At 33.9% G+C, this 72,089-nt stretch overlaps 2 protein-coding genes, 1 long non-coding RNA gene and 1 other non-coding gene across 9 annotated transcripts in view; 2 read left to right on the plus strand and 2 right to left on the minus strand.

The window, feature by feature from the left end:
• Nucleotides 1-20,515: 20,515 nt before the first annotated feature.
• On the minus strand, nt 20,516-20,622 carry LOC121225496 (small nucleolar RNA R71). Its single transcript, XR_005923374.1, has one exon. It is a non-coding gene; the product is annotated as a small nucleolar RNA R71 (small nucleolar RNA).
• A 19,569-nt stretch (nt 20,623-40,191) lies between these two features.
• On the plus strand, nt 40,192-42,617 carry LOC107886821 (indole-3-acetic acid-amido synthetase GH3.6). The gene is made up of 3 exons (XM_016810900.2): nt 40,192-40,675; nt 40,770-41,698; nt 41,806-42,617. The coding sequence occupies exons 1-3, from the start codon at nt 40,344-40,346 to the stop codon at nt 42,390-42,392; spliced, it is 1,848 nt and encodes a 615-aa protein (XP_016666389.1). The 5' UTR covers nt 40,192-40,343; the 3' UTR covers nt 42,393-42,617.
• Nucleotides 42,618-42,916: 299 nt separating this feature from the next.
• On the minus strand, nt 42,917-43,978 carry LOC107887755 (fasciclin-like arabinogalactan protein 21). The gene has a single exon (XM_016811982.1). It carries the CDS (start codon nt 43,976-43,978, stop codon nt 42,917-42,919), a length of 1,062 nt encoding a protein of 353 aa, XP_016667471.1.
• A 27,192-nt stretch (nt 43,979-71,170) lies between these two features.
• LOC107886822 (uncharacterized) overlaps nt 71,171-72,089 on the plus strand; it is a 5,595-nt gene continuing 4,676 nt past the window's right edge. For all 6 annotated transcript variants that reach the window (XR_005918288.1, XR_005918292.1, XR_005918284.1 and 3 more), the window contains exon 1: nt 71,171-71,425. This is a non-coding gene — a long non-coding RNA (uncharacterized lncRNA). The remainder of the gene's footprint in view (nt 71,426-72,089) is intronic.

Below are 72,089 nucleotides of genomic sequence, written 5' to 3' on the forward strand. Positions count from 1 at the left end.
GTGCAATTTGAACCTAGGCCACACTTGAGATGATGAAACATTTAACTATCAAGTCATTATATGAGGTTCATTTTTTGTATTCTTTTAAAAATATATTTTTTCTAAAAGATAATTTATATGAAGCAAAAACCATAATATTCAATAACAAATTATGATCGAAATTTTCTTCACCTGAATTTGGTTTCAATATTTAATTTAGCATTTAGAGTAAACGGTACCAAATGGTCCAATGAATATTTGACACTTATGCTACTTAATTGAAAAAAAAAACACTCAATAACCAAATTAACATTGAAATGAAACTTAAGTACTTATCTTGGATGAAAAAGAAACTCAAGTATCAAATTAAAAAAAACTTAAATATTTTTTTGGTAAATTACAATAACAAAGCAAAACTCGAAAATAAACTTGAATACTATTTTTTTATATATTTTTTTTGGTGAATTTTTTTTTAACCTCATGTGATGGCCTGTTTGTCAAGGGTGGTCACTATCAATTATTGTCTAATCATCAATTGTCCAAGTACCATCAGGACATCACATGAGATTCAAGTATCAAATTGAAAACTTAAATATTTGTTTTCTATATTTAATGTTGACAATTGGCTCTGCACAACCCAAGAATATTTAAAGTGATTGTAAGTACTTAATACTATAAAAAAATTAGCCTCGAATGGTCCAATGTGGCAGGCAAAAATCGGCAAAAAACCAAACATCTACCAAACTGGAGAGGATGGCAACAAAACTATCTCTGAAATCACTTCCAAAAGCAAGACTAAAAAATGTGCTATAAAAGCACACACGAACTTCTAAAAGTTAAGGATTATTAAACAATGGAAAACAAACAAAAAGAAAATATAAAACTTAAGACAAAGTAAGTCCCAAACCAACTTGTGAAATTAATTATTATTTTGAAATACTCTCAAAATGAAACAGATTAAGAAGTCAACGAAGATCCACTCACTTTCCAAGAGAAACTGCTATTGGTCGATAGAGTTTTAACGACGACAGACACTGTCATCTGTCCATCACAACTTGTAAAAACAGTAAAAATAGTCACAAATTAGATCTTTAACCTGAAAAGAGAGAGCATGGAGTGAACACTAAAAAAAAACTCACTTTTTCTATTATTTTTAAGCACTGGTAAAACCGAAGAAAAACGTTAATATAAACTTTTCGATAGTTCTTTGACCACCAACTAGATGAATGCCACTAAAAAGTTTCTGGCGAGTTGACGATAAGTGCTGCTATAGTAAGAACATTTGTCTGCAAAAGTTTTCTCGACAATTTTATCCCCGTTATATATAAAATACATTTTTAAGACAATTGCAAGTAAAAAATCATATTTACATTTACATTTAAATATTAATTTATATATTTACAAAAAATCTTTTAATACATTTATAAAAGTAAGTTAAATATTAATTTACATTTTTGTTAATTCAAAATCTTATTAATTACTTTAACCAACAAAAATAACACTAAATTCTTTTTAAAAAAAATAGCATCATACCTCAAACTATGGATCTTATAATGCTTACATTTATAAGTATATATCTCATATTAAAGTTCCAAAGAAGATCAAATACATGAAAAGAAAAGAAAATTATCAATGACATGTAACTTCTCTTGACAACATGTGCTATTAACAGAACTATTTTATCAAAATAATTTGGGTTTAATAGTGACATTAGAAGAAGGAAAGGCAGGATAAATGAAAGAATCACTGGCACTTTTTGGAAGTGTCAAAAATTTAGTGCCCTTAAAATTATGTTATTTTGTAATGGAATGAGGGGAAAAATTGGTGGAAAGGAGAAAAAGATAAAAAGGGTAATCAATTTAAAGATTAACATCCCTGCAAGGCAAAGAAAAATATTGACAGTATTTTGGCATCATTCACTTGATGACGTATGAATCAAAGAAAAATCTTTTAGACCGATGTTCTGAATGTGTCAAAAACAAAAGATCTTTATCCAAAACAAGGCCTACATTTTTTTTTTAGCCAAACATTTGAACCATTTATTCTTTTTCTTAATTGTTAGATTTCTAATCTGCAATGCTTTCATTGCCCTTTGAGGCTACCTATACCTTATTTTATCATGCCATAACTATAGTGAAATTAGTGAAGATCAAATATATCTAATGGTTAGATTAAAATCCAGGACAAGCACCACCACGCAGTTATTAGTTCATTCCACATAGATACGTGAGAAATGTATAAGAAAAGTGTGATAACTTGCAACTTGAAATTGTAAAATCCTCACATTTTTTGAGACGAGAACAACGTCAATTCGGGTTGATACGTGTTCAAAATTTTCAAAGAAGATAGAAATAGAAATATTAATATTAGTGGAGAGGATAATTAGGTATTATAGGAAATAAAAAAGACTTTTGAATTAAAAAAAATAAACTAAGGAATGAACTAAATTGTAATAGAGTCAGAAGTGTTCGGCTATACTGTAAAACTTAAAAGCAAGATATGATGGAATTAGATGGATGGGAAAAAGAGGTTCGTCATCTTTTAGCTTCTCACTCACGTCTCTCTTTCACCATCAACTTCAAGTATTTTTCCTTTCATTTTAGTCCTCCATTCAAATTTCTCCATAAATTACTAGTAACAATTATAGTGAACTTATTTTCTTTCAAAGTTAACTAATAGACAAAGTTGGCTAATAGATAAAGTTGGAGAAGAAAAGTTAAGGCTTTTAAGTAAATGAGGTTAGGATGATGGAGTTGTTTTAGGAATTCCTGTTTATTTCATTTTAATGCATGAAAATAGTATGTGATTATTGTTTTGATATTGAATGCTATGCATGTGTATTATGTTATTGAAGAAAAAGAGAAGAAAAGTGAAGAATAAATTGGGGATAAAGGCAAGGGAGTTGCAAAGGAATAAAGGAAGAAGAAGAAACATCCATCCAAGTATTTTGTTCTAAGTATATTAAGAATTTTTACCTTGTATGATTTAAACCCTAAATGAAAAATATGATAATTTATTTTAGTAACATTTATATGATACATTAGAACTTAAGAATTTATTTGAAAGTGTTGTGTATTAATATGGTAAATTGAAAATGTGTGTAAGTGATTAATTTTATATAATAAAGACTAAATTGTAATAAGTGAAAAATATAAATAGATGAATTAAATAGTGATATGAAGTATTTAAGTGAATTATTTGAGATAGATGAAATAAATGCTGAGTGAAATTTGATGATAGTTAATCAATAAAGAAAAAACACAAAATTGTAAAAAGAGTAAAATTGGAACTATTTTTAGTTGTTGAATGGATGTAGTGAATATTGTGTGTTAAATGCCGACGTAGACAAATAAGAACTAGTAGGATATAAATGAAATGCCATTAGGAAAGTGAATAAGTGTGCTAGTGATAGTGGCATTACAATGCAAGTGAAAACGAAAATACAATACAAGTGAATGGCACTTCGGTGCAAAATGATATCCACACATCCATGTGAGGAATAGTGGCACTTCGGTGTATCTTATTGATAGTTCTGTATATCCTAACATGTTCTATTAAGTCTGTAACATCCCAAATTCGGCCTAGACATTATGGCCGAATCCGGAAGTATCACGAAAAAGGGTTTTGAAACCGATAATATTTCGTTAAAATGTCCAAGTTTAATAAAACGTATTCATTTATATATATTATTGACCGTTACATGTAATCCTTTAAGGTTAACCAAATCATTTTGCAACAGAAGTTTGAAAAAATCGTTTAAATCAAAACCACGCACGTGTTTTCAAAAAATAACATTTGTTCGCGTAAAATCGATATTTTGTCGAATCGTCATAGTTCAAAAATTATAATGCAACCAAATAAAAAATTTAAACCAAACAGTCCAAAAAGTCTGGAGAGTCCAAAAATTTCAAAACTCTCACGAAAATCGAAATTTTAGTAAAAACCCTTAAATTATAATAATGAAAATAGTTTCCCGTCAAGTGGCCACTGTTGAGCCTCTATCTCACCAACCCGCCTATGTCTATGGATTACCTGAGCAGAACAAACAAATAGATGTGAGTTTTCAAAAACTCAGTGTGTAATCCAATAGAAATATTCATGCAAAAAACATAGTATTTCATATACAATCAGATACAGATTCGGACCTAAGTTCATAACAAATACAGATATCAAAGTCAGATTAACAGAACAGATATACAGAATCCTACCCCCATCCTCTTCACACTTTCTCCAACTATCATCACACCATGTGGGGTTAAAAACACTCACCCATCCCTACACACCATATAGTATCAATGCGACACATAACAGATAATATGTAGTTAAGCTGTCAGAATATAGGCAAAAGGTTGCCGTACAGATCACTTCCTCCACATATACAAATCCCGCCCCACACAGATACAGAATATAGATGCCAAAATAACAGAATAAACATGCTTAACATGCTCGTATACAGATAAATACATACTTAACAATACAATCAGGCATTCATATCAGTTCCCTACTCAAATCATACTATCAGAGTATCAAATGATCACATGAAATAGGGTTTGGTTAGCCCTTACCAACCCAACGGTAGGCCCACAGTCGATCAGTACAACTCATGCAACCCTAGCAAAAATTTTAAGATTCTGGGCCCACATGTCTGTAAGGCTCGCTCATGTGGGCCCACACGCCCAAAATGACCTTGCCCATGTAGCCTACACGGCCACACTCACACCGTCACATGGCCATGTCATGTGCACGGCCACACCTTCGTCAGTTACACGGTCATGTCTCGCACACAGCCAGCTATACAGTTGGCCACACTCCCGTGTGGTGTCGATAGACCCAATTTTTTACTTTCACCGACCTCGTTTTCTCTCGTTAGGGGTACACACCTAGTTCGATTTTGACGTGTAAGTAATCCCAAGCCCACCAGAACCTACAAACAACATTACACGCTCTCAAAATTAATTTTTAATCCATAATTAAACCAAACTAACGAAACCTTCAACAGTGAAAATCAAACACTCGTTGCTTACCCAACTTTACAAACAAACTCGACTAAAATTTTACAGGAGAAAAGTTTCGTTCCTTACGATTCACTGCCAAACAACCCAGAATCATATTACGAAAAGGACCAAGACCAGAATTGATATAGAACAGTTAAAACAACTACCCCTAATTCGATCAAAACTCCCTACCCTCACTTACCAGACACACGAAGAGTTCAAAAATCGTATCATTGCAATTTTGAAAAAATAATTTTGGCAGAACAAAGAAAAAAAAAAGAAATTTTGGATCGAAAGAAATCACAGAGCAAAAGAACATTAGAAACTAGAAGAGTGAGAAATTTTTGGGAAAAGGGAATAAATTGAAATAAAATAAAAATGAAAAAATTAAGTCAAATCCCACTACATCCACATCCCTTAACCTCCCAACTAACTCAGAAACCTACTACCACCGGACCACTATCAACCACCGTTACCAAAAATTATCATCCACACTCACACGAGAATTTGAACACAGGACCTCTAGCAAGCTAACTCCTTACCACTCAAACCAGTAGGCTCATTCTGATATGAGTTTACTAACAAGAAAATATAACCCAACCCACCAAGGATAAGGCTAGGGTCTAAAATAACAAAATTTGCCAATAGTGGAACTTTAACCTAAGACCTCAAACACACAATCAAAACACTTAACCACTGAAGCAGATACTCATTTATGTTAGGATTTACAAAAATAGAACTAAATTATTTAGGGCATTACAAAGTCTACAATTGGGCATTAGCAATATGAGGTAACAAAAATTAATATGGCAAAGGTAAGAAGTTTGATGCTTGTGAATTTAGTGTTTTAATAAATTTATTATGGAACTAAAACTTATGTATAGGTTATCTGTCGTAATTTGACATGTCACATTAAGTTCTCCATTACACTTAAAGAGTTTATTCTCAAGCAGTTTAGGTGTCTTTTCGTTACTTTTTAGTTATTTTCAGATTTCGTATTAATATATAGTTTTTTATGTATTTTACGTTATTTTTTAAACCTAAGATGGCCAAATGTGCCATTGAGAACTTAACGGTTGATTGAGTATTGTAGGAAGCCATTAGAGGCCCGAACATTAGCGAAAACATCGCTTAGAAAGGGGTATTGTGACATCGAAGCATAAAAGTTGCAACTCCTCCGATAAACCTGAATTGAAGAATAAAAGGGATCATCTGCTACGATGTTGCGATACCTAACCCTAGGTATCACAACATCCATCTGGCATCTCGTTTTGGAGACTGTTGGCGATACTGTGATCGCGAATCCTACACTGGGTATCCCGATATCATTGTTTGGGGGAATAAAAAATAACATTAGGGGCAGTCTTTATCCACCCAAAGCACCAATCAAGTAAAAGATGGAGAGGGGCATTTTTTGGCAACATTTTGGAGTCAAATTAGCTTTTTTAAAAAGCCAAAACTTGGCTGAAGAAAAGGGAGGCTTTAGTTTAGGTTAGAAAGCTCGTTTGTTTTAGGGTTTCCTTTATCTTTTAGCTTAGGAGTAGCATAGTTTTCTTCTCTACAGTTTTAGGATTTTAGCTTATGCTTCTTTCTGGTTTGACTTAGTTTCCTAGTTGTTAGTTAAGTCAGTTTTTGTTGTAGCTTAGTTTTATTTACATGTTAAAGACTATAAACTTATTTGTAATAACTCTTTCATCTTTGAGTTAATGCTTGTTAAGTTTTCTTTCTTTTCATCTGTTAAAGCTCACATCTTTAGTGTTTTTATTTATGTATCTTTGTGTTAGTTGTTTTTCATTTAAGTTTATTAAGTTAAAAATCAAAGCTTTCATCTTTTTTTTCAATTTTATATTAATGGCTTCCATAGTTTTTTTTTCATGTTTGTTAGCTTTAATATGGTAATAAGTAACTAAACCCTAGGTGGTTGGTTGATGAAAATATTGTTTGGTTAGTTTTTGGGTTCGGGGACTAAATCGAAAAAATTAGACTAATCAAATAAACTTCAAAACTTAGGATTGACACCCCTAAGGAAAAATTAAGATAATTGAGACCAATAGGAAATCTTATTGGGCACTAATTCTTTAATGATTATTTGAGACAAGAATTCCTTGCCTCGAGAGATCCAAACATCGAAGCTAAATTAAGGAAATAAGGAAGATTGGTTTCGAGATTTAGTTTTAAGACATAAATAACCTTGCCTGAGACACCACATCTAGTGTCTCGAGACATGTTGACATCGAAACAAAAGTACCTAAAATAAAATGAATCTTGTCTTAAGACAGAACATTGAAATTTAACCCTGCGTACCTGATCAGTTGTGTGCTTGTGCATTAGAACAACGATTTTATATAATAATTTTGAAAGCTTGATTTTACTACAAGTGTACAGTGTCAGTTGTAATATTTATAGTTTCGATGGAACATGAAGTATTCCAATGGGTCGAACCTAAAGGATGAGGCGATTGAGCAATAACTAGCCTACACAATAGAGTCTAAACGACTCCTAATACAATTTTATAGTACGACAATTCATAACAATATAAGTTTGCAAGAAAATTAAATATTTTATTTTAGGGACTAAATTGAAAATAGTGTAAATTTAAAGGAACTATCTAATAATTAACTAATATGGGTTGGTTAACTTCAATGTGGTTCATTGAACCTTGGACTAGGGACATAAATCACGTAAATTACCAAGTGGCTCCATTTTATCTTTCAACCTCAATTTTACTGACTTAGATGAATTAGGTCTGATTTATCTTTCGATCTCATCAATTAATCCGAGACTAATAAATGGGTTCATGATAAGATTACCTTTCAGTTTCACTTTATCTTGGTTTTCTCTTAGGGGTATCATTACCTAAGCTCTTAATTATATTCGAATTAGTCCAATTTGTTACGATTTAGTTATTTGTCCAAATATTTTAGTTTACCCACATTTTCATTAACCAACCTCCTTAAAGGTTTAGTTACACATGCACAAAAAAAAACATAAACATGGAAAACAAAACAACCATTAAAGTAAAGCTTGAGAAAAATGTAAAAGTTGAGATTTTCATGCAATAAAACTTAAATAGGATGAAACAAAAAGCATTTAACCAAAAATCTAAAGCAAATAACATAAAAGGAACAAGCTTTAACAGATTTAAAGTAAAACAAATTGATATAGATTAAATTAAAGCTTAAATGTCTTAAAGACAATTAAGGAATGAGCTTTAAAATACATAGGGTTAGAATTAATAAAATCACTAAGAAATGAGCTTTAGTCTTGATGGTTAAGAGCTTATTATATTGTTTAGAGAACCAAGGTTCAAGCTTCACTCTTCCCACTTTTTTTACTTTATTATCAACAATTAAGGAACCAACTCAATCTAGTATATATATTAAATATGGTAGAAATAAGCCAAGTTTGGGTAGTAGCTTAATTGGTTAAGTACTCCTTTATCCCCCTCTTACCAAGGTTCAAATCACCCTAGCCTTACACACTATTTTTTTTTATTTTCTTCTCCCAAAAGAAGGGATTATTGCTAAACCGCCCTTACAGTTTCAAACCCTAGCTATTTAATCACTTTTATCCTAATTGAACCAAATTTTCATCCCTTTTTCCAATCCTAATAAGAATTTTAGTATTTTTGTTCCATATATCTTTCACCTTTTCTCTTATTCTATTTTCTTTTTCACCATAATTCAGAAAATTTGTTGTTAGTAATTATTGAATCTTCCAAATCGGATCAAGTTTTATTCTATTGTGTTTTATAAATTTAGAAAATAATTGTCAAATCCATCTCTAACCCCGAACCTATGCTTCATTTATGTAATTTCGCTATATAAATCTCCAAGTTTTGATCTTTAAGTTTGATTAATGGATTTAACCGAAATCTTGCTACATATTTCGCGAATCTTGACAAATCTTGACTTAAATGTTAATCCGAGTGTATTTTTTCATTAAAGGACTCTATTTAGGCATCCTGGACCAAATCTAAACGAGAGGGACATCACTCGATCTTCTGGTAACAGGTGTGTGTTTTTTCACGAGAAAATTAGGGTAAAATCGAGCCAAGAATAGACAACACAGTTGGCCACACTGGCGTTTGTGCCACCTGTGTAGGTCACACGGCCCAATCATATGGTCATGTTCCCTTGAAACCTTAGGTTTTTCAATTCTCACATGGCTTAGGACTCTCCACATGGCCTGTCGTCGTGTTTCCCCTATAGATTGAAGTTTCAAAAAATCACACGGCCTACCCAAACGGTTGTGTACCCCTCCACACGGTTCAGGGCTTTTTACACAGTCCAGTCACACGACCACGTGTCCCTATAAGAATTTGGGCTTTCTACACAGTCCGGTCACACGACCACGTGTCCCTATAAGAATTTATAATTTTGACCCAAAATTTTTATGATTTATTCAGATTAGTCCTTATATAATTCCTGAATTATTTTTAGGGTTTAATTTATGCAATTAAGTCCCTAATAGTATGAATAATGCTTGCATCCATGATTAAGTTGACTGAATTAATGTTATATACTTAAATATATATATTAAATTAATTATGAATAATTATGCCTATTGTATCTGTACTCGTGATTTTTATGTAACATGCTTTAAGACACCGCTATATGGAATCTTTGAAAAGCATATGTTTTGCTACTGTACGGTTTAGTTGAAAGTATAATTATTACCGCCATATCTAATTATTTATAGTCATGATATTCGTTTCTACTATGATCATTTTTAAACATGCTTTAATTTGTTGCATGGGAGGGGATGATTTGGAAAGGAGGAAGTTCTAGCAAACTATAAATCTGCAAATCCGGTGGTTCATCCACATATTATGTAACACCCCTCACCCGTATCCGACGCCAGGATAGAGTTTGAGGCATTATCGAAACTTTACACTTTCAGAATTCTAACTCGGGTCATAAAATTTCATTTAAATTTAAAACTTTTCAATCTTGAACATCTCGCCCCTTGTATAGGCCTTCAAGACCTATAACATATCAAGAGGTAGTGCGGGACAAATTTAGACACGTTCGATTTACCTTGGGCTCCTCAGAAAATTTTCCTTAACATAAAGGGACACACGCCCGTGTAGGTGGGCCGTGTGGTCACCCATGCCCGTGTGACCTAGGGCACGCCCATGTCTCTAACCCGTGGGCAACATTAACTCTTAGGCACAGCCATGACACACGCCCGTGGGCTCATCCCGTGTCAAAAACTTGAGCATTCTGTTAACACGGCCAAGACACACGCCCGTGTGCCCTACCCGTGTGCTAATTTGGCTTAAAGTGTTAGGTGCAGTGGACACACGGCCATACCACACGCCCATGGGGATGGACCGTGTGTCTCACACGGCCTAGACACACGCCCGTGTGTCTAACCAGATGGACCTTAATAGGCTATTTTCCAAGCCTTTAGTCACCCATTTCTACTACTTCTTCTTAATAGTTACCAAATTCAAAGTAAAACATGATTATACACTTGTAAATGATCTTGATGAAGTTAGTTGTATGGAAATCTCATATCATTGGTTTCATACAAAAGGTTATTTTCCATCTAGTATTTATGGGTTCTTGTGTTTTTGTATCACATTTAAAATTTGGCTTGTTTTTGAACTCATTGCCAATTGTAGCAACCCATCATATAAGAATACAAACATGTATATAAAAGCAGGTCATAGCCTACTTTCAAATATGCCAATTTCCATGGCCTTATACAAAAAGATGAATACATCTTCACATGCCTTCGTTTGGCACTTCAATGACACATATGACAAAATACTCAAAACCCTATACATGCCATTAACAAAGTAAAAGTGTCTTTATACCAAAGCTTGACTAGTTGATAGTGTGTTGCTTCTCCAACTGTCTTCCAATCCTTATAAGTCCTCGAGCCTTGTAAAATAGGTAAAAAGATAGGGGTAAGCATTTACATACTTTGTAAGCTCGAATTACCGGAAAGTAAACTTACCGAGTAATTAGCATACATATATTCTTAATTCATGAAATCATCCATTATGAAATGATTTCCTATCACAAGCACTCAATCAATGAGTTAGTCACATATCCATATATCATGTAATTTAACTAGATGAGCTCATGATTCAACCTTTTTATTCATATATGTATATTCAATGTTAATCTTGTTGAGTTTCTAGGAAATATCGATGGAATACCCAGTATCCGTCAATTTTCACAAATGATCATTTTACATATATGCACTCCCGTGAACCTCACATTTCATGGCGGAATTACCAGTCCAGGCTAAATTCCCTATATCATGAACTCGTAAGGTGATGTCGGGATTACCAATCCATGCTAAATCCCTTATAGTGACAAACACCCTTAATGAGCTCGGATCTAAATTACCAGTCCAGGCTAAATTCATACCCTAATCGAATTACCTGTCCGGGCTAAATCCATAGTGCACACATATTCTTCGGGAGGCTTAATCATTCAAGGAACACCCGTCCAGGCTAGATTCTGTTCCATACTCGAGATCACGGATTACCCGTCTGAGCTAAATCCTTACTGCAACACATGCAGGATCTCATTCCACATGTAAAACATGGTTTATCCATCGAATTCCCTTTTTAACCTCAACCAATACGGTTATCAACAATTCATTATCAAAGATACATTCCATGCATTTTCATGCCATCAATAAATGAAAATAACATGCATTCATAAATCATGCAATTATACATATTAGGGGTTTACTTTAAGTTATCCGAACTTACATGGTATTCTTTTCGGGATTATGTTTCGGTTACTCCGAAACGTTGCGTTTACCTCGTTCAACCTCCGAAATTTGCTCCTCGGGGTCTATAATAACAAAATTAACTTATTACCACACTACATTATGCATTTTGAGTTTAATATCTACCCCCGGTCCAAATGACCATTTTGCCCCTAACCTTTCACATTGTCACTATTTAGTCCTTAGGCTCGGATAATGAAACACATGTAATTTCTATCTCACCCAAGCCTAGCCGAACATTTTTCTCTATTATGGTAGCCAACATTATCTATTAATTTCTCATTTCTACCACACATTTACATCTTTTTTTCAAAATGGTCCCTATAAGGGTTTCTCATGAAATTCAACAAGGGAAAGATGTTTAACACACATTAATCTTTTATATTCTTCGATATTCCATCAAAATACAAGCAACTCATGCATGGGTAAATTTTTAAACATGAACTCTAGCATGAAATATGGGTAGAAATGGAGAGATCAAACTACCGGGATTTAAAAAATACAAAGAACGTTGAAAACGGGGCTTGGGAGTACTTACTATTAAGCTTGAAAATGTTGAAAACCCTAGCTATGGTGTCTCTTCAATTTTCGGCAGCCATGGAGAAGAAAATGGCTGATTTTGGCTTGATTTTTCCCATTTTAATTCATTAAAATGATAATTGACCAAAATGCCCTTATACCCTTTCTTTAAAATTTCATTCATGCAAGCCCATTTTTGTCCAAAAATTTAGAATTTGGGTAAATTGCTCTCCAAGACCTTCTAATTCATTATCTAAAGCAATTTCATACAAATTGCTTCTAGAAACCAAGTTTTGTAATTTATTCAATTTAGTCCCTAATTTCCAGTTGAACATCTTATACTCAGAATTTCTTCATGAAACTTTAACACATGCATATACTCATATTCTAGACCTTATAATAATCATAAAATAAAATAAATATTTTGATGTCGGATTTGTGGTCCCGAAACTACTATTCCGACTAGGCCCTATTTCGTAATGTTACATATTATCTGGCAACTATTATCTACAATATTGTATTGTATTTACAACCATCTGGTAGTGTTTTAACTTGCAACATTGGTGGTTCGTCCACCCATTATCTGGCAACTTTTATTTGCAATTATGTTGTGTATTCACAACCATTTGGTAGCGTATTAACCTAGAACTTTTGATGGTTCATCCACAACTCGATGTGTAGGGATGGACGAGTTTTAGGGAACTCTTATCGAGTGTATCGATAGGGTAGAATCTTATCTGTTAAGTCAATTTTGTTTGCATTCGTAAATCATGTACTTGAAATATTGAAATTTCCTATATGATATGGTATATGTGTATCTTTTTATGTATTGTTCAATTGTTCTGTTATTTCGATATACTAAATTTGTTAAATGTGATTTAAGTTATGTGATTCGATTTATATGCTAATCGGTTGTACTGGTTATCTTGTGATGGGGCTCACACTGAGCATCATAACTCACTCCTCCTTTAATTTTTATCCTTGCAGATAACCCACCAAGTTAGAATTCAGACGCGGCATCTGAAGGGTCTCGACTCAATTTTTCCTTTTTAATACAAAAATTAATTTAAGTTCATTATATAGCTTATTTTATTATTCAAGGTTTTTAATGTTTTATTTTAAATTGTGGCATGAGACTTAGGTTTGGTTTTATTTGGCATGACATTTAATTTTATTTTAGGGCAATAAGAGTTTACTATTCATAAACTATGTGTGAAATCCCAATTTTTACTTAAAAACAACCACTTATCACTTTTCTGTTACTATATCTTAATTAAGGTTTTGAAGATTATTAAAGTTATTTGTAACTAAGTCTTTTACTAAATTAATCAAATGCTTTAAAATGTCGTTTTCAAAAGTCCGACAGCTTACTGAGTCACTTCGGTGGCTAATGTAATCTTCCAAATTTGGGTTTAACATCTAGGTCAGGTTAGGGAGGTTACATGTTTAATCCCTGATTAATTGTGCATATAACTGTAATGGCATGACATATTATCCTAACCTTTTTACTAAGTTCACACGAGCATTATTTTCATATACATATATCATATCAATATTTGAAAACATTTACGTATTCCATTTACCAGTCCAGTAATGAACCAACATTTACATTTGTACTATGTACTACCTCATAATTTCCAGATTTCATGTAACTTTTCAATTTAGTCCAATTTAAACCATTTGTGCCAAATTCACTAAATTCCATTTAAATATAACATATAGATAAATTCAAACATAACTCAAACACTAAATAAAATAGATTGGTAAGTCCCATATGAACTTACCTGTTCAAAATATGTAACATCCCTACAATTGATATATAATAAAAGTAGTAATAATTTGAATAATCTATAATTGAATTTCTGGTAAAATGAGAAAATGATATAAAGCAGATAAAAGAGAATATTGAGAAGTATTAAAATAATAATAATAATGATGATGATGATGATGATGATGATGATGATGATGATGATTAAGAAGTAGGTCTTAGTATATTGAGTTAAAGTAAAGACTAAATCGTAAAATATGGAAAGTTTTTGGCTCAAGTGTAAAAATTTAAAATTTAGGGGATCGAAGTGTAAAAACGAGAAATTTGAAGGACCAAAAGTGAAAATAATCCAATTTACTAAGATATGGAATTGGCATGTAAGGACCAAATTGAATAGGTAAATAATTATGAGGGACTAAATCATAATTTTATCATATTAAGTGATGATTCAAGGATGGAATTTTGAAAGATCATAAAGGACAAAATGGTTAATTAGCAAGAGAGAGAGTTCTAGAATGTAATGATGATGTTGATGATATATTGGTTTTTTAATTAATTAATTAGTTAAATATTATTTTATTAATATTTTTCTTAGATATTTATTATTATTTTATTTAGAAAAATGGTAGTATAAAAAGAGATGAAGGATGAAGGAAATGGATTGATAAACCATAAAAGTAACACATTCTAATCACATACTTGGCATATTTTTGGATGATTTATCATATAATTTAGTGAATTAGATGCTCTTAATCCTTTACGCTACGTTTGGTTCACTGTAATGGAATAGGGCTGTAATTGAATAGAGCTGTAATGGAAAAGAGCTGTAATCAGTAATTCAGCTGTTTGGTTGAATGGAATGGAATAGAACTGTAATAGTATTCTTGTGTTTGGTTGAATGGAATAATGTTGTAATAGCATAAGGAAAAAAACTAAAATGACTAGAATACTCTTAGCAAAATTTTTTTAGGTAGATGACTATTGTTATTGTTATTAAATTTTAATAAGATTATTATTGAAAATAATTTAATAAAAATAATAAATAATTTAATCATATTTTAACATATTTATTATTAAATATAATTTAATAAAAAATATAATTTAATAACATTCTTAATATAATTATTATTATATGAATTAAAAAAAACAAAATATATAATACTATAAAAATATATAATCTACTTTATTATTTTTAAACTGCAATACATATTTAATGTGAAAAAGTATCATTAGATCGATTTAAATCACCCGAGACAATCTCTTGTAATATAGAAATTTAGATTGGATTGACACGCTATGAGATTAGTTGCCAGGAGTCCATATTTGGTTTATTCTCTATAATTCTAAATATATTATTATATTATTGTTTAAATGGAATTATTATAGACCTTTTACATTTGTAAGTTTCAAACATAGATCTATTTAAGGGAGATTTGTATAGGTTTTTGTACTGAGAACTTTTAGCACTTATTTTATTTATGTGAGGGAACTTTTCTTAGAGCACAAATTGTTAGTAAAATCGGTTGTGTTGTAATTTTAATTATTGAATTCACAGGGGTAAAGTTAATGGTGAAAGTATTGTTCTTCAAGATTCAAAAGTGAGAAGAATTATCACGAAATATGTGATATATTAGGTTTACTTGTTGTAACTATTAGAGAGAGTGTATATTTCTCACTAAATTAAGTTTCGCAAACATAGAGAAACTGAATTGTGTAAACAATTCTTAAGTTTTTTGTGTTTTCAATTTCCATATTTGAAGTCAGAAAAGTGCTCACTGTTGCGTCACTCCTTCAAGTGCAAAATCACTACCAACAATTTAATAATTACAATCTACATTGCATTTTACATTTAATATTAAAAAATTGTACAAATTAACCTTTATAAGATAAATAAAAGTTAAAATTAATATTTTTATTAAATATTCCATCAATTTGTGCTTCTTATTTTTTAATAATGTGGAATTAAATGATGATTAAGATTGAAAATTTATATTTTCAATTGCCCATTTATCGTTTTTAAAAAGATTTTTTTCCATAAAATGAAAATTTTAATTTAATTTTTTTCAGATAAAAATTAATTCAACCTTGAATATTACCTCCCATCATTGTTTAACAGTGAATTTTATTAACAAAAGAACTAATTCACAACAGGTTGGTTCTAATTCACAACACTCAATAAGAAATCCACCCATCAGTGGTCTCCACAATAAGATGACTCATGCGCACCAATAGCAACAAGTAAGCTCGTCCTTTAGGCCCTGTATGCACCAATCAGAACTTGTCAACTCGGGTTTTAGATGTTAACCCTTTACATGCTAAGTTTGAGGTTTAGACAAAATGAATTGGCCATCTCTAGTTGAGGATATATCCAGATTGCAAATAATTAATCTAGGTGCAATAAGTGTTCCCCGATTAAACCAATGGAATATACTGATTATGTGGCTTCTAACTTTACATTTTCTTGAAATATTTGTATCTGGCACATGCATCGAATGCCTATTCGAATATGGGTATAAGTATATAATCCTCCCAAGACACGTATCAGGACATGATCCTCTTAAGACCCATCTAAGTATATGAAAATCTTGAAAAAGAAACTGAATATATCATGCCAGACAGAAATCCGTGTTCAATGTTACACCTATAATAAAATATAATCAAACTACAAACAAATAGTAGGACGTGGTGTATTACCTAAGCCCAGGGCTTCAATTTCATCTTGGTAGAAGTAATTATAACCTTTTGTTTTTTCTTTCTTGTTCAAACTTGAGTTGATCTTCTCCACAGCTGCAAGCAGATCCTGAAAGCCCCCTAACAAAAAAAAAGTAGAAATAAAAATGAAGAAAACATTTTGTATTAGATGATTATCATCCAAGAAGGCAGCGGTTATGCTTTCTTTAAATAGAATTCGCAATTAAAAGAAAAAAAATACCAAGAATTTTGCATTCAGAATATTTCATGTTATTAGCACCTATAAAGAGAAAGCTTTAAATCAGTTAATACCACTATTCTAATGCCTTAGCTAAACCAGGTCAGGTTCACTGTTCACATACAAGAAAGAAACAATCTAAGCATCATACCAGGGACATGGCTCCATACATTCAGTTTAACCCAAAAGAAATAGAATTGTACATTACTATGCAAATTGGTTTTTGTTCTCAGCCCTGTCCCTCACCCCATAATACATTTGAATAGCACAATGTTAAGAAGCAATTGTTTCAATTCAACAACAGGTTGTAATTTGTTTTTTTTTACCTTCTAAATTTTGCTTTTACTATTTTCAAAATTTTTATCATGTCCTATTTAATGTGCAAAGAGTTCTTTGAAAACCTTCTCGCCAGTGTGGCTCAACCATAAGAGCACAACTCTAACATAGCATTTTATGTTTAAAACATTAGTTAGAATAAAATCCTTAAAAACCAAAAGCATAAGCTGCATACCTCCCACGATGCTAAACTAGCTATATATGAAGGAAGACTCTTATAACCATCCTTGGATACTTGTAATATTGGCCTCTTAACTTCAACTTGATTTGTGTCCTTTTCTCCTTCTACTATGTATCATGGTGTAAAATAAATAACATAACACTGATTAGAGACTTCTATTGCTAGTCATAAACCCAATAATGGATTGTCAAGGGCAACTTAAAAGTGTACAAAAAGTCAATAATCTCTACCTTTAGTTACTTCTATGGAATCTGTAGCAGGCGTATTTGTAACCTTTATGTTGTTTGCTTTATCTCCATTATACCTGCAATTTTAGGTTCTAAGTTAGTTCTAAAGGAAATAAAAAAAAAGACCAGCAAAAGAGAGAGTGGCTTTTATACGATATAAAGAACTTTCAAGACTCCAAAAACTTACATATTTTCTCTAAAGGATAAATCAGAGTGATCAACCTTTTGATTAGCTGTGAAGACAAAGATGGCAATATAGAAGCTCATTCATCATCTAAAATGGTAATTAACTTTAAACCCCTTTCGAATGGGTAAAAATCCAATCCATCTTCTATAGATTGAAACTGGGTTTTTAACTCTAAATCCTTCAAAAAAGTATGAAAAATCATTTCATCTTCCATAAACATAATAAAAAGTAATGGTTCAAACATTGCAATGAAAGGGGAAAACTAGGAAAGATAAAAGTAAGTAAATTTTGCAAACCTTGAGATGCTAAAGTGGCTAGACAAATATCAGAGAGCCCGAAATTCTTTAGACTCATTGATTCATCAAGACTACAACAAAAAACATCAAGGGAAAACACTGATTCCATTTTCAGAATGCTGACTTGTGAGTAGCCTGAGAAACATATAATAAAAAAAATGAATGGATGCTTGATTTGGGGAGGAAGAAATCTGGAGAGAATTTGGGAAGAAAGGAGTTAGGGTGTTTTGGTCAAAAAACCTAAACCGTGTGGTGTTGAATAGGTATTCAGACCCCAACCCTTGAATACCTAAACGGTGAGATGAGGGAATCAGCATGTAATAGCAATTCCGTGGAATCACCTAAACGATGAACCAAATGGCTGCTATATTGTAGCGCACGGAATTAAGGCAGACTGGAAAAGCAATTCTATCCAACCAAACGAATTGTTAATTTCATGTTTTATACTCAGGAGAGCATAGAGGAACAAAAGGAGTAGAAAACGGGCTAAAAACGGACAAAAAGGGCTGATTGAAATATCCACATGGCCAAGACGAACTCTATACGGGCTGAGTACATACCCGTGTAATCCACATGGGCTGGCCACATGCCCATATGGCAGCCCATGTCGATATCGCTCCCTGTTTCCCCAACACGGGAAAAAAGCCAATTTTTAGGGTTTCTGAGCATTCTAATGTCTATAAATACATATTAGAAGAGGACCTAATGGGACACGCAGAGTAGAAAGCAGAAATTACTCAAAGGAAGCCGTTGGAATCATCTCAGAAGCAGATCCACTTCAATATTGAAGATCTCCATTCAAATTTCTCTCGAAGTTTATTTGAGTTTTTTATGTCTTGTTGTTTTTCTAAATTTGAGATGTCTTCCTTTTACATTATAAACTAAATTCCCTAGATACCTAGGGAAGATGAAACCTAAGATGGATCTTATTATTTAATGTTCTAAATTTAATAATAAATACTTGTTCTTGTTCTTAATTATGTGTTATTAATTCTTGCCTTAATATTTTCAAGATATTCATTCAAGTTTGGTGTACTTATTCAGTGGAGCAAAAGTTCCTGTTTAAGAGTAGATCTAGCATAATTAAGTGAAGTTAATTGCAATCCTAGAAATAGGACGACATAAATCTGCTGGATTAGAGTCAAATCTAATAAGGGAATCTATAAATCGAGTTAATGTGACAATAGGGGTTTTAATTAGAAAGAGATTTCAGTTAATCAACCTAGAGTCAGTTGTTTTTAGTCTCGAAAGAGATATTAACATAATTTAGGGATTTCTACGGATCAAGACAAGTGAATAAATCGTTTGATTCCGAGTCAGAATAATAAGTGAAGTCTAGGTGAATTTTTCCTTAGGTATTGTTTTAATTGTTGGTTTATTCGATTATTTTCTTTATTCTTTGTTGCGTTCATTAGTTAATTAGTTTAGTTAAATTTAGATTAAAACAAATCCGTTTTATTCTAGGCTAAATAATAGAAATATAGTTAATACTAGTACTTTTAGTCCTTGTGAATATGATATTCTGGACTCATTATAGCTATACTACCATTCGATAGGTATGCTTGCCTTTGTCGTGATCGTAGTCTATTTTAGTGAACCATAAAACAATCATCAAGTTTTTGGCGCCGTTGTCGGGGACTAAAATATTATGAACACTTAATTTTTATTACTTTAGTCATTTTTATTTTTATTTCAATTTAATCTTGTCTTTAATTTAATTTACTAACTTATCTTTTATTTGCTTCTGACAGGTTTCTTTAGTTTATGACTAGAAGAAATCCGTCGGGACCATTACTTTTTGACAGAGAAATTGAAAGCATAGCTCACAGAAATCATAGAGAAATAAGGTGGAGTCTACAGTATATAGAGGAAAAGCACGAGGACGATACCAATAATACCAAAGAGATGGCTGAAAATCAGAATAATCCGCTACCTCCTGTGGTTGCCGCGAATCCTGTGAATCAGAATCCTGCTCCTCGTATTATGTACGACTATGCTAAGCCTAATTTAGCAAGGGCTGAATCGAGTATTGTTAAACATGTCATTGCTGCAAAAAATTTTGAACTAAAACCTAACACTATACATATGATTCAACAGTTTGTTCAGTTTGATGGTTTGCAAGATGAAGACCCAAATACTCATTTGACCAACTTCTTATAGTTCTGTGATACTTTTAAGATAAATGGAATTTCTAATGATGTCATTTGCCTTCAGTTATTTCCCTTTTCATTAAGGAATAAAGCTAAACAGTGGTTAAACTCACTACCACAAGGGTCCACCACTACATGGGAGCAAATGACAGAAAAGTTTTTGCTAAAATACTTTCCACCGGCTAAGTTAGCCAAACTGAGGAATGATATATCTTCCTTCGTGCAAATAGATTTAGAGACCCTATATGATGCATGAGAGAGGTATAATGACTTATTAAAAAGGTGCCCTCACCATGGGTTACCTTTACGACTACAGGTTCAAACTTTTTACAATGGTTTAAACCCTTCAACTAGGTAGTTAATCGATGCAGCTGCTGGTGGTACTTTAAATAAAAAAACACTTGAGGAGGCTTATGAATTTATTGAAGTGATATCACTGAATAACTATCAGCGGCAAGTCATGAGGATAAAGCCTAATAAAGCAACCGGTGTTTTTAACCTTAACATGGTCACCATGTTATCAAACCAGGTAGAGCTCTTAAATAAAATGATTGATGGTTTATGTGTTTCTATGTAGATAAATTCAGTGATGTAGTGTAACACAAGTGGAGGAGGAATAAATAATACAGAATGCCTAACCTACAACCCTAGCACTACGAACGAACAAGTCAACTATATGGGTAACAATTTTAGACATCAGAATAACACCTATAGTAATACTTACAATGCAGGTTGGAGGAACCATCCCAATTTCTCTTGAGGTGGTCAAGCCAATTAAAGACCACAACCCCCACCAGGCTTTCAACCACCTTACCAGCAGGAAAAGAAGCCGAACATTAAGGAGATGCTAATGAAATTCATCTTGGTGTCGGAAACACGTTTCAAAACACCGAAACAGCACTTAAAAATTAGCAAGCATCGATTCAAGGGCTCGAGGATTAAATAGGTCAGCATGCTAAGTTGATCTCAGAAAGACCACAAGGTAGCTTGCCTAGTAACACCGAGACTAACCCAAGAGAGTAACTCCATGCTATTACTATTCGATATGAAGAAGGGTTAGTTGATTCCAAACTAGAACCAAGGGAAGAAGGCGTGGTAAGTAAAGATAAGGTGGATGAAAGCCAGAATAAACAAAAACCGGTAAGTAGAGAATATACACCTCGCGTGCCATCCCCTAATGCTACAAAAAAATACCGCATAGATGAAAAATTCAGTAAATTTCTTAACCTTTTGAAAAAGTTGCATATTAACTTACCGTTCATTGAAGCTCTTTCGCAGATGCCCAACTCAGTAAAATTTTTAAAAGAGCTTCTGGCAAACAAACAGAAGTTAGATGATTTGTCGCACGTGGAATTGAATGCAGTTTGCTCAGCCATTTTGCAGAATAAACTATCCAGTAAATTGAAAGATCCAGGGAGTTTTACTATTCCTTGTTTAATTGGTAGTTTAGCTATTAATAATGCTTTGGCTGACTTAAGGGCAAGTATTAACGCCATGCCCTATAAAATGTTTAAGCAACTAGGTCTTGGGAAACCCAAACAAACTAGGATGAGTATTCAACTAGCGAATAAAATTTTTAGATTTCCTAGGGGTATCATTGAAGATGTACTAGTAAAAATTAATAAATTCATATTCCTAGTAGACTTTATGGTTTTAGACATGGAAGAGGACGGTGACGTTCCTTTAATCTTAGGGCGACCCTTTTTAGCGACTGCCAGGACTACTATTACTATTGGTACAGGTGAACTCACACTTCGTGCAGGTGATGAAACGGTTACTCTTCAGGCTCGTGATTTGATTGAGATATCAAGTAATGAAGATGACCTTATAAATCTAGTTAATAAGACTGATCATGTGGTCCAATCCCCTTTGCAGGAAACACTATCGAGAAACATAAACGAGCCACGTTCTAGTTCATGCACTAATAATGAAAAAAGCCATGAAAGACGAATGCTACAGGTAGATGAACTAGACGAATGGTGGATTTATGGCAAGGAGGAGCAGAAGCAACACCATGTCGAGTTTAACGATAGAATCAATCAATTCAAGGTTGGGGACCAAGTCTTATTAGATAAGAAGGACCCTCGAATTATCACTACTGAGCTCAACGTAAACGGAGCCACTCCTTTTACGATACTCAATGTCTTTTCATATGGTACAGTCAAGGTAACTCATTCTCATTTCATCACTTTTAAGGTAAATAGTACTCGACTTAAACCTTATTTAAATAAAGGAATTGACAGTGAGAAAGAGGAGTCTCGACTCCGTGATCCACCATGACCATGTGAATGAGAGGTAAGTTGAGCTTAAATTCTAAATAAGCGCTTCTCGGGAGGCAAACCAAGAACTAACACCATTAAATTATTTGTTTTTATCTATTTTTCATGTTTACATTACAGGTTTTTAACCCACACGGCCTGGACACACGAGCGTGTGCTCTAACAAGGGTTAAACAGTGAGTTACACGGCCTAGCGACATGGCCATATGACCCACACGGCCTAGATATACGGGCGTGTCCTTGGCCGTGTGGAAACAAGACTTAAATTTCCAAAATATCAATAGAGACACGGCCAAACAGAGGCTATACGGGCGTGAGACACGGCCATATGGACCACACGGCCTGGACACAAGAGCGTGTCCTAGGCCGTGTGAAAACTGGAGCTAAAATTTTCAAATTTTAAACAAGTTAGAGAGCTACACGGGCGAGGCACACGACCGTGTGTTCTGACACACGGGTGTGTTGGAGACCACACAGGTGTGGGAAAAACGAACAATGTAGCACACGGCCGTGCGATACAGCCGTATGTACCACACGGCCTGGACACACAGGCGTGTTCGAGGCAGTATGACGAGTGGGCTATTATTTTCCTCGACAAACACGGGCTGAGATTTGAGCCACATAGGCGTGTAACACGGCCATGTGGCCCAACACGAACAGTTATACGATCGTGTCTCCCTTAAAAAACCTAACCCCTTTCTTTTTTCTTTTGTTTTCTCTGTTTCTCCTAAGCTCCCAAGAAACCCTAGCCGCCATTCAAATTTATCCAGCCACCGGTCAACAACCCTCTTCCCTCTCATTTTCGTCCTACAGCCACTCCTACCCCGGCCCCTCCTCTCGCACCCCTCTTCTTTTTCCCCCTCTCTTCGTTTTTCTTCTTTCTTTTCCCCATTTTTCTTCCGCCCACCCCCATCGGTACCTCATCCATGCTCAAACCAGTGCCATTTCCCCCCTCTTTCACCGTCGGCCCTGCGTCGTTCATATCTTCGACCATCAGCCGTCGGGTCTCCTGTCTCTCCCCTTTACTTCTAATTATTAATTTCTTTCCTTATTTTTATTTATCATTATTCTTAGTATATTATTTTATTCCCTTATTATTATTGTTTTCTTATTATTTTTTAGTCATTATTATGAGTTTAATTATTTACTGATTTTGATTATTTAATTTTTTGAATTTTTATTCTTCATACTTGGCCATGTGTTTACTTTCTTTCATATTTTATCCATTTCAGCAATTTTGTTCTTATTTGATGATATTTTCTTCCATTTTTATAGTTAGTTAGCTACTATTCTCATGATTATTTTTGTTATTGACTGAATTATATTATTTCTATTGGAGTCTTGCTGCTAGTTTTTAGTTGACTTTTCTTGTTAATATGTTTCTTTCTAGTCTTATTGCTCATTATTAGTACTCCTTAGGTTTTAGCATACTGTTTCTTAGTCTGCTTATTGTCCTCATTCAATTATTATTATTATTATTATTATTATTATTATTATTATTATTATTATTATCTATTTATTCTGTTGGTTTATTTATTTATCATTTTTTGTTCGCTCCTTGTCAGGTACATTATGACGAACACTTGAGGTAAATCCAAAATCGCTATCCCCCCTTTAAAAAAGGGAAGAGTCCCGGCGCGACCTCCACGAGTGCCTCTGTTGAGGTTCGGCATCCTTATTCCAGATTCTCTGCAGACCCACCTGAGGACTTATTTCAGCTCCTGCGCGTGCGACCACTAGGTTTGGACCGATGCATTGATTGGGCAGTATTGGAGTAAGTAGGACTAGCTGATAAGGTTCACGCCTTCATTACTACAGCACCATAGGACCGTTTCTTTGATATCATCGAGCCCACATATATGGAGCTTACTTTGTAGTTTTTCTCGACGTTTTACCTTCAACGCCCGATGTCATCGCATAACGAGCACAGTACCATTACATTCTGACTTGGTGGGTTAGTGCTACATATGAGCGTCCCTGAATTTGGCATAGCTTTGGGCATCTACACTGATCAGTTTATGGGTTTCGAAAACTTTCCTCACCTCTACCATCACATCCATTACTTACATTCATACTGTTAGACCGATCTCACAACTAGTCAGATACCTATGACGCGAGTCGCTCAAAGGCGGCATCTCTTTCTCCGGCTCTACGATACATCCACGCCTTATTAACTCACACTTTGACTTACAGAAGAGAGAGCACAGGAGTTGTGAGCACTACTGACGCGTACTATCTCTGGAGCATGGCAACTAGCCACATATTCTACTTAGCTTATTTCATTGCTCTCGCCTTTCGCAACTAGAGAAATCGTCACAGGAAGAGTCCCATCTGTCTAGGCCCTTATGTAACTCATCTCGCTCGACACTTCGATCTTCTCGACACACCGGAGCAGTCATTGACACTTACCCTCGTCGGCCAGAGCACAGGAGTTGTGAGCATGGAGAAGAGAGAGCACAGGAGTTGTGAGCACTACTGACGCGTACTATCTCTGGAGCATGGCAACTAGCCATATATTTTACTTAGCTTATTTCATTACTCTCGCCTTTCGCAACTAGAGAAATCGTCACAGGAAGAGTCCCATCTGTCTAGGCCCTTATGTAACTCATCTCGCTTGACACTTCGATCTTCTCGACACACCGAAGCAGTCATTGACACTTACCCTCGTCGGCCAGATACCCCCTCAGGGCATCTCGAGCATGATCCATATGAGGATGATCGAGCGGTGACATGGAGTGGACCCTCCTCAGTACAGACTATTTCAGTTTGACGTCGAGCATAACCCAGAGGACTTCACTGATGATGTTCCTCCCTATCACGAGGATCCACCTCAGCTACCACATTCGAGACATAGGCCGGTCCATTCTGTTGCAAGCTCTCGACGAGTGTCCTATGAGGAGTTCATGAGTTTCCGTCAGTACTGTTCTAAGCGGTTCGACAGGCTTGATGCGACTTTGCAGCAGATCTGCCAGCATTTACATATTACTCCTCCAATGCCGATGACGCACGCATCTGACGATGAGGACTATTGAGTCTATTTATCTTTGTTTTTTTTGTTTTTTTTATTTTTTTATTTTTATCTTTATATTTATCTTTATTTTTATTTTTATTTTTATTTTTATATTTATTTTTTTTATTTTAAACTTTATTTTAATTATTATGGTTGTTTCTAATCGAGTAACCCTCTTAATCGTCTTCAGTATTGTGTTTATTTTCTTGTCAGTTGCTCAAAATTTTGCACTCTCTTTAATTTATCTACAATTCCGGTTTTCACTATTCTGTGAAATTCATCCACCATTCAGGGCAGTTTCGAATATCTCCCTATCTTATGATATTATGTTTCTATTATGTTTATATATTTTTGTACATTGAGGACAATGTGCATCTTAAAAGTGGGGAGGATATTTATATAATCATTTGAAAATCCCTGAAATATGCCTTGTGCTTAAGTAATTTCCTCACATTACTGTTAGAATGAATTTTTCTTCGATTTATGATTCTTATTGATATGTTTTAGATTAAATTCATAGATACTTGTGCATTGATGGCTTAAACTTTAAGATACTAGAGAATCAAGCATGACAAGTCTATTTTTCAGAATAAAAAAAATTAGGTTATTTCCATAAATTGAAGTATTACCTTGAAGTTTGAAATTTGCAAAATTGACATCAAAAGCCATAATTTTTGTGAGATTTTGAGCCTTTAGAGCATACATTTTTTCGTGCTCACTTTATTATTGGTTATGAGTGTGTCAATATTGAATTTTTATTCTAGAACTTGCTTCGATTATACATGTCGAGACCACAGCTTTGATTTGATATACTAAGATGATAAAAACACCTAGGTTTTAACCCACTTACCCTACAGAAAGCCTACCTTCACAATTAACCCTTAGTGAACCTAACAAACCGTTTCTTAATTTATCCTTAATATTAACCCATACATCATACTTTTTGATTCACTGAGAATTTTTCCTATTTTATTGACTCTTTTTTTTGTTGACATTTGATTTGGTTAATTGCCTAACCATGTTCTTTTATTTTAGTTGTATAATTTTCTCTTATTATTCATTCATCCATTCATTCCAAAAAAAAGTGAAAAAATAAATAAATAAATAAATACATATATGTTGATTATTATTAGTTCTTTGTCTTGAGCTTAAGTAGTTAATTTCATATTCTGAGAAGAAGCTCATGTTTATCTTTAATAAATTCGATTGATGTAATTATTTAGTGTTAGTTTATTTTTCTAGTTAGGTAATTTATCAATTCGATCTCGATTCTAACCTTCTTTTTCGGCCTTTATCCACACCTTTAACCCAAGCCCCGTTACAACCTTTTAAAGACCTTTTGATTTATGTGTCACTTTATTTATAGTGGGGGAGATTTGATTTTCATGCAAGCCTATGGTAATAACTTTTCATGTTTGACTCTTGAGTGCTTAATTTTTTAACCTTAAACACTTTGAGTGCTTTGAGTGAATTTTTAGTAAGGATGTCAATTCTTGTCGATTTTGGTAATTATTTAGATAAGGGGAAATACCTATGTTTTCATGCTTTAAAAATGGTAGACTTGGATTGCTTATGCATTTAGTGCTCTTTTAGTTGAATTATCAATGTATGATTATTTGTGAAATTATGATAAAACATTATTGATGAGAATTATAAATTGAGAGAGTTTAATTTTAATTGTGAGATGAGGATTTTGCTTGAGGAAAAGCAAACGCTTAAGTGTAGGGATATTTGATAAACCATAAAAGCAACACATTCTAATCCCATACTTAGCATATTTTTGGATGATTTATCATATAATTTAGTGAATTAGATGCTCTTAATCATTTAATTTTATATTTTATACTCAGGAGAGCATAGGGGAACAAAAGGAGCAGAAAATGGGCCAAAAACGAACAAAACGGGCCGACTGAAAGATCCACGCGGCCAAAACGAATTCCAAACGGGCTGAGCACACGCCCGTGTGAGCCACATGGGCTGGCCACATGCCCATGTGGCAGCCCGTGTTGATATCGCTCCCTGTTTCCCAAACACGCAAAAAAAAGTCAATTTTTAGGGTTTTTGAGCATTCTAAAGTCTATAAATACATACTAGAAGAGGACCCAAGGGGACACGTAGAGCAGAAAGCAGAAATTACTAGAAGGAAGCCATTGGAATCGTCTCAGAAGTAGATCCACTTCAAGATTGAAGATCTCCATTCAAATTTCTCTCGAAGTTTATTTGGGTTTTTTATGTCTTGTTGTTTTTCTAAATTTGAGATGTCTTCCTTTTACATTATGAACTAAATTCCCTAGATACATAGGGAAGATGAAACCTAAGACGGATCTTATTATTTAATGTTTTGAATTTAATAATAAATACTTATTTTTGTTCTTAATTATGTGTTGTTAATTCTTGCCTTAATATTTTCAGGATATTAATTCAAGTTTGATGTGCTTATCCAGCGGAGCAATAGTCTCTGTTTAAGAGTAGATTTAGCATAATTAAGTGAAGTTGATTGCAATCCTAGAAATAGGACGACATAAATCTGCCGAATTAGAGTCAAATCTAATAAGAGAATCCATAAATCGAGTTAATTCGACAATGGGGGTTTTAATTAGAAAGAGATTTCAATTAATCAACCTAGAGTCAGTTGTTCTTAGTCTCGAAAGAGATATTAACATAAGTTAAGGATTTCTACGGATAAAAACAAGTGAATAAATCGTTTGATTCAATTCAAAATAATAAGTGAAGTCTAGGTGGATTCTTCCTTGGGTATTGTCTTCATCATTGGTTTATTCGATTATTTTCTTCTCTATGTTACGTTCATTAGTTAATTAGTTTAATTAAATTTAGATTAAAACAAATCCGTTTTATTCTAGGCTAAATAATAGAAAGATAGTTAATACTAGTACTTTTAGTCCTTGTGGATACGATATTCAGGACTCATCATAGCTATACTACATTCGATAGGTGCGCTTGCCTTTGTCGTGATCGTAGTCTAGTTTAGTGAACCATAAAACGATCATCATAGATCATCCTTCTAATGTGAGTGAAAGGATGGGAAAAGAAGTTTTATTTTCTTTACAATTTAGTCATTTGCCATGAAAACCTACTTTTTTACCCAAAATTTTTAAGATTCTAGAGAATATGCTCATCAATTTAGAAGCAAGAAAATAGTAGATGAAAGTGGACAAAATGAGAAGATGAAGTAGAGATTTTAGAGAACATGCTCATCAATTTAGAAGCAAAGAAAATAGTAGATGAAAGTGGGGAAAATGAGAAGATGAAGTAGAGATTCTAGAGAATATGCTCATCAATTTAGAAACAAGAAAATGGTATTTGAAAGTGGAGAAAATGAGAAGAAAAAAATGAAGGAAACTGGTGAAGATGAGAAATGCATGGAAATGAATAAGAAATGAAGAAATTCTTGACAAATGAGGTAAGTTTCATACTAAACCTACTTGTATTTCAATAGCTTGAGTTAAAGGTGTTTTGAATGAGATGTATGAAACATGTATTTTGTAACGACCCAAAATTTACGGATATCAAAAATTTAAATTTTCGGGTCATAATTTCTGCAAAATGAATTCATAAATATTTATTAGAAATATTTACAAAGCTAGTAGTGTAGTTAATTAGACTTTGGTTAAGTGAATTAGCTTGAATTAAAGCAAATTTAGTGAAAGAACTAGATTGAATATAGGGTAAAAGTTTAATTATAAACTATAGAAAAGTCAAGGGACTACATTAATAAATAAGCCTTATGTGACAAGTGTGTGGTATGCATAAGTACATTTGCATTGCTTTGATTGGTACAAATATATGTATAAATAAGTATTTACTTATTATCTAAGAAATAATAATTATAATTTAAAATATAATAATATAATAGTTATAATAAATAAAAGAAATAAAAACATAAAGAAAAAGGAAAAAGAAGGGCACGAATAGTAGGGAAAGAAAGAAGAAAAAAGGGAAAGAAAAAGAAAAGGAAAATTTAGGGTTTTAGAGTTTCAAGCTTAATTGGTAAGTCAATTTGATCCATTTTCTTGTAATTTTGATGTTTTTGGAATCCTAGAACAAAGCCCTACTTGAATTTTGTTGAAATTTAGGAAGATAGTGAAATTTTAGATGTTTATTAAGTTGTATAAATTGAAGAATTATGGGTTTAATTGATAGGAATTCAAGTTAGAAGTGGGAGAAAGATTGAAATGTAAATAGAGATATAAGTTTTGTTATAGTAGGGATTAAATTGTTTAAATTGTAGAATTGATATTTTATATTGAATATTAAGAGTTGAAACTTGTTTGAAGTAGGTATAAAATGAAATTTATAAGGTTATTTGAAGAAAAAGAATGGTTATGGTGGTAGGACCTAATTGGAAATATAGTAAAAGTTACATGGAAAATAAAGAGTATGTTATTAAATAACATATATTGATAATTTTAAATGTTAAATTTTATGCAGCCAATGTAGCACTAGAAACGTCATCAAAAAAAGGAAAGGAGAAAGTAAACGAGGATATCGAATAAACCCGAAAATTTCGGTTTGTATTTCTATAAACTATGCTTAATGATTTAATACAATGTAATTGTTATTTTTAATAGTTAGAATTTATAATGAATGATTTGATAGAAAATATTACTACTTCTGTATTGAAATGAAACGATTTGAATACCTTATTAACAATGTCGGGCAAGTTGGATACAATTGGCATGCCATAGGATTGGAAGTGTTCAGAGATATTCCGACTGTGTGTCGATGAGACACTATATGTGTCTACTACTGTAACTGTTCTGGATTTGTTCCGAAGAGGTACTTCGTACCTGATTATGACTGTTATTGTTACTGTTATTGTTGCCTTACGGTGTATTCTGGTTTCGACCGATGAAACACTGTATATTATCCCCGGTGTGTGGGTTGGATCCACGTATCCGTTTAGGTCCGAGTTATGCTAATATGGGTAAATGAAAGTACTGAAAACTGTTTGATATTGATTAAGTGACAGTGATTGATTTACAAATGTTTACGTTATCAAAAAACATGAAATATATATATATGAATTGCTTAGCTACAGAGAAGAGATGTAAAATGAATGTAAGGGGTGAAGCTATTAAGATTATGAAAGTAAAAAGTTTAAGTTACAATGTATATACATAGCTTATTATTGTTTTAAGTATTAGTTTATAGAAATACCACTGAGTGTATACTCAGCGAATTGTATGTTTCCGTGCGCAGGACTAGGTACGAAAAAAAGCTAAGGACTCAGCATCCAAGCCAATCCCGGACTTAAAGTGGTGAATACTTTTCTTTTGGTAAAATGGCATGTACCTAGGTTGTTAAGGTGTTATTTTGTACATGATAGTGAATAATCATGAAAGTTGTTGAAGCATGGTATGAAATATCCATATTTTGGAAGTTAAACTTATATGAGTTTGAGTAGTATGATAATGTAGTATAATTTTGATATGAATTGTGGTACATAATCCTTAAGAGGTATTGAAGTGAATGAATGAATATTTGCTAAGTTCGAACGGCATAATGAATGATATTTGATTTAAGAACTATTAGTAAATGTTTGGGCATGAATTAGATGTGTTTAGCTTGTGAAAATAGCTTTAAAATAGTCAAAAATCATGTTTTCACATGGCAAAGTCACATGGGCGTGTGCTCAGGCTGTGTAGCTCTCTGTTTATGTCACACAGGCTGTTCCCACTGCCGTGTGTGCAAGTCAGATTTGTCCACAGCCAGGCCTCACGGCCATGTCCCAGGCCACACGGGCGTGTGCCCCTATTTTCAAGGAAAATTTTCTAAAGTTGCCAGTTTAGTCCCGAATCACTTCTAAAGCATGTATTAGGCCCCGTAGGCCCATATTAGGGACTTTATGGTGAAATTTGAAAGGATTTGAATTGGAATGCAAATTTATGACTCTGTTTTGTATAAATGTTAGTGTATAAATCTAGTAATGCCTCATAACCCTATTTCGGTGACGGTTTGGGATTAGGGGGTATTACATATTTAATCTAAATACTAGAAATAGAAAGTATTTGATGAAGAATAGAGACTTAAAACAGTAAATTGGTAAGAGAGAATGTGATTTGTATGGTGAAAAGTACTAAAATTAAGAAATGAAAATGTAATCTACACATAAACATAAGTTCCTAAATTGTATATTAATAAAAAAATATGGCAATTATAGGGTGAATGAATGAAAGATAGTGCAAAAAACCATGGAAAAGAAAATATTTTTTTCATTAAAGCAGTTTGGACAGCAGCAGTGACTTAACATTGAAAATTCACCAAAAATTATAGAAATTTAGTTAGAGATTTAATTAAATATGTAATTAAATCTTATTGAGTCTAGTTTCATATGAAAGAAACGGTGAAAGAAAAGAATTTTATAGTTTTAGATGTATTAGTTTTCGTGAAATAAGGTCGAAGTGGATTCGGGTTCTCTTATTCTAACTTTGGAAAATCATAAAAAAAATTGTAAAAAAATGATTAGGGTTTAAAATTTATATTTTTAAATTATTAATGAGTCTATTGTCAAGAGAAACAAATGGAAACACCATCCAAACCCTATACTAAGAGATAATTAATTTTTAGTAAAGAAAGGTTGAAGCTGTCTAACAACAGAACAGGGACAAATTTGAAGAATTTACTGTACTTATTAGCCAAGTCATAAATTCTGAATTTTTTTATGGTAAAGAGATATTTGAGTCTAGTTTCAAAAACATCAAGCAGATCTTAATTCAAATTTTGTAGCTCAAGATATAAATAATTTAGTGACTATGACTCAAGTGGATAGCTTTGATATGAACACATAAGTAAATAGTGAAATTATAGATAATGTTACATATAAGCATGTTATATACTAAAAGTTAAAGATTCTAACAAATATATACATAAAGGATGTGGAATGGAGAGGAGGAGGAGGAAAAAAATATGTGAATATATATATAGAATAGATGAATTTGAAATATTTCGAAATGGTTATAGGTGATGGAATCATTAATACATGTGAGTATATTTTAAACAAATTGATAAAATAATAAGTAAATAATTGTTAATCGATGTGATATTGAATTCTTTGTTAAAATTTTATGAAGAATTAAATTGATTGGCACAATTTAGAAATAAATATGAAATATACATAAAGTGGGTAAACTAATTTTTCAAATGCAAGCCCTCCAATGGTCTTATTTGTAAAACTTTAATATGTGTGTTAATTTAATAAACTTTGTTATCTTTGATTGAATATCATGTTTTTATGAGGACTTGAGATTAGAAATAGATGTAAGTGGATGATAAGTAAAATGAAGTGGCGATTATGACATCCGAATACGGTTCAGGTAATAATATAAATTAAATAAATAAAAATAAAGCGTGAAACTTGTAAGAAAATGGAGATGACGTCACGATGACAAGTTCGCCATGTCACAACGTGGAAACCCCAACATCGTGACAACAGTTCAAAAATATTTATGAACTTTACAATTTGACCATTGATCAATTGTGGATGTTTTAATGAGCTCCTTTAAGTCATAATTAGTTCTATCATAAATTCAATTATTATTATAATTAGTTAATGATCTACATTAATTAAATAATATGATAAATTGATCTGAAATTTTCAGTAGTTGCTCCAGCAACGAATGTGACATCCTGATGCCTTGACTCAGCGATCAAGTCGGTATGGGGGTGTTACAAAATATGTAAAGTGGATACTTCAAGGGTTAATCTACAATTTTAGTTTTTCCCCGATCAACTCCACTTCGATCCAATTTTTTATCTAAATAATCAATTTATATCATAAATCAATACCAAATATTTTCATCCTATGCTATGATATGTATGATCCTATATGAACTTAATTATTTATACCTCTAAAATTTTGTATTTTATTCAATTTAGTCCCTAAAGTCGGGATAGTCATAACTTTCAATTCCTAGCTTTGGATTAAAATTCATTTTCATATATTCTCATTACGGACCTATACTTTTTACTTCTAGCATAATTTCATAACAAGTTTTACATTTATTCAATTTGGTCCCTAATGTAACAAAGTTAACGAACAAGCTAACTAACTTTACAATCTAGCCTTTTTTATATTCTAAGCTCAGAATCTATCAATTTCAAGCCTAATTATTCAAGAAATAAACAATGAAAACTTCCAAAAAATTTAGAAATTAGTACATAGGCTAGTTAAATCAAGCTCTCATGACTCCAAATTCATAAAAATTACAAGAGAAGGATTTGGAATCACCTTGATATTGATGGTTGAATGTTTTTGAAGCAACAAAAGCTTTATCCTTTGGGTTTTTTTTTATGTTTGGACGATGGAGAAAAAGAAAAATATGACAAATATCCATTATCTTGCCCTTTTATACTATGCTTAAATGTTAATTAACTTGGTTTAATTAAGTTAATCATGTTTTAATTAGTTTAATTCATCTTTAATCAAGAATTAGTGGAATCTTCCATCATCTTCCACTAGTTCATATTGCGAAATGGATTAATTACCATTTTAAGCCTTCATCTAATTGTCATTTAAGTCCTCAAAACTTTTGACAATTAAAACTCTATAGCGATTGGACTTTTACAATTTAGTCCATGGACCTTAATTAACTATTAATTTGACAAAATATCTTAACCAAACTTTAATACATTTTTATATTATCCTGGTAAATGTTAATATTTAATAATTACTTACTTGATTTACAAAAATGAGATTCCAAAACTACCTTTTCTGATACCATTAAAAAATTGGGTCATTACAAGACTTTATTTTTCATGTTGCTAATCTCTACTTTATCAACTAAATTTGATCGAAAATATATCAAAAATTGAAACACAGAAATATCTAAGATAATAATTTTTATCTTTTCTCATTCATTTAAAATTACCATCCAATGTCACAAATAAAAGTACAACTGTTTAAAAAAAGAGACAAATTACATAATGTATAAATGTTGAGGGTTAATTCTTTTGGAATCAAGACTAAATTGACACGATATATAAATGTTGATGGTTAAATTTACTGTTATGCTAATTTTAAAAGTTGTCAAGTTATCTTTCCATTAGTAATTTAACGGCTAGTGACCAAAAAAGAAAAATCTGAATTGTTGGGTGACCAAAAACAAAATTAAATAGTTCAATGACCATTTTATAACCTTTCACAGTTGAGTGACTAAAAAAAACTTGCCAATAATTGAGTGAAGTTTACCCTTAAATTTTTAATACAATTATCATTTTCAGTTGAGTTGTATATTATTAAATTGTCCGATTCAAGTAAGATAATTGAATAACGTTAAGATAATGTTAATAACATATGCATGCCAAATTTAGGATTCTTGATTAATAACTCAACTCTTTCTATTTTTCTTTTTAAGAGAGAATAACTTAAATTATTATTATTATTATTATTATTATTAACAAATTTTGCTTTCACTAACTAAACCAAGCAAATTAGCCAAAACATTCCCAGTAATGGATATTTATTTGATAAGTACGTAAAATTACATATCTCTACAACTATTGCTATTAGTAATTTACTAACTCTTTTATTAATTAGGTTAAATAGTCCTTGTATTTTGACAAATTTTAAGATTTAGTCCATGAACTTAATAAAAATTAAGTTCTCCTTTTTCTTATTTAAAAATCTTAATCTTGTCATTAAGATTATAAGTATTTTCTATCAAAATTTGTCAAATTATAATTTTTATTAAGCTATCCTCCTATGACATGCCATATGATTAACAGAAAATAAGCATAATAAATTGACAAATTTTAGTAAAAAATTGAAAACTATTAATAATGATAATGATTAGACTAAAATTTTAAATTGAAAAAAAAATAGAAGGATTGAAGTTTTAACTTTTAAAAGACAAGGATTAAATCTCAAATTCAATATGAGTTCAGGGACTAACAACGCATTTTAACCTATTAATTAAAGATTCATTTCGTCTTATGTATTTTGTTTGTGTAGTAAGCAGGGCACAAGGCAAACTCCGCCTCGGTGGGGCGACTACTCTCTTCTCCTGTTTAAGCAAACCCTTTTTTTCTTTATAAAACAAAGACACAAGGGTGTGAAAGCCAACGGACAATAGACACGTGGATGTGAAAGTGACTGTGACAAAAGCAAAGGAAACAGCCGGAGAAGGGGGCGGTATGTGGGGATCAATCAAGTCAACGACTTGATTGTCACTCATCTTTCTTTGTTGATAATAAAATTAAATCGGTTTCTCTCTTTTCTTTTACAAGTTTTAATTTTATTAAAATAATGGTTTAAACGTTAAAAAAGTACCTGTAAATTAATTTTAAAATTAGTTAAATTTCTAATTGAAAATTGCAGTAATTTAGCAATTAATTGAAACTTTTAATTATAATTTTATGTTAAATTTTTTGACAAGTTGTTAAGTGTTAACGAAGTGACTGATGTGATAACTAACATGAAAAAGAAAATAACGCTATAAATGTAGTGTTTGATGCGGAAAAATATTAATGTGTAGGGCTTAATTAATTTTTAATCATTTTACAATATCTTAATTGATTGTTTAATTATTTAAGATTAACTATTATTAAAGTATTATAAAAACATGAAAACAATAGAAATATTATAAAATTTTAAGAAAATTATAAAAAATTGAGAATTTATAAAATTTATTAAATATTATAAAATATTTAAATATATTAAAAAATTATAAAAGGAATTATAAAAAGTATAAGAAAGTATATATATGCGTATTAAAATGATTAAAAAATTTTATAAAACTTATTAAAAAGTTACAAAATTATAAAAAGAAAATTAAGAAATTATAGATTTATTTTTATTTTTAAGGTTTGGAGTCTTCAATTTAGATAATAATGAAATAACGAGCTTAAAGTGTGATGGTGATTGGACTTATAAGGAGTGTCGACTAAAAGATTTGATTGATAATGAGTTTAGTGTTTAATGGCTTAAGATGATTGATAAGTAATGGTTTTGATAGAGGAAATATTATACGAGGGAAGTTAAGGTATAAAATAGGAGGAAGAAGAAAAAGAGAAGTTTTTTTTTATTAAAAAGCTTTTAGAAATTATTAAAATATTATAAAAATGTAAAAAATTATAGAAAATTATATAAATTATTAAAAGATTAGAAATTACTATGTTTTTCATAATTTTAATATTAAAAAATCAATTAAGCTCCCGTAGAATAATTAAAAAAATCAATTAAGTCCTCCATGTCAGTCACTATGTCAAGTGTCATGTAAGGATGGCAAAAAAATTCAAAACCGACGTGGTTCGAGTAGATTCAACTAGATAGGGTCGAATTTTTATCTTGAAATTGGGTTTTGGGGCGGCTCGGGTTAATTTTAGAGAATGGTCGGGATTGAGTTTAGCATGAATTTACCCCACCTTGAGATATTTACAAAATTACCCTTATATATTTAATATTAATTAGGTTAAAAGAAATCTTAAACTTTATCACTACCAACGTCATTTTACCACTTTTACTCCCATTTCACACCGTTTCTTTCTCCTCCCATGTTAATTTATTTTTCCAAGTCTCCCTCTCATTTTATTACTTTTCTTTTCTTCTATGATGTAATATATATTTTTTACTTAATCATCTCAAGCATGGTTTTTTTAAAAATTATAATTTTGAATTTAATTAATCATAATTTCAAAAAAAAAGTTTGAACTCGGGTTAAGTAGGACTGGGATTTTGGGTATATAATTAATTTTTGAGTTCGGGCTCAGGGCAGGTTAAATTTTTTTAAGCTCGGGGTCGGGAAAATTTTGACCCGCCCAGCCCCTTGCCATTATTATTGTCGCGTCATCACTTAAACGGCCAGTCAAGGGCTTCGACGAGAAATTATATTTCAAGGACTCAGTTGATTACTAACTTTTAATTATGGGCTCAATTGATTGCAATTTTTTTATTAGGGACTTAATTAGTTTTTTAAAAATTATTTTACGAGGGCTTTTTTTGGCATTTAAGCATTAAAAAAAAGGTTTAATTATCTATCTATGAATACTATATTTTTATTTTTAATTGAGTTAATGTTATAAGTTAATTGACAATTAACTCGATTCAAAAATAAGTTAAAACTATTGAACCTAAGACATCATATCTTTAAAATATCAATTTTACCATTTTAACTAAAACATTATTTATTTTTAACATAGACTTTATATATATATACATATTTGTTTCACCTTCGTGCATTAAGCCTAGTTTTTGTTTTTCTAAATTCTTAAATTTTATCCTGAAATGAAATTTGTTTTTGGTATTTTTCATGTTAATTTTAATTGTCCATGTTGGGGTTTGAGGTTGTCATTCCTAACAATGTCATATCTAAATTTCAAACATGCATTCTTTCCTTAAGAATACAATATACCCTACAACTATACCCAACATTTATTAATATTTAGCTTCACTTTTTCATCACTATAATTCCATCAACCCATGGAAATTGCTTCTTCTTCTTTTTTAATAAAGATAGAGGCTTAAGGGTTTTTTATAGATGAAATGTCAATGAACATAACTTTTTTTTCACTTCACTTATCCAATCGATTCTTAATTCACCTTCTTAACAAAAGAAATATATATATATATATTTTTAATTTTGTTTTAAGCTATTACAACTAATCGTATTGATCTTTGCTTTGGTTTAATTATGCCCCCATCATTGTAATATTCAAAATTTTGAATTTTAATATTTTATTTTTAATTTCAAAAATTTTCTCTAATTTAAAATTAAATTCTAATTGATAATATTATTAACTGGACTCCTGTTAAATTTGAATGTGTTATTAATTGGACTTTAATATTTAAATTTGAACTTTAAATATTAAAAGATCATGTATATTCAAATTGAACAAAAACCCATTAACAATAGTGTCATCAACAAAGTAAATTTCTGAAAATAAAATGAAAAAAACTATATATATATAATGGAATGGGACTTATTTATGTTCATTGCCTTTCCTAGTTCTACCAAGTTGTTATCAGACTAATTTTCATTTAGAAAAAAAAGCAATAAGAGAAACAGAAAATGTTAAAAAGTCAAGATTAGCTCAAATAATAAATTTGAAGAATCAATTATTGTGTACATAAACTAATAATACACTAATAACCAAAAAAGAAAAAATGATAAAAGAGGAGTCCACAAGCTATTTGATTGAAGAAATGAAACAGTATAAAATGGGAAATTCGATATGTGTCACATACTCTATCACATATATACACATATATGTATGCATGTAAGGCAATATGATAATCTAATAACTGTAACGTTACTTTCCTATATTTTTTGGTAAAATGATCTCCATATCTTTGATTTCCTCAAAGTGTACGCAATCTCCAATTAAATTAAAATATATATAGTAAAACATTTTTGATGATTATGAAAATGAATACATATATAGGGGCATTACATAACTTGCATATATAATTGAGTGGGATTGCAAATTGGACGACGGCTATTTAGTTAAGATCATCAATCAATCAACAACACTCACAAATTCTACATTGGTGGTGCATTTTGATTATAGCTTTTGTGGTCATTTATGTATGTTACAAGATAGTATATAGCCCCGTCGTCTACCTAGCTAGCTATCTGTATAGTAGCAGTAAACTTGTATAGAATTCCAAGCCTTAACACGTGCAAGCGTTGATTGAGCTTAATTTAGAGAGCAAGGGACCCCTTGTTTGTTTCTTGTCAATTTTCAGATTGTCAGCTAATATGAAACTCTCTATAGTGACCTTACATTGCCATCCACATCCATTCAATGGCTTACATGTAATCTATGGCAAACGAAAAATTCAATACTTTTTTATGTTTTCGGTAATGAAAGTATTAGTTTAATAATGCATTTATTAGGTGGTGGATCTCTCAAGTAATTGATTATATCTTCAAATAATCAAAGTTCTTAGGCGAATGTCTAAGATAAAAGATTTGGACGGTACTATTTCTTACACTACTTACTCTATTTCCTCATCAAAATAAATATATTTTGATTCATTGTCAAGTTAATGCTAAAAAGGGTGATAAACCAAATTAATCCATAGCTTGTAAAGTAGGAGTTTTATTTTATTTTACAATGGTGTGCCTATGAAAATACTTAAACTTGAAGTGTCTGCGTGGAGGGATTCACGTAAGCTTACTTGAAGCAGAAGCTTGAAGCCGCTGCCGGTTTTTTTAATAACACCCGCGATACATGCACGCATGTGGCCAGTTAGCTTTTCCCAGTACCCAAAACTTTTGTACTTTAAAACAATACACACAAGTTCACCCAAGATTGCCCCGTCCTATCACTTACTTTCTACGGTTTCCCATCATTGATTTCACTTTATTGGAGATTTCTTCCTTGTATACTGTTTCCTGGTTTTTCCTTACAACCCCAGCACTTTATTAATTAATAATATATCACAATATCACCTTCCTTACGCCTTTAACATTCCTTGATAATGGAGAAAAGTCAAATTCGACTTTATATATATATATAGGAAAACGAAGACGAAAATAAATACTACAAGCATACTATTTGTACACGATATTGCCTTTTTATTTTGGTTAGTGCATTGATTACTGTTTGATTGAAACATTTTGTAGGGATTAGTGGGTTACACCCACCTTGATTGGCCTATATTTATCTCCTTGGTCTCACTTCATTTGCTGCACAAAGATATACCTTTCTTTACATTCATTAAAGATATTATTATTTGCTTTTATAGTTTATTTCTGTGTCAAAAAAAAGCCATGCCCGAAGCTCCCAAAATCTTATCCGACTCTGCGGATTGCATTGATGGTATCGTCGTGGAAAACAATAACAAGGTGTTAAAGTTTATTGAAGATGTTACTGCTGATGCTGATGAAGTGCAAAGGCGAGTTTTGTCCCAAATTCTCTCTCGTAGCGCCAACGTTGAGTACTTGCAAAGATATGGTCTTAACGGGTGTACTGATAGAGAAACGTTCAAGAAGGTGATCCCTGTCGTCACGTATGAAGATTTAAAGCCAGATATTGAGCGTATTGCCAACGGTGATACTTCACCAATTCTCTGCTCTCAACCTATATCAGAGTTCTTAACAAGGTGAGTTCATAAGATGGTATTCAAATACTGTTCAATTTTATGTATATGTTTCTTTGTGATGATGATGATGTTGCATGGGATTGTTTAATGTTAGTTCTGGTACATCTGCTGGTGAGAGGAAACTGATGCCGACGATAGAAGAGGAACTGGGGAGGAGATCGCTGCTTTATAGCTTGCTGATGCCTGTGATGAGCCAATTTCTTCCAGGTTTGGATAAAGGGAAAGGAATGTATTTTTTGTTCGTAAAATCAGAAGCTAAGACCCCAGGGGGACTAGTGGCTCGTCCAGTCTTAACTAGCTATTACAAAAGCTCACATTTTAAGAATAGGCCTAACGATCCCTACACCAACTATACAAGCCCAAAGGAAACCATTCTATGCCTAGATTCTTACCAGAGCATGTACTCTCAGTTGCTTTGTGGCCTTTTTCAAAACGAAGATGTCGTTCGGGTCGGTGCTGTTTTCGCTTCTGGTTTCATTCGAGCTATCCAGTTCCTCGAAAAACATTGGAGTCTTCTTTGTAAAGATATTCGAACAGGAACTATAGACTCTAAAATCACTGATCCATCTGTAAGGGAAGCTGTCATGAAAATCCTGAAACCTAACCCCAAGCTTGCTGATTTTGTTGAGGCAGAATGTAGCAAAGGGTCATGGAAAGGAATCATAACTAGACTGTGGCCTGAGACTAAGTACATAGATGTTATCGTTACAGGAACCATGTCACAGTACATTCCTGCACTAGATTATTACAGCAACGCCCTCCCCCTTGTTTGCACCATGTACGCTTCATCCGAGTGTTACTTCGGAATTAATCTCAACCCACTTTGCAGCCCTAGTGAGGTATCCTACACCCTTATTCCCAACATGGCGTATTTCGAGTTCTTGCCGGTGACCAGGAAAGATGAGTTAACCGGTTCCATCTCTGGACCAACGGCCCTGAATGACAAAGAAAAACAACAACTGGTCGATCTTGTTCATGTCAAACTTGGACAAGACTATGAGCTTGTTGTCACAACATATGCTGGTAAGTGGTAACCCAGGCAGGCCTTGAAAACATTTTGATTCAATACATTATTGATTTTTTATTTTTTTTAATGTTTCTGAAATGGGAAATGGGGTTTTATGTTGCAGGTCTTTATCGTTATCGTGTTGGAGACATACTTCGTGTATCAGGATTCAAGAACAAAGCCCCACAATTCAACTTCATATGTAGGAAAAACGTTGCTCTTAGCATTGATTCTGATAAAACCGATGAAGTGGAACTGCAAAATGCAGTGAAAACCGCTGCAAACCAACTTTTGCAATATGAAGCATCTCTGGTAGAATACACCAGCTATGCAGACACATCGGCAATCCCTGGCCATTATGTGCTATTCTGGGAACTCAGTGTTAAAGATTCAACTTTAATTGCGCCATCGGTTTTTGAGGATTGTTGCTTCACAGTTGAAGAATCACTCAACAGCGTCTACCGCCAAGGGCGAGTTTGTGACAAGTCTATTGGGCCATTGGAGATAAGGGTAGTGGAGAATGGCACATTTGACATGCTCATGGACTTTGCTCTAAGCCAGGGTTCATCCATAAACCAGTACAAGACACCAAGGTGTGTCAAATATGCTCCCATTATTGAGCTTCTAAGTTCAAGGGTAATTTCGAGTTATTTCAGTCCAAAATGTCCTAGATGGACAGCGGGTCACAAGCAATGGTGCACTCAAAACTAAACAATTAAGTTAAGCAATGAGAAAGTGATCCTAGGAGCTTTTACCAACATCTTTCTTTGTAATGGAAAAAAAAAATGGGAGAACATTGTTTCACTTCACATTTAGTATCAATGGTGTGAACTTTGTTTGTAATTAATTGTTGGCTCAAGGCTCTTTGGTATCACAGTGGGACCTCACAATCCCAGATTCCTTTTCAAGAAAAATAAATAAATTCAGCACTTTTAACCCATTAAATCTTTCTATTATAATATTAGAAAAAAGCTACCAGAACTTGAAGAAAAAGTTAATACATGTTCTTGCTTATCCTATTATCAAACTAATCTTCCTAGAGTGATAAATTTTGTTTAGAAAATCCTTGTATTTCATTCACAATACTCAAATTCAAGATTTTACTCAATGTATATTGAGCTCCGGCCGGCAGGCTCTCAAATACCAAAAAGTATACAAACAAGTAAGAGGTCAAATATACATGCCTCTAATGGAATCTACAAGCTATTGAATCCTTCTTTACTATAAAACTGCATTCATCTGGAGGTGTTAGGAAGCTCATCCAATTTGAAAGCTTGTGATATTCCATGGATCACAAACTTCTTGGATTCAAACATATTTGGTGCAACAATCTTAACTTGGTTAATCATCAATTCTTGTGTAATATTTACGGCCTTGGATATCTCGAGATCATGGTCCGGAGCTAAGGTACTTAATGTTGCATTTGCAGGTAAAGAAGCAAGCTCCAAGTAGGTGAGCTTTCGAGGTAGTATATGAAACCTTACTATTTTCTCAAGCAAAGATGAAGCAGACGCTACAAACGAGAACTCCGGTGGGGCAAAGACTGTAACAGAGTTTAACTTCATTTCATCGTAAAGAATCCCATCAAGAACCGAATTCAGGCCAATTGCAAACGAAACGAACCCCTTTGAGCTTAACAAACGGATAACATGGGTCCATTCAACCACGTTCTTGGTGTCGGTAGCTTCAGAAACCAAGCTAAGATTAGAGTCGCATATCGGGGCTTGAATATGGTCCCAACCCTGGTTAACATATCGAGGATCCATGGAGGTAAATGGACCAAGAACACCATGAATTGTTAAAGGGCCATTAAGAAAGATATCCGGATGTGAAACCAACACATGGTTGATCTCCACCACTCTTTCTTTTTCATCAACCTTGGTTAAAGCCACGTTCTTTCTATGAAACAAGGTAGGGAAGCAGCTACCTCGGTGCTTCTTCAAGAGATCTTTCATGGAAAGCTGAAGAGGAGAGGCGTGGTATTGAAAAAGATGCTTCAAGAGCCAAGAAGTGTGAGAGGCGTTTGCAATGGAAGAGTCTGGGATAGCAAAGATTGTGGAATGTGGAGAGGAAATGAAGATTTCAGGGGTGGTTTGAAGGAGGGTGGCTATGATATTAAAACCCGATTTTCTTAAAGCGCTGGAAGCATCCAAAAGGAGTGGAGCTATGGTGGTTTTTGTCGGCAGTGAATTGTCTCTGGGTAGTGAACGTAGGGCGGTGGAGATGGCTAGGAAAGCCAACAAAACGGAGACGGTGAAGTAGACAGGGGCACGCCACCAATTTGAGGAACAAGCCATTTTTCTTGGTTGCGAGGCAAAGTGAGAAACATGCGGAATGTAAATCACATTTTATTTCTGCATAAAAACCAGAAGTCCAATATTCGGCCTTCATCTGCTTGGACCTTTACTTATTTTGGACTCATAACTAAGCCCCAAACTCTGTTTATGGATAGCCAGGGACCACACCACTTCTGCTAATCACATTAATATCTAATTATTTTAAATAAAATATGTTAAATCATAAATTAAAAATAATGAAACTATGTTAAAATTAAAATAAATATGTTAAGTACGAATTTTATCTATAAATAATTGAAATTTTATACTATTTATATTTGTATTCATATCAATCTATGATAAACTTATGTATTTATTAAATTATTAAACAAATGAAAACTATATATTTCATATGTGCTTAATTTACTCTCCTATCCTAGTAAAGATGTCATAATTTATTAAATTTTATTAAAAAAAACATATTCTATTGTCCCAATAAAAACCTCACGCTTGACTTTACAAATCTAATTTGGACGGAGAGAATATTTTAAAATATTTTATTGAAAATTTTTAATAATATATTTTTTTTAATTTTTTATTTATAATAAATTTTAAAAAATTAAAATTTAAAAAATGGTCACTAAAAATTAAATTATAAAAAATTTAATACGATGGGCTGTGTTTGTATCAATATCATCTGAAACTTAATCGGTAAAAGCACTTGCAAAATCATTCTATGGATTAAATGAAATTAATCCTTAATTTAATTTTTTATATTAATAAAAAGAATCAAAGAAAATCAAATTGTAAAAAATTTAGAATTTTTTATTTTAAAAATTGACGTAAATTCTTTTCTCTTTTTCAATTCAATTCCTAAAACCATAAAAAAATTTTAAAATATAATTATGTTAAATAATAAATGGTATTTTTTAAACAATAAATATCAATTGTATTGAAATTCATTATTATTTTATTCTTTTTAATAATATAGGAATTAAATTAATTAATTTAATAATAAAATAATTATTTTTGTCTAATTCTTATAATAAAGAGATCTATTAGGTATATTCGCTAAAAAAGGAGAATATGGCATGGTGAAACAATTGAGATGATGCTTTTAATGTGAATGGAAAATATTACTTTTAAAAAAAAAACTAACATTTTGATATTTACATTAAATTCTAACGGGTTTGATAATATTATAATAATATGGGTTAGTATTTGGCACTTTTATGAGTAATTTTGAAAAAAGTGATATGTATTTTTTCCTTTTAAAATTATTTTATTTTTGTAAACACTTGTCGACTATCTAAAAATTCTAAGTGATGTATCAAATAATTTCTCTAAACAAACCTAGAGTTTTTAAACTTCATAAATAAAGTCACCGTTAATAATTTCTCTAAAAAATATATTTATAAAAAAGAAAAGGAAATATATCAATTTTACAACATTACTTGTAAAAAAGAAAAAAAAAAGTGCACGGAAATACCATAGAGATGGATAAATTTCCTTTGCAGAATCGTTTAGTTTGAGAACGCTGGTTATCCATCCATCATCGAACAGGCAACTACTTTGCACTTAGAGAATGATATTAAACTTCAATATCTGTTGCCAATCTCAATCTCAACTTCAGTTAGCATGGAATCACTACCGCCAACTCTAATGGTTGCTAATAGAGAGACCCAACAACCATAAATATAATAATGATATCTACAAGAAATTGGTCCAAAAGCACATGAACCGCCAAACCTTTTAGACCAGACTAGGTGGTCTAAAGGCCTAATTTGTTCAGTGTTCAAATTAGCCAATAGCCCTCACAAATGATCCAATGCAACTCAATGGGTTAGGCAGGCAGGGTCCATTTTTTTCCGGAAAACCCTGAACCCTAATTTGCCAACCATTCATTTACTTAGTGTTGTTTGACAGGTTCCTTCATTATGTACCGAAGCCATAAAAACAGAGCTGTTCTGCTGTGCTAATTCCCATCTGATATTATTCATATATGATATAATTACAAACATAAGGAAAAAGAATTAACAATCGTATTGTAGTTTTAAATGTTTATGTACGAACTTCAACTCCTTTACTTCTATTTCTACCTTTAGTTTTACAATGAAACAAAGGAGGGGAGAAAACAATGTGAAAAATCTAAAAAAAGCATACTCTCAAAAGTCAACAAAGGAAACAAACAAAAGGGTCAATGTTGAACTTGAACATCATCTTTCTTTCTTGTGACTCGAATGTAAGCAAAAACTGCTGCGAAAAAAACGGTGACAAGTCCACCAATGATGACACCACCAGCAGCCATGGAGCCATCATCTGATGATGAATCATGCCTTCCTAGCCGCCTGATCCCTGGTGCTTCAGCCTTTCTGGTCTCTCGAGACGACTCCGCAGGACTTGGAACAGGCACATCTGCTTCTCTTGGAATCGCCCAACCAGGCCGGTCCTCCTTATGGACCTTAATCTCAGGTGGTTTCACATTCACCCCAGAATCAGATTCCTCACCCACTGCATGGACCAGCAATACCTCCACAAGAAGGAACAAAGAAAACAAAACAAGCTTACCCACAGCCATATGATATTTAAACCAAAACAAGAGAATATTGTAACGTTGGAGCTGAATACTGTGTTTGGACTCTCCTTATTCCTAGGAGGCAGCACTGGTCGGTTCCCACACACAAGCAAGGGAACCCTTTTGGCCATTTTATGTGGGTTGCTGATGCTATATATAGAGGGGGGAAATGGATGGTGATGGTTTTAAATTTTTCATCGCCAGATTTTGGAGGTGGGTCCAGCTGGTGTAATAAAGTAGGGATTTAATGAATGGAGATGAGTGGTGGAATTGGGTCTTGCATTACTACATTTCACCTCAATGCGTGTAGATTCTAGAAAATACACATAAATGACATGAGATTACAACTGGATTTTATTCAAACACTTGTTTAGGGCTATTACATATTGAATGTTGTTGTAGCTGATGTGAGGAAAGATGGGGGGATATTTCTCATTTTTTTTCGATAAAAATATATTAAGGTCCCAATATTAAAAAAAATTTATTTTAACAATAAAAATAGATAAATTTTTTAACAAAAAAATTAATTTACTCTTTAATTTAACATAAAAAATTAATTAATTTATTTTTTAAATAAATATAACAAAATGTAATCTAAAACATCTTTCTTTTTCACACTATAACTGGATTTCGTCATGACCACAAGATGGCCACACCTATAATAAATCAGTATTTTATTCCTATAAAGAGCAAGGGACCGTATAGTAGGACCGATGAAGACTAGACCATTGCATGGATGAATCTTTAAGCAAAATTATTTTAATAGAAAACCTTAAAAGACTGATTTTGAATAAAGTTTGCGTGTAGGACCAAGCCTGTGAGGGACTTTTGATTTATTGTCGGTTATTATATTCATCAACTGTAAAATGTGAATCTATGGACCAAAGCGTGCACATGGTAGGCATTATGGTTGGGAAAGTATTAAATAGTAAACACTGAGAATTACTTCACTACAAAGGAAGTAAATTTACAAATACAAACACCTTTAAATGTATTCGTTGGTCTTTTATGGTTGTATTAAATTAAATGGGAAATGGGTAGGGCAATTCAAGTTTTCATTTTTCAAATTTTTTTGAATTCATGGTTTCTATTTTGGAAATCAATGAACTGTGGAGGAGAGTTAAGGATCAAAGATTATACTTCTCTTGTTCATTGTTTGTATCTGAAAATTAGAAGTCAATTTCATTATTACGACTTTTTTTAGTCTATTCATGAATCTTCATAATTAGATATTTTGAAGAATGTTATGCATGAAGAGCTAGATGCGCTTGTCACGGCTGGTACATGGAGCTTCGCCCCTCTACCATCTGATCGAACCACTGTTGGTTGCATATAGATCTGTAAGATCAAAAAAAGAAACTCTAATTGATCAATTGCTAGCCAAGGGTTTTCTCCAATGGCAGGGTTTGGTTACTGAGAGACGTCCAATCCGGTTGTGAAGCAAGTTATTGTCCCAGTGTTGCTCTTGTTAGCTTTATCTAATAATTGGTCCTTCCCCAAGTTGATATTAATGTGTTTCTCAATGGTGATTTAACACAGGAGGTTTATATGGATCAACCTTCGGGATTTTAAGAATTTGATAATCATGGCAATTTGTTGGTATGATGTTTACACTAGTCGCTTTATGGCTTAAAGTAAGCACCTTGAGCTTGGTTTGATAACTATGGAGGTTATTTGATCTTCATTATGGGGTTTTAAATTTCTCACGCATACTTTGAGTTCCATTGGTTCAAAGGTTATTTAATGGTTTATGTTGATGATATTGTCATGACAAGTAATGGCGGAATTTGTGGGTTGACATGGCCCTACCTCTCCTAAAATGACAATTTTTTTATTTAACCATTTTATAATTTATAAAATTTTAAATTAGTAATGATAAAATTACACTTTGGCCCCCGAAAATGATAAAAATTTAATTTAATCCTTTAAAAATTATAAAGATATACACTATTAAAATGGTGAATTTGTATTTTTACTATCGTAAAAATATACAATTTAACTTTTCCCTCCCAAAAAAAATTTTCTGGTTTTACCCCTAGTGACAAGTGATATCGGAAACAGTGGCTTCGGGACTACAATTCTAACGAGTGAGTAAACATTTTAATGTTTATTTATTGTTTATAGGGTTAAATTAGAGTCGTATTAAATTTTCGTTAAAAAATTTTAAAGTTTAAATGGTTAAGGACTAAATTGAAAAAGGTGCAAAAGTTAAATTCTACTAATTAAATGGATTGAATGGCCTTGGAAATGTAAGTTGGTAGATCTATAAGGTAATTATGTCATTTATATTGGTGGTGGACAATGATGGACATTGGTTGGTTATTTTATAAGTGTTAATTAAAGGGTAAAGTGGTAAAACAATAAATAAAAGCATGTACAAGTAAAATAATGTTATCATCTTTTTCCATTTTCTTGTGTTTGCTGAAAATCATCGTTGTTGAGCTTGAGAAAATTCAGCCAAGTTTCCTTTGGTGCATGGTGAGGTTTTTGACTCTCGCTTTTAATGATTTTTTTAACTCGGTTTAGCTTAATCTACTTAGCTCGGGGGGGTTGAATTAGCTTAATCTACTTAGCTCGGGGGGGTTGAATTGTAAACTTTTAAAAATTTTATGGTTTTTCCATGAATGATTTAATAATATTTGTGAATTTTTTTGATAGATTATTAAGTTTAATTGTTAGATAAACATGTTTTGTTAAGTAATTTTTGATGAATTTAAAGTTTAAGGACTTAATGGTGAAAATAGTAAAATTCATGGTTAATGTTGTGAATTAGAAAAATTTAGGGGCTATTTTTGGAACCTTAAAAATATTTGGGTATTATGATATTTTATTTTATTAGTTAAATTATAAGATTTAGATTTAGGGGATAAACGATAAAAAATTAAAATGTTAGGAGTAATTTTGTAATTTTACGTTAATATGGATTATAGGTTTGAATTGGATATTTGTAGTCGATTGAAATATTTAATTGAGTTAAGTTATTATTTAGATCAAGAAAAGAATCAACCAGACTTGAATCGAGGAAAAGTGAAAGTCTCAGATTAATTCTCAACTTTTGTAGATGCAACCGATGTGGTCGAGGTAAGTTCGTATGAATTTTATATTTATTAAATTTTATTTTGGTTGATTATTTGTTAATGTTATACTATTTACAATTGATTCGGTAATAATTCGGTAATTGAATACTTGACGACAAAAGTCCCGTTTGAACCTAGAGAATGCTTAGGATACAAATGACATGTCATTAGAGATTATATGTTCGGGTGCTGGTACTGGATATCCTACCAATGGCTGAGGTCTTGCATTTATTATGGATTCTCCACAACTCATGTGAGCAGCATCGTGTAGCTAACATCCAAACCCAAAATTCGTGTGAGCATTATTGAAGAGGTTAAGTTCCCGAGTATCCGATGTTACTCTATATGGTTTAACGGGTAAGTGAAGTAATGGAAAGGTTTAAATATGAAATTAAGATATCAATGATTTTATGAAATGGTAAGATGAGCTATGAAAACGAATGAATAAGGGCATTAATCACATATGTGAAGTAACGTGAGTAAATGTAACTCCTTTCATATTGTATCCTATGTTTCATAGATGATGAATTGTTAAGTTATTTACTAATGATGTGAATTGTGATGTTTAGGAAAGTCAAGTACTATATGATTTAATTAGCATGATTGAATGATTAAATATTAAGAAACTGTAAGTTTAAATTTCTCTTATACGAACTTACTAAGCATTAAATGCTTACGTAGTTGTTTTCTTCTGTTTTATACATTATCGGAAAGTTCAATCAGTTAAAACTTTGTCGGAGCCTATCACACTATTCGCCGATCATTTTGGTAGTTTTTGAACGTTTTGGTTACGGTTATAAATGGCATGTATAAGGCTCATATGTAATAGGTGTATTTGTATATGCTTGGATACTTATTACAAATGTTATGTATTAAGCTTGGTATAAGCTTATTTGTGTATGTGCCTTTAATCTTTGTGTGAATATGTTTATATAAAATTGTTTTGGTCTTTTAATATAAACCTTATTTAAAAGTTTGAATCATGGTAGGAATGAATGTGAATGAATAAGAAGAAATGATAAGTTTGGTATGAGTTTTATATATGAACTTATGAATTTGAATGCAAATTAGTTGATGTGTCATATGAATTGAGGTTAATAACTGAATTGTGGTGTCAATGAGGACACATTGATTAGGCACTTAGGTTGATTGTTTTGGCATGTTTTAGGCTTGTTTAAATGTGTTTTTAAGGTGTGGAAATGGTTGATTTTGATTTGGCTTGGTACCTAAGTTTTGGATGAAAGTATGTCTTGTTTTTTAAGCTTTTTAAGGTGCACACGGCCTGGGCACACGATTGATATAACAAACTACTTTTAAATTCCCTTAAACAAACTTGCAAGTTACATTAATTTTCAAATATTTTGATATAACAAACTATTTTTAAATTCCCTTAAACAAACTTGCAAAAATTTAATTGATTATTCTTAAAATATTTTCATGCAATAAAACTCAAAAAATAAGTTTCCAAAACGCCTTAAACTTTTTATTAATGTTATTTAGTACCGTCTAGATTATACATGCATGGATAGGGTAAAATTTATTAAAGTTAATTCAACCAAGCTGTAAATTTTTAAGTTAGGAAGATCATTCGATTTGCGACAAATTTTTTGGATGGGATCCAGGTATTTTTGAGCTAAGATATCTTAATAGTGTTTAAAGAGCTATCTCATAGCCACAACACTATCTAGATGAGTATGGTATTGATACTTTTTCTTCAAGTACTTGCTCATGAGGAATCGATACCGTGGCACTTGTAACACATATTTTTTCTTCAAGGAACAGATACTACCCTTGTAGGTATTTATATTTGAGGCTTGCAAACAATTATTAATGCGTGAATTTAATACTCACAATGACTAAAAACTCCCCTAACAACTCCAAACAATTACAAATCAACGAGGGTATAAATAGAGTCCAAAAACACTCAAATAAAGACTAAAAATAAGCTTTCAAAGATCAAAGTGCAAAAATAAATATCATATTTCATTGATTATACTCTCAGTAAAAAAACACTTGTTTGGGTTTATTTGTTTTTCATTGTACATGTGTTTAATTGTATTTGTGAGAGCTAAACCATTATATATTCACCTTTGAGGAGTTTTAATTCCTTCACATTATTATTTCTTTTATTTGGAAGGTTACTTAAGGTTTTGGGTAAAAAAACCTTAAAGGGATAATGGTGTTATCTTATCAAATCAAAAGGTGGAGTCTTGTAAAGGTTAAGTCCTTAAAATGTACCAATTAGTGGATTGGGGAAATTCTTTGGTTTGTAAAAAGTTAATGTAGTGGATGTAGGCAATTGAGAATGAACTATTCTAAAATTTTTATGTAATTTTTTTCTTTTATTGATTTTTTAAACACCAATTCAATTTACCCACCCTCTTGATATATTTTATGGGTAGCTGTAAAGCCCCAACTTTTTATTCTTACTTTTGTAAAAATTTGACATAATTATTTGTCTGCTTCAGTGGTTAAGTGTTCTGGGTGTGTATGAGAGATCCCAAGATCAAGCCTTAACTTTTGTATTTTTCTAATGTAAGCCTTATACTTGCTCAGTGAGTTTATATTAAATTATTTGTAAAACCATATCAGAATGAGCGTATTGATCCGAGTGGTAAGGGAACTGGTTTGTTGGAGGTCCTGTGTTTGAATCTCTGTGTGAGCGTAGGTATTTATTTTTGCTCGGTTACGTGGGAGAGTTTGAGTGGTCTTGGGTTTCTGAAGTAGTTGAGGTTGTGTAGGTAGGGGATATTGTTAGATATTATTTGTGTTATTTTTTTATTTTTATCTTTTTTTAAAAAAATTCTCTTCATGTTCACGTTCTAACGTTTTTATTCCTTGCTTCTTCTGTCACTTTTCCTTCTTGCAATTTTCTCTTCTTGGGTTGATTCTTTCGTTCTTCATTCAACGTGTTATTCGGCATAAACATAGAGAGTTCGGCGTTTCTTTTTCTTTTCACTCGTTGTGGTAAGTTCTTGTAAGTGTTTTTTTTGTTGTGTTTCATTATGAGTTTTCCGTGTAGATACTTATTAGGGGGCTTTAATCCTTGAAGGGTTGCATTGGTGAAGCAGTGTTGCAACGGATTTCACTCCAATGGTTTAAAACGCGTTAGCAGTGTTTGTTGTTGGCAGTAAGCTAGTTCGTGTCAATTTCTTGTTATCAAATTCAATTTTCAATCCGCTAAGTCGTTGTTGGGTACTCTATTTTTTAGGCTTTCGAAAGCTCGAGAGCTTTTTTACATCGAAACAGTACTAGTTGTATACCCAAAATGCAGAAAAACGAGATTCAATGAAAGCTAAAAAACCCGACTATTTACGCCACACGGCCATGTGGTAGCTCGTGTGCGACGACACGGCCGTGTGATCGACAAAGGTCAGGCCTGCTTAAGACACGACCGTTCTAGAGCCGAAATGTGGCCGTGTAGGCCACATGGGCTAAACCAAATTGGACGTATAGGCCACACGGTCGTGTGGGTCCACACGAGTATAACAACCAGACGTGTGAGTTTTTGGGCCAAGCCGTGTGATACACACGGGCAAGGCCAATCTAGGCTATGGGCCACACGGGTGTGTGGGCCCACACACACATGTGTGCCCATTATACTGAAATTTTCTGTATGGTCGCACGGGTCATCCTAATCGATTGTGAGCCTACCATAGGGTCGGTAAATGCTATCTAACCCTAAAACCAAGTGATTATTAAACTGAAATATGGTTACGAGTATGCCTATGTTTTATATCTGTTATCTGTTTATTAAAGCATGTTAAGCATGATTTATTTGTTAATTCTATATGTATGTATTGTTACTGCTATTGGGGTGGGATAATGTATATTGGAGGAAGTGTTCTGAAAGGTAGTTTATGCCTATTATTTGGCAGCATGGCTCCATTATATCTGTTAGGCGCCGCATCGGTACAACTGGTGTGTAATGCTGGGTGGGTGTTTTAAACCCCACGTGGAGTATTGGGATGGTCGGAGATGGTATGTAGAAGATGAAGGTAGGATATTTGATTTCTGATTCTGAATTGTACATCTGTATTTGTATTTGAGATGGGCTTAGGCCAGAATCTGCATCTGTATCGGTAATAGGCTTAAACCCGAATTTGTGTCTGCATCGGACTGGGTATATGATTCTGTTTTTATCGTATGCTTATTTCCGTTAGGTTACACACTGAGTTTACATAAACTCACATATGATTATCTGTTCTGTCAGGTAATCCACAGACTTAGGCGGATCGGTGCAGCGAATGCTCGACGGGGACCACTCGACATACATTGTTTTACTTTGTTTATGGTTTTATTTAAGTTGGCATTAAGATTTGAGAGTTTTTATTTTTCTGGGACTGTATGGAATTTTCACTATTGGTTTTGGTTTTGTTGCTCAATTTATGCATGTTGTATCAAAAAGTTTTCTTTTAAAACGACGGTTTACTAAACCATGGTTTTCTAAATAACGAACTGTATTGCTAAAACATTACGAGTTTTCATAAGCTTCCGCTCTAAATGATTTTTTAGTTAATGGATTAATGTTTTGATAATAAATACAGAAACTTAAGAGATGAACAAATGTCTTTGAATTTGTTAAAAACAAATAAAAGCTAAAAAACTGAGATGGTTTTATGGTGACGACTTAGTTTACAAAACCCATTCCATGTGACATCGCCAGATTCGGTCATAACATCTAGGCCGAGTTTAGGGCGTTACATTTAGTGATATCAAAGTCAGGTTACAAAACTCGACTGTGGATTTTTGGGTTTCAAAATTTTGATTCAAAAGAACTGTTTTCAAAAAATCTGGATGATTTGAGAAATATGTAGTTTACTAAACTATTTTCAAAAAATCTGGATGATTTGAGAAAGTATGTGGTTCACTAAGTCTCCGGCACTGATCTTGTATGTATTTATGTACTTAGTAAACTATTCTGAAACACTGTAGATAGTACTTATTGAGACTGTACTGAGATAGTTAGAAAACTGAAACTTCTGAAAACAGCTCTTAAACTTTTGATAATTATGCATAAAATATTTGTTAATAAATATTAAACTGATGCATAAAACTCTTACTGTAGATAAATCTGAATTAGATAATAAGTGTTCGTGGAATTCGTGAACGTGGCATTCGAGGCCATGGTAGAGGCCATAGAGGGGTTTGATCTGAGTCTCTATCTTAGGGCAACATGCCAAATCTGGACACCAGTGAGACACTGGTGTCACCTGCTACAGAGACTAGGTCTAAGAGTCGCCCAGCTGGGGATGACGCATTGTCCCAAGCCATGTTGAGGATATTGCAAAAGGTTGCTGGACCTAGTTCTGGATCAAGGGGCCAAAGGTCGATAACTGAGCGACTCCGGTCTAATAGAACTGAGTTGTTTAGATGTGTCACAAGAGTCACCCCTAATGTGGCTGAGTATTGGTTGGAGGCCACTGAGAGGATTATGGATGATTTGAACTGTACCCCCGAGCAGAAATTGAAGGGTGCAGTCTCATTGTTTCGCGATGAGGCTTACCAATAGTGGTTGATGGTTAAAAAGGGCACTTAGCCGGATCGTCTGACTTGGGAATTCTTTAATACTGCATTTCAGAGCAAGTATGTGGGAGCTAGCTACGTTGATGCTCATAGGCGTGAGTTCTTGAGTCTCACGCAAGGTGATCGATCTGTGGCCGAGTATGAGGCCAAATTACTAAGGTTGAGCCGCTACGCTCGAGGCATTGCTGCATCTGAATATAAAAAGTGTAGCACCCCAAACCCGACCCAGACGTTATGGCTGGATCCGACATGCCACATCGAAGCGTTCAAAACATTTTATATTGTTGATCCAGAAAAACCTACTTAGTGTTTTAAAAGATAATTTCATTATAGGTTAAAGTGAATGGAAGCTGTACACCAGGTAGGAAACCGGAAAAGAGGAGGTGAGTCTATTGAGCTACTTAAGTACCAAGCTCCCTTCAAATCCAATCCTAGACATGCACACCGCCATTGCCACACCTTAACGTCATGTATATTTCTGGGAAACCGATTTGATTAAGTCTTTTTTAGGAAAAGTGATTAATTTTGGAAAATACTTTTATTGCGGAAGCTTTGCTTGTTGTCGTGTTATTTTGAAATCAATTGTTGTTTTTTTTTTTAAAACGCGCCCTAAAGCTATCCAATTTCAACAGTTAAAATAAGTAATACCTATCTTAGTAATACATATTAAAACCATCAAAAATAATTAAGCGGCCTTATTACATTTAAAAACCCAAACCTCAACGTAAATAATAGGATGTCCAGTTCACCAGAAGAAAACCAAACTTTCAGAACGGGTGGCCACTCCGAATTCCCTCACAGCTCCAAGCCCACTATGGTTGGGGATTTCCTGCGTGGATGAAAATAAAAGGGATGAGTTTGGGGAAACTCAGTGTGTAAGGAAAACCCATTCAAAGCCCAAGTCAGCTCAAGCCTATTGGGCCTAAGCCCATTCAGGTAACAGTGGTACTGGACCAGAGCCCTTTTCAGATTACAATAAACTGGGCCTTAGCCCCTTATTCAGATAACAGTATGGCCCATAGGCCCATTTCAAAATACATGCAACATCAATAACATATGCAAGCCCATTTGGGGAGACTACTCAACCCACCAACCACTACACTCCACCCGTACCAGCCCTACACTCCATGTGGGGAATAGCTCAACCCACCCAGCCCAACACTCCATAGTTGCAGCCTTGTTGCTCAGTTAACAGTAAATTGAGGCAAATAACAACATCCCTAGGGGTATGCTCAGTACTTCCTCCGTCAATATCCCAACCCCATGCATCAGATAATAACAACATGGCATGCAGTAAATAACAATAGTCAAACATGCATTTAAGTCAATTTAACCCTAGGGGTACTTCGGTAATTTATCTACTAGGGGTAAAACTGTAAACTTTCCACTTTTAAAGGTATTTCAGTAATTTATCTATTTTAGGGTTTTTCATGCATATTCCTACTTTTCACGTACTAACAGAATCACATACCGAGGGTTCTTACCGAATTGGGCCCGTTGGCCCATCATTCCAAGTTTGGCCCATTAAGCCCAAAAATATCGAGGGCACAGAAATCATGCACTTTGCAGTCCAAATTTTGCAGCTTACCAAAACATTAATCGATTTACCTCACGAGCATTCGCACACTCGCAAATCTACAAAATACTGGTTTTCGGCATTTCGGCTTTTTGACTTTTGCCGATCCAGACTAAGAAAGAGGGTGTTAGTTACACACCTGTTTGCGACGATATGCTGACGAGATCCACACACGAACTGCCTACAATTGGATTACTAACACATTAATCTAACTATTCAAATACGAACTACGTATTAACCCCTTACAATATTCAGTCAACCACACCTACAGATCATAGTAAGCTTATAAGAAATCAATAAGCAACTTATTAACAAATTTTTGTCAATGTTTACCACATAATCATAAACACACTGCAAGCTGTCTTCCTGAACAACAGTCACTAAATCATTTATAACTGGAGCTACAAAACTCCAAATCAAGTGCCGTTAATTTTACCTGAAAATAGACCCATATATCTTCTATCCATAAAATTTTCAGAATTTTTGGTTTAGCCAATCAATAGCAGATTTTTCTTAAAGTTTCCAATGTTTCGCTGTTTGACTAATCTGACCACTTTTCATTACGAATTAAATTTCTCATTGTACAAAATTCAAAATATGTTCTCGTTTATTTCATTTGAAAATAGAATCATTAATATTTAATTACATAATTTATTCAACTTCTAATTCATCTCCCACAATTTATGGTGATTTTCCAAAGTCACGTTACTGCTGCTGTCCCAAGCAGATTTATTACCAAATCACTCTTTCACACATAACTTGCATGCATGTTTTTTTTAAACATGTATATCACTAATCAATCATCACATATCTATGATTTTACTTAAGTATAATCTCTATTTCATCATTTTAAAGCACAACATATTAGCCGATATTTTCCCTTAGCATCTAAGCACATGCATGCTCATTTGTTTGGCTCAACTTCACATATCTTTCATTTTTCATCAAAAGAACATGAAACAACAACCATTTCCTTCATTTTAATTCATGACCAAATGCTCACAACACAACCAAAAACCAAAATATGCTTCAAGAGTTAAGGTAGAATCAAGAAGAACTCATGAACATCAAGATAGAAGCAAACTACCATGAACTTACCTTCAATTTTCTTCCCCAAGTGACTGAACATTCAAGAGCTTTCTCCTCTCCTTTCTCTTCTCTAACTTTCGGCTATGATGAACAAAGATGGACAAAACTTTGTTCTTTTCACCCCTTTTTTTTAATAAAATTTCATATTTCATCCATTTAATTCTTTAATACAAAAGACATGAAATTCCCATCATGGAACATTTACCTAACCCATTATCATGAAACATTTACCTAACCCATTATCATGAAACATTTACCTAGCCCATTATCATGGAACATTTACCTAACCCATTATCAATTTGTATCAATTTGTACCATAAATTATGGATATCAAGTGCACATTTTGTCTACAACAACATGATGGCTGGCCACTTCATGTAAAATGGGAAGTTTGCCATGCAAATCCTCCTATTTTGCACTCCTATTTATTTGGCCACTTCAATTTAGCCTATAGCATTTTCAAACATTTTCACATAGGTCCTATTTCATAATTTCACCCCCTTTTTCTTATGGAACAAAAAAATTAACTAAAATTACCGGGTTCTATCTTAAGCTTGGGCCTTCTAGAGGCCCACTAACATAATTAAACATATGCCAACATTCACAGAATTTACGAAAATTGGGGCGTTACAACTCTACCCTCCTTAAAGAAATTTCGGCCTCGAAATTTACCTGATCCAAATAGTTGAAAGTATTGTTGACGCATAGTCTCTTCTGATTCCCAAGTAGCTTCTTCCCTTCCATGATTACGCCACAGTACTTTTACCAACGGAACCGACTTCCTTCTTGGAACTTTAACCTCTCGATCTAAAATTTGTATGGGTTCTTCCTCAAAGGTCAAATTAGTCATTACTTCAATCTCCTCCACTGGCACAACATGTGAGGGATCCGATCGATATCGTCTTAACATAGACACATGAAAAACGTCATGGATTCTGTCTAACTTTGGTGGTAATTCTAACTGATACGCTACTGGCCCTACCCGCTTAAGAACTCGATAAGGCCTTATAAGCCGCGGACTCAATTTGCCTTTTTTGCCGAATCTCAAGATCTTCTTCCAAGGTGAAACCTTTAAGAAAACCATATCCTCAACTGCGAACTCTATCTCTTTGTGCTTTAGATCCGCATACGACTTCTGTCTATCAGATGCCTCCTTTAATCGATCTCTTATCAGCTTAACCTTACTTTCAGTATCTGCCACCAACTCCGGTCCAAGCACTTGTCGTTCACCAACTCTATCCAACACGTAGGCGTACGACATCTCCGCCCATAAAGTGCCTCATATAGAGCCATCTGAATACTTGCTTGGTAGCTGTTATTGTATGCAAACTCTGCCAATGGCAAGTAATCCTTCCAAATCTCACGAAAATCGATGATACAACCCCTTAACATTTCCTTCAAAATCTGAATAACCCTCTCCGACTGTCCATCTGTCTGTGGGTGAAAGGCAGTACTGAAATCCAAACGTGTACCCAATACCTCCTATAACTTCTTCCAGAACCGAGATGTAAACCTAGGGTCTCGATCGAAAATAATCAACACTGGCACTCCATGTAGTCGCACTATCTCTGCCACATACAACCTAGCCAACTTTTGCAGAGAGTAATCAGTACAAACTGGTATGAAATGGGCAGATTTTGTTAACCTATCCACCACTACCCACACAGAATCTTTCTTGGTGGGTGTCAAAGGTAGCCCACTCACAAAGTCCATAATGACTCTCTCCCACATCCACAATGGAATTTTCATAGGTTGCAGTAATCCAGAAAGAAATTGATGTTCAGCTTTCACTTGCTGGCATGTCAGACATTTCCCTACGAACTCCGTTACTTCTCGTTTACGCCCAGGCCACCAGTACAGTTCTCGCAAGTCGTGATACAACTTATTCCCTCCAGGATGCATGGCACAAAGTCCCCCATGAGCTTCCTTCAATATTGACTGTCTCAAGTCAGAGTCCTTCGGAACACAAATTCTTCCTCGGAAGCATAAAACTCCTTTAGTATTCAGTCCAAAATCCTCATTCTCACCCTTCTCAACTTGCTAAAACCGAAAAATCAACGAGTTATCCTTCAACTGTTTTTCTTTAATCTGCTCAGTCCAAATAGGCCTCACTTGCAATTTTGCTAACAGACTTCCATCATCAAACAGACTCAAACGTACAAACAAGGCTCTCAAATCAGAAACAACCCTTCGACTCAACGCATCAGCCACCACGTTAGCCTTACCTGGGTGGTACTCAATCGAACAGTCGTAATCCTTAAGCAACTCTACCCATCTTCGTTGCCTAAGGTTTAACTCCTTCTGAGTTAACAGATACTTTAGGCTCTTATGGTCCGTGTATATGATACACTTTTCTCCATATAAGTAATGTCTCCAGATTTTCAACGCGAAGATCACTGCTGCTAGCTCTAAGTCATGCGTAGGGTAGTTCGCTTCAAGAGACTTAAGCTGCCGTGAAGCATAAGCGACCACCTTACCCTCTTGCATCAGTACACATCCTAACCCTACGTGTGACGCATCGCTGTACACAGTGAAGTCTTTCCCAGACTCCGGCTGAATCAACACTGGTGCTTCAGTCAATACCTTTTTCAAATGGTCAAAAGCTTTTTGCTGACTCTCAGTCTAGACAAATGCTACCCCTTTCCTTAACAGTTTGGTCAATGGTTCAGCAATAAGAGAAAATCCTTCTACGAACCTTCGGTAATAGCCTACCAAACCAAGAAAACTCTAAATTTCCGGTACTAATTTTGGTGGCTTCCATCCCAAAACTGCCTCAACTTTTCGAGGATCCATTTTAATTCCTTCAGCAGAAACCACATGACCTAGAAAAGCCACTTCTCGCAACCAAAATTCACACTTACTAAACTTTGCATATAGTTCATTCTCTCTTAGCACTTGCAGCACAATACGTAGATGCTCCTCATGTTTCTCCTCGGTTTCCGAGTATACCAGAATATCATCGATGAAAACTACCACGAATCGGTCCAAGTAAGGTTGGAACACTCGATTCATCAGATCCATGAAAGCGGCAGGTGCGTTCGTCAACCCAAACAGCATAACCAGGAACTCGTAATGACTATATCGAGTTCTGAATGCTGTCTTATGAATATCCACTTCCTTTACCCTTAACTGATGGTATCCAGATCGAAGGTCAATCTTGGAAAATACCGAAGCTCCTCTAAGTTGGTCAAATAAATCATCAATCCTTGGCAAAGGGTATTTGTTCAATCCTTGGCAGAGGGTATCTATTATTTATCGTCAGTTTGTTCAACTGGCGGTAATCGATGCACATGCGCATTGTCCCGTCCTTTTTCTTCACAAGTAGCACCGGTGCTCCCCATAGAGACACGCTTGGCCTAATGAAGCCCCCATCCAACAACTCTTAAATTTGAGCCTTTAACTCCACTAACTCCTTGGGTGCCAGCCTATACGGTGCGATGGACACAGGCGCCTTTCCAGGCAACAAATCTATTCCAAACTCAACTTCTCAGTTCGGAGGCAATCCTGAAAGCTCCTCCAAAAAAACCATCTTGGAACTCATTTACGGTCCTAACCTTATCCACTGTCAGTCCCTTCTCTTCCGACTGACTTACAAATGCCAAATAGGCCTCACAACCTTTCTGAATCTACTTTTCGGCTCTTAAAGTCGACACCACATTGGACAAATAATCCCTTCGCTCACCTATCACTATAACCTCCTCATCCTTTGTGGTCCTTAACACCATTCGTTTAGCAGCACAATCCAGGGTCGCCTTATGCTTAAAAAGTCAGTCCATTCCCAAAATGAGATCAAACTCTCCGAACAGTAACTCCATCCGATCTCCACGGAAAATCTTATCTTGAGTTTCTAAGAGTACATATCTATACAGTTTGTCTACCCTAACCGAGTGACCCAAAGGACTTAGTACAGATACCCCACTCACAATCTCCTCAAAGCAGTCCAAGTTGTCCATAATCCGTTCTGTGGCCTCCAATCAATATTCTGCCATATTCGAGGCGATACCAGACACGCCCCTAAAGATCTCCGCTCTTTTAGTCCGAAGTCGTTCAGAAATAGATCCCCGAACTCTATTGCCCGTACTTGCCCCGGTAACCCTTTCCAGAACACGAAGCATTGCCTGTGACAGGGCATCATCCCCGGCACCGCGGTCATGAGACTCTACCTCTGTTTCTGGTGGTACCGGTGCATCCACCGCCGACATATGTCCCGAAGACGAAGATCTCGCTCGAGCCCTTCCTCGGCCCCATCCACGGCCTTTTCCACAAACGGTTCTTGTACTCATATCGTATTATCTTGATTACGAATTTTTATGCATAATTCAATATTCCAGTGTTTATTACAGATGTTTTATGAATCGGACAGTAGTTCAGAGTTTGTTTTCGCAGAATCGAAGTCTAGCTACAGTTTCAGTCTCTTATCAGATTTTCCTATGGTTTCAGTATCATCCTATCTAGAGTATCCTATTAGGGTTTCAGAAAAGTTCAGAGTAATACTTACAGACTTGAGCCGGAGATTCGGAATGCCACCTTCTAAAGATCTAAATTTTAAAAATCGAGTTTTTTACATTCTTTATAAAATTTTCATTTTCGAAAATCTTTGTTTTTGTAAACCCATTCCACAGCCGAGTTATTGCAACCTAGGCTCTGATACCACTAAATGTAGTACCTCAAACCCGGCCCAGACGTTATGGCCAGATCTGACATGCCACATCGAAGCGTTCAAAACATTTTATATTGTTGATCTAGAAAAACCTACTTAGTGTTTTAAAAGATAATTTCATTATAGGTTAAAGTGAATGGAAGCTATGCACCATGTATGAAACCGGAAAAGAGGAGGTGAGTCTATCGGACAACTTAAGTACCAAGCTCTCTTCGAATCTAATCCTAGACATGCATACCGCCATTGCCACACTTTAACGTCATGTATATTTCTAGGAAACCGATTTGATTAAGTCTTTTTTAGGAAAAGTGATTAATTTTGGAAAATACTTTTATTGCGGAAGCTTTGCTTGTTGTCGTGTTATTTTGAAATCAATTGTTGTTTTTTTTTTTTGAAAACGCGCCCTAAAGCTATCCAATTTCAACAGTTAAAATAAGTAATACCTATCTTAGTAATACATATTAAAACCATCAAAAATAATTAAGCGGCCTTATTACATTTAAAAACCCAAACCTCAACGTAAATAATAGGATGTCCAGTTCACCAGAAGAAAACCAAACTTTCAGAACGGGTGGCCACTCCGAATTCCCTCACAGCTCCAAGCCCACTATGGTTGGGGATTTCCTGCGTGGATGAAAATAAAAGGGATGAGTTTGGGGAAACTCAGTGTGTAAGGAAAACCCATTCAAAGCCCAAGTCAGCTCAAGCCTATTAGGCCTAAGCCCATTCAGGTGACAGTGGTACTGGACCAGAGCCCTTTTCAGATTACAATAAACTGGGCCTTAGCCTCTTATTCAGATAACAGTATGGCCCATAGGCCCATTTCAAAATACATGCAACATCAATAACATATGCAAGCCCATTTGGGGAGATTACTCAACCCACCAACCACTACACTCCACCCGTACCAGCCCTACACTCAATGTGGGGAATAGCTCAACCCACCCAGCCCAACACTCCATAGTTGCAGCCTTGTTGCTCAGTTAACAGTAAATTGAGGCAAAGCCTCCAGTACGTGGACAAGCCACTTTCAATACTTCCTCCGTCAATATCTCAATCCCATGCATCAGATAATAACAACATGGCATGCAGTAAATAACAACAGTCAAACATGCATTTAAGTCAATTTAACCCTAGGGGTATTTCGGTAATTTATCTACTAGGGGTAAAACTGTAAATTTTCCACTTTTAAAGGTATTTCAGTAATTTATCTATTTTAGGGTTTTTCATGTATATTCCTACTTTTCACGTACTAACAGAATCACATACCGAGGGTTCTTACCGAATTGGGCCCGTTGGCCCATCATTCCAAGTTTGGCCCATTAAGCCCAAAAATATCGAGGGTACAGAAATCATGCACTTTGCAGTCCAAATTTTGCAGCTTACCAAAAACATTAATCGATTTACCTCACGAGCATTCGCACACTCGCAAATCTACAAAATACCGGTTTTCGGCATTTCGGCTTTTCGACTTTTGCCGATCCAGACTAAGAAAGAGGGTGTTAGTTACACACCTGTTTGCAACGATATGCTGACGAGATCCACACACGAACTGCCTACAATTGGATTACTAACACATTAATCTAACTATTCAAATACGAACTTCGTATTAACCCCTTACAATATTCGGCCAACCACACCTACAGATCATAGTAAGCTTATAAGAAATCAATAAGCAACTCATTAACAAATTTTTGTCAATGTTTACCACGTAATCATAATCTCACTGCAAGCTGTCTTCCTGAACAATAGTCACTAAATCATTTATAACTAGAGCTACGAAACTCCAAATCATGTGCCATTAATTTTACCTAAAAATAGACTCATATATATTCTATCCATAAAATTTTCAGAATTTTTGGTTTAGCCAATCAATAGCAGATTTTTCTTAAAGTTTCCCATGTTTCACTGTTTGACTAATCTGACCACTCTTCATTACGAATCAAATTTCTCATTGTACAGAATTCAAAATATGTTCTCGTCTATTTCATTTGAAAATAGACTCATTAAGATTTAATTACATAATTTATTCAGCCTCTAATTCATCTCCCACAATTTATGGTGATTTTCCAAATTCACGTTACTGCTGCTGTCTCAAGCAGATTTATTATCAAATCACTCTTTCACACATAACTTGCATGCATGTTTTTTTTTAAACATGTATATCACTAATCAATCATCACATATCTATGATTTTACTTAAGTATAATCTCCATTTCATCATTTTAAAGCACAACATATTAGCCGATATTTCCCCTTAGCATCTAAGCACATTCATGCTCATTTGTTTGGCTCAACTTCACATATCTTCCATTTTTCATCAAAAGAACATGAAACAACAACCATTTCCTTCATTTTAACTCATGACCAAATGCTCACAACACAACCAAAAACCAAAATATGCTTCAAGAGTTAAGGTAGAATCAAGAAGAACTCATGAACATCAAGATAGAAGCAAACTACCATGAACTTACCTTCAATTTTCTTCCCCAAGTGACCGAACATTCAAGAGCTTTCTCCTCTCCTTTCTCTTCTCTAACTTTCGGCTATGATGAACAAAGATGGACAAAACTTTGTTCTTTTCACCCTTTTTTTTAATAAAATTTAATATTTCATCCATTTAATTCTTTACTACAAAAGAAATGAAATTCCCATCATGGAACATTTACCTAACCCATTATCATGGAACATTTACCTAACCCATTATCATGAAACATTTACCTAACCCATTATCATGGAACATTTACCTAACCTATTATCAATTTGTATCAATTTGTACCATAAATTATGGATATCAAGTGCACATTTTGTCTACAACAACATGATGGCTAGCCACTTCATGTAAAATGGGAGGTTTGTCATGCAAATCCTCCTGTTTTGCACTCCTGTTTATTTGGCCACTTCAATTTAGCCTATAGCATTTTCAAACATTTTCACATAGGTCCTATTTCATAATTTCACCCCCTTTTCTTATAGAACAAAAAAATTAACTAAAATTACCGGGTTCTATCTTAAGCTTGGGACTTCTAGAGGCCCACTAACATAATTAAACCTATGCCAACATTCACAAAATTCACGAAAATTAGGGCGTTACAAAAAGTGCGTTCATTTTGCTGATGGGCTGAGAGATAATCTGAGGATTTTGATAGCTCTATAGAGAGAGCACGAGTTTTTTATTCTGGTTAAGAAGGCGAAGATCGCCGACATGTTAAGCGCGTGGAGCGCTAGAATAGAGGTGGGGAGAAAGTTAATAAAAAAAGGGATTCAGAGCCTTCGAGTTCTGTACAAAGGCCTAAGGAAAAGGCCAAATCTCATGGGCCAGTTAGAGTGATGGCCCTTGCTACTCCAGCTAGGTTACAACCTTGTGGTGATTATGTAAGAGGCCATTCGGGCAAGTGTTGGAGGAGGATTGGGGTCTGTCTGAGATATGGATCCTTAGAGTACCGTATTAAAGACTGCCATAGTGGGCAGATCAAACGCAAGCTCTGGGTTATGTGCAGCCGCAGAGGGCAATTCAGCAGCAACCTAGGGTTCGTGGACAGGCTAGGGGTGGTAATGGTTTGGGTCGTGGAAAAAGAGTACCAAGTAGAGATATTGGTTAGACCGAGGCGAGGTAGCTTGCATTTATTTATATTGCACGTCGACGAGAGGACAAAGATGCTCTTGACGTCATCACCGGTACGTTTTTTATATTTGATGTACCTTATTTGGATTTGATAGACATAGGGTCTACTCACTCATACATAGCTAATATTGTATCTGAAAACCTAAGGATTACGGTTGAAAGCACTACGAGTAAGGTTACTGTATTGAGTCCGTTGGGGCAGTCTGTTCAGGTTAGCAAACTGTATAGAGATGTTCCCTTAATAGTGCAAGAGACGTTATTTCTAGCTAATCTAATGGACTTACCATTTGGGGAATTCGATCTGATTCTGGGTATGGCCTGGTTGGTCAAGCATAGGTTAGTCTGGATTGTGCAACTAAGAGGGTCGTTCTGAGAACTGAGGTGGATAAAGAGGTGGTTGTAATCGAAGAGCATCAGGATTATTTGTCTAACGTGATCTTTGTGCTTGTGGCTGGGAAATTGGTGCAGAAAGGATGTGAGGCATTTCTGGCCTATGTCAGTATTTTTTAATTTGGGGTGTTCTTCTTTGGGAGATATCAGAAGTGTGATGGATTTTCTAGATTTTTTCTTTAGGAGTTACCAAGATTGTCTTCGAATTGAGAGGTTAAATTTGGGATCGAGCTTCTTTCTAGTACAGATCCGGTGTCTATCGCTCCCTATCATATGGTATTGAAAGAGCTTACAGAGCTTAAGGCACAGCTATAAAAGTTGTTGAACCGTGGTTTCATTCGTCCTAGTGTGTCTCCGTGGGGAGCATCAATCTTGTTTGTTAAGAAAAAGGATGGAACCATGAGGATGTTCATCGACTATTGATAGTTGAACACACTGACTGTAAAGAATAAGTATCCGCTTCCGTGGATCGATGACTTATTTGATCAATTCTGAGGTGCTTCTGTGTTCTCCAAGATTGATTTTGGATCGGGATAGCATCAGTTGAGGGTTAAGGAGGTTAAAGTTCATAAGACCGCATTTAGGACTTGTTATAGACATTACGAGTTCCTAGTTGTGCCTTTTGGTTTGACGAATACACCGGTTGCATTTATAGATCTGATGAACCGTGTGTTTCAGCCTTATTTGGATTAGTTCGTCGTGGTCTTCATCGACGGTATTCTGGTATACTCTAATAAGGAGGATGAGCATGATGGGCATCTTAGAATTGTGCTTCAGATTTTGCATGAGAAACAACTTTATACCAAGTTAAGCAAGTGTGAGTTCTGGTTGCGTGAAATAACTTTTCTGGGGGAAGTGGTTTTTGCAGAGAGAATTAATGTTGATCCTTGAAAGATTGAGGCCACACAAGCATGTGGGCCCATTATACTGAAATTTTTAGTATGGTCACACGGATCATCCTAATCGACTGTGAGCCTACTGCAAGGTCGGTAAATGCTATCTAACCCCAAAACCAAGTAATCTGTTAGACTAAAATATGGTTACGAGCATGCCTATATTGTATATCTATTATCTGTTTATTAAAGCATGTCAAGCATGATTTATTTGTTAATTCTGTATGTATGTACTGTTACTGTTATTGGGGTGGGATGATGTATATTGAAGGAAGTGTTCTAAAAAGTAGCTTATGCCTATTATCTGGTAACATGGCTACATTATATATGTTATGTGCTGCATCGGTACAACATGGTTTGTAGGGCTGGGTGGGTGTTTTAAACCTTACATGGTGTGTTGGGATGGTCGGAGATGGTGTGTAAAGAATGGGGGTAGGATATTTAATTTCTGCTTCTGAATTGTACATCTGTATCTATATCTAAGATGGGCTTATGCCTAAATCTGCATCTGTATCGGTAATGGGTTTAAGCTCGAATCGGTGTCTGCATCTGACTGGGTATATGATTCTGCTTTTATCGCATGCTTATTTTTGTTGGGTTACACACTGCGTTTACGTAAACTCACATTCGATTTTCTGTTCTGTCAGGTAATCCACAGATTTAGGTGGATCAGTGCAGCGGAGAGCTCGACGGTGACCACTCGTCATACACTATTTTACTTTGTTTATGGTTTTATTTAAGTTGGCATTAAGTTTTAAGAGTTTGTATTTTTCTGGGACTGTATGGACTTCTCACTGTTGGTTTTGGTTTTGTTGCTCAATTTATGCATGTTTTATCAAAAAGTTTTCTTTTAAAACGACGATTTACTAAACCATGGTTTTCTAAATCACAAACTGTATTGCTAAAACATCATGAGTTTCCGCTTTAAATGATTTTTAGGAAAATGGATTAATGTTTTGATAATAAATACAAAAACTTAAGAGATGAATAAACGTCTTTGAATTTGTTAAAAACAAGTAAGAGCTAATAAATTGAGATGGTTTTATGGTGACGACTTAGTTTACAAAACCCATTCCATGTGACATCACCAGATTCAGCCATAACGTATAGGCCGAGTTTAGGGCGTTACAGTAATAAATCCTATAGAAGTTGTTGTTGTTATATTAACACTCAATTCTCAGCTCTGCCTCAAAGATCTTGGTTGGCTCAATTATTTATTGGGGATAGATGTGCAACAAGTTCAAAAGGGTCTTCTCTTACGTCAAAAGAAGCAATTCTAGACCTATTGGAGCGCGCTTAAATGGTTGACACCATACCAATGCCCACGCCAATGGCAAGTACACCACTCCTTTCTGCACATGATGGTGAATATTACTTTAATATTACTACTTATAGACATGTTGTTGGTACATTGCAACATTTCTGTCTTACTCGTCTAGAAATCCACTATAGTGTTAACAAAATGAGCTAACCCATGCAACGACCCTTAGATAAACACTTGAAGGTTGTTAAGAGAATTCTTCAGTATCTTAAATGCGCCTTGCACCATGGTCTTTTGTATATGCGAATAGAGATTTGAATCTAGTGAGCTACTTAGACTCTGATTGGGATAGTAGCATGGATGATAGGTTTTAATCCACCAAAGTGTTAACAAACTAAGTCAATTGATGCAACCATGCTTAGATAAACAACTCTTTTTTTTTCATATTCCAAGCAATAGCATGGTGCTGCTTGTTCCTAGGTTCTAAAAAAATAAGTCATTTTTTGATCTTTTGTTGAAGAATATTGAAGTTTGGCAAATGGTATGTGTAAAGTCATGAGAGTCAAAGTGTTGTTGACAAAGATGGATAATTCATTGCCTCGTGTTCATGTTTTCTAGTGTGGTAACACTAGTGTTGTTGCACATGTTACCAATCCTGTGGCTCGAATGAAGCATGTTGAGTTGGATTTACGCTTCACTAGAGAAAAGGTAATGAATGGAGTTGTTGAAGTGAATTACATCTTACTATAGATCAAATAGCTGATGTTCTTATAAAAACATTGATGGTTAGTTCTTCCAGTGTACTTCAACGTCATCTTTGCGAGTAACTTGATTCACGAAGACCTAGAGAGCAAGGAGAAGAATAGAGTATTTACCAGTCAATATCCAAGTTGTTAGCTAACAATTTTAGTTTTAGCCAATTAGTTACAATTCAGTTCTTTTACCCATTGGTTAATATCTCAACTATAAATACTCTACGATAATAAATTCTAAAGCTCTCGGGTAAATGAAATCTTCAAAAACTTTTTTTTCATTCCTTTCTTCTTTCGTTTTTTTCATTCTTTTATGTTCTATAATAATAAACCTTTCTGCATTTTGGCATATATACTAAACCTTTGTCATGAGTCACAAGATATATTGACGTAGTTTTATATCAAACTTGATCTATGATAGTTAAAATATTCTGGATGAGAAGGGGGGTAATAAAGAAATAGTTTAAAACAAAGTTGGCAACAATCAATTACCATCCTTTGGCATGATCAATAAGATTTTAACGTCATTTTGTGTTAAAATATTCTCGATGAGAATTTATTTAGAGAATTTAAGATATTAGTTAAAATTTCTTTAAAGTATATTTAAAAAATTACTTTCACCTTGATATAATTTAAACTCATAAGGACAAATTATGTTCAATATCATTATTGCAACCAGAAAAAATATGTGTTAAAAAAATCATTTCAGAAAATAAATGCGTCCTAGAAGATTAAATATTTTTTTAAAAGATAAATTTATTAATTTATTTAATAAATGGAACCATACAATTTAGTAATGACAAGCCTTCGTTGTAGATGGTAAAGGATAAGCTCCATTAACATAAAAAAAGCTTTAGCCTCAAAATTAATAGAACATTATGACAAGTGGACTATTGGTTTTGTCACAACTCAAGCACGACATATCTGTAGCGATTGCAAGCATTTAATACGATAAGGAAATCAGCCCCGGATGGTCTAAAACGCTGAGTAAAAATTGACAAAAGAATTAAGCATTCACCAAACTAGAGAAGACGACAACAAAATCATCCCTAAAATCACTTGTAAAACTAAGATTATATGCATAAGCAATGCTAAAAACGTACTACAAGAGTAGAAAAAAAACTTCTAAAACTGAAGACTTATTAAACAATGAAAAACAAACAAAAAACATATAAAACTTAAGACAACACGGGTACAAATCGACATGTGAAATCATTTATTATATTGAAATACTCTCAAAATAGAAACAAATTAAGAAGTTAACAAAGAGCCATCCACTTTCCAAGAAAAACTACGGGTGCGGTGTAGTTTTAGCAAACGACAGACACCGTCATCTGTCCATCACAACTTGTAAAGATAATAAAGATATCTACAAAATAGATCTACAAATTGAAAAGAAAGAAGACGTGTGTAGTAAATGAGAAGAAGAAAGAAACAAAGAATTGATGGGAGAAGAAAAAGATGGGCGATAGCTAGCCCGGAGGCTAACACCATCGTTGAGCAAAACAAAAGATAAGAAGCAAACAGGTTGGAGACAAAAAGAGAAAAAAATTTAAAATTAAATTATTTTTAGATATCGCCTAAGTATTTTATATTAAGAAGTATACATTATTTTTTTGAATAAATTGATTGGGCTTTTATTAGTAAAACCATATAACAACTACCCAAAATTATTGAGCTCCAAGTCCACTTTAAGAAAACAAATAAACGGAAATGGGCAAATAATTTTTAGTGAGAAGACCGTTACTAAAATAAACAAAAAGAAGCAACAAAATATTAAATCCAAGAAAGAAAAGAAATAATAAATAAAAGGAAACCTATTGATTTTTTCCAGTCAAATCAAACAGCCTGGCCACCATTACTTCTATCTTCTTTTCATGTCACCAGCCGCATTTATTCAGCAGATAGCCCTTCCCAGAAAGATTTTTCATTTACTTGCTATCTTGACTACTCCATTTCTTCATCACCAACAGTCTCAATCTGGGTTTCTTCTCCATCTTCCTTTCGGAGCCAGGTCTCTGTGGTTTAGCGCTTCGCCCACTAGGTACGATTCTTCCCTTCTTTCAAGTGCTTCTTTTACTAGTCGATGAGCATGAGTATTCTCTGATCTGTGAATGAACTAAAAAGTAACCTCTAGAAGCCGAGATCTTTTATTCTGAATATCTCTAATAATTGCTCCTAATACTGATTTGTCCACTTCTGTCGACTGACTTTTTTTAATCTACCATTATTATTACTAAGTTTAAACCCAGAGATAATACTAACTTGATGGCTTCTAACCCTGCATGAGCTTTTGCTGCAAACGGGGATGAGTCATTATAATGGAGAATTGTCTTTAAGGCTTTAAACTCACTCATCTAATCCCGAACCACTAAACCCGAAGCCGATCTATAACATCTTTTGTCAAAAGTTGCATCAAACTGTATCATGGTACTCATTATCGCCCCTATTTGATGATGAACTCTTTCGGAATTAAATGTAAACTTTTTTCTCGCACCCCTTCAAGTTCTGCTATATATCTTTCAATTTTTTGGGACAGATCTGTAACTGAAATGGATTTTCTTTCATGAACATATTGATTTCGTGAGCTCCAAATGAACCATAAAGTGCAGCAAAAAATCCAGCACTATTCCTTAGTACCCTTTTCGAAAACCCAGGTTAAACATTCCGAGATATTCTGATTCATATGAGTTGTGACCCAAAAGAGA

Source organism: Gossypium hirsutum, chromosome A03 (genome assembly GCF_007990345.1).
Source record: "Gossypium hirsutum isolate 1008001.06 chromosome A03, Gossypium_hirsutum_v2.1, whole genome shotgun sequence".
Classification (NCBI taxonomy): domain Eukaryota; kingdom Viridiplantae; phylum Streptophyta; class Magnoliopsida; order Malvales; family Malvaceae; genus Gossypium; species Gossypium hirsutum.

Coding starts and splice junctions, on each gene's coding strand:
- LOC107886821 (XM_016810900.2), top strand. CDS start 40,344: ATGCCCGAAGCTCCCAAAATCTTATCCGACTCTGCGGATTGCATTGAT. Junction 40,676..40,769: donor ATATCAGAGTTCTTAACAAG/GTGAGTTCATAA, acceptor GTTTAATGTTAG/TTCTGGTACATCTGCTGGTG. Junction 41,699..41,805: donor TGTTGTCACAACATATGCTG/GTAAGTGGTAAC, acceptor TTTATGTTGCAG/GTCTTTATCGTTATCGTGTT.
- LOC107887755 (XM_016811982.1), bottom strand. CDS start 43,978: ATGGCTTGTTCCTCAAATTGGTGGCGTGCCCCTGTCTACTTCACCGTC.